This window comes from Oryx dammah, unplaced genomic scaffold (genome assembly GCF_014754425.2).
Source record: "Oryx dammah isolate SB20612 unplaced genomic scaffold, SCBI_Odam_1.1 HiC_scaffold_10, whole genome shotgun sequence".
In the NCBI taxonomy this organism is placed as follows: domain Eukaryota; kingdom Metazoa; phylum Chordata; class Mammalia; order Artiodactyla; family Bovidae; genus Oryx; species Oryx dammah.
This window is the reverse complement of record NW_024070194.1, coordinates 24802682-24872877: the sequence shown is the minus strand read 5'-3', so window position 1 is coordinate 24872877 and position 70196 is coordinate 24802682. Positions and strand designations below refer to the sequence as shown.

Genomic DNA, 70196 nt, shown 5'->3' with positions numbered 1-70196 from the left:
CAGTGGTCAGAAAGGAACAGCAACTGTGAGTTCTGGCACTCAACTTCCTTAGGTCAGTTCCAAAAGTCAAGTGTGACGTCATTAGGAGAGTGCAATTAAAACAGCGGCAATGTAGAGTGTCGGCGAGGCTGTGAAATCCCGGCAAGACTCGTGTGACTGCTTCTGCGAGTACACATTGGTACAACCAGCTCAGGAGACTGTTTGGCAATAAACACAGGCCCACCTCTGACCCACATCCCCACTCATGGCAATGACCCCAGGTTAATGAGTGCACATGTGCAGTGAGCACACCGAGACAGTTCCAGTTCCTCACAGCAGCCCTGCCTGTAATGCCAACAGCTGAAAACAACCAAAATGAACAGGAGAATCAACATGAGAACTGTGGTGCATTACAACTGCTACAGAGCAATGAAAAGGAACAAACCACAATTACACCAATGAGGATGAGGCTCCCAGATTTAATGGTGAGTGAAAAGGTCAGACACAAAAGAGTGTGTACTGTAGGATCCTGTTTATATGATGTCTGAAAACAAGTGAAGCATATCCTCAGAGGAAGAAGGTAGAATGACCACTACCTCTGCAACAGAGTTGGGTGGGTGGTAACCGGGATGGGACTGAAGGGAACTTTCTGGACTGGTGGGTGGTGATTACATGAATGTGCATGCTCAGTCTCTAAGTCAAGACCAACTCTTTGCGACCCCTTGGACTGGAGCCCACCAAGCTCTTCTGTCCACGGAATTTCCCAGGCAAGAATACTAGAGTGGTTTGCCATGCCTGGGTTGCCGTGCCCTCCTCCAGGGGATCATCTCAGATCAGGGGTTGAACTCCCGTCTCCTACAGATTCTTTACCACTGGGCCACTGGGGAAGCAGTGGTTACATAGGTGTACACAACATAAAAGGTCATTCAGCTATAGACTTTGGATCTGTGCACTTTGCTCTAGATATATGTTCTATCGTAACAGACAAAAAGTCAAGAGTAGAGAGCCAGCAGATAGATGTAGGGCAGGTAGCTGGGTAGGATCTGTGAGCCAGAACTCCTAAGGAAGTATAGACCATGACTGTGGGTGCCTTCCCCTGGGTGCAGCTGGAAACTCTCCTTACTCTGTCCTGCAATAGGAGGCAGACCTCCTATTGCAACATGCATATCTGCAGGACATTTCAGGACTGGGGACCACCCATGGGAGCAGGGCCCACTCCATGGGGTGTGAAGGAGTACGGTTAGAAGGAGTTTTTGAACTCTGCAGTCATCCCCTTGACACTCTTACTAAGTTTTGAACCAGGGGCCCTACATTTTTAGTTTGCACTGGGCTCCACAAATTATGTAGCACATCTTGAATGGAAAGCTATGATGTGTATCTGGGTCCTTGATTTCTGAAGGGCTGTTCCATGGAAAGAGAAGCATACATTTGGTGTTAGGAGCATGAAGTTAAGGAAGTTATAGAACAACTGAGACTCGGCTTGATGTAAGGAAGAACTTCCTGCCGGTGCCAGTGCCTCCTAAAGAAAAGATCAGCAGCTTGTTTGATGAACACCAACTAAGTGCCAAGCATCTTCCCTGCATCATCTGACTCTTCACAATAACTCTGTGATCAGGGACTATTGTTATCCCCATTTTGCAGAAGAGGAAACAGAAGCAGGTTGTTATGGCCGAGCATCACTCAGCTGGTTGGCGGTGAAGCTGAGATTCAAATCCAGGGTTAACTAAGCCAGCGTTGGCATTCACTGCCAGAGTTTTCAGAAATTCCAGCTGAGAGCTGCACAACCTCAGGAGCCAGTGGAGGGCCTTTCAGCTTTGGGAGGTGCAGAACTTCAGGGCTCAAGGTGGAAATTCCCACCTGAGTGCCAGCCCAAGGAGGCTGGTCTTCAGGTGCCGGGCCTCACCTGGGGCCTGCCTTCATGGTAAAACAAGGGACTAGAGACTCAGATGCTGGTAGGGACATGTTAATAAAGGCAGACACGTGTGATACAATAGAGAGGGGTGGACACCGTGGTAATTTAGAAAATTTTAGAAAAATTATAACAAACATTAGGCAGCCAAAACCTAAAGCCCTTCTGCAGGCTGCCCGCAGGTCACCATTTGGTGGTTGCTGGTTTACACCACCAGCCCCATGAGGGTCTGTCATGTTTATCAATGTACCCATGGCCCAGCCCAGCACAGGGCCTGGCATGCCCCAAGGCAGCCTCTCTGTTCACCCCTCTCTGACCTCTGCTACACACAAAGCTGGGCTATTCTGCACATGGCAGGATGCCAGCTCACCTGGCTATGCCACGCACACCTGATTCCTACTTCCTCCCTTTTCTCTGGATTCCCAGGAGCACAGGGATGATTTATGAGAATTTTCTTAGGAAAGAAAGACAAGTACTGGATAAATATTGGGATGGTACAGTGGTTAAGATCAGGGCCTCTTGAATCTAACCCTATCACCACCTGTCTATAGAATCTTAGAAAATACCTGGCCTCCCATTGCTTTGGTTTTCCATATCTGTAGAATGGGAGTAATAATAGTACTTAACCTACTTTTTTTAATGACTATTAAGTTACATAAGACAGGTCATTTTGTAACCATTAAATGAAATAATACACAGCTAGTGCCCAGAACGCATTTAATAGTCATTTAATCAATGCTAAAATCAATTGTTCTTTATTCCACAAATAGCTACCATTTGTCAAACCGACTACGTGGCAAGTACTGTGCTAAAAACTGGTCTTTGAAGTAACTGTTCTACAAGTACAGATTGAACATGAACGTGGGGCGGACCCTTCACAAGGCACAGGGTATCTCCTCTTATCACTCACTGTCCCCTGAAGCTCACATCTTCTTAGAGGAGCACAGTAAGAGCTATGGACAAGAGCAGCATGGAGGTAGCGATAAACCACTTGCTGGAAGTTACACAGAAGCGTGGATTCTTTGGGTGTCTCTCGTGGGCCCTGCCTGGCAACACGGTAGATGGTAGCAAACATCAGTCCAGGGAACGAATGCCACTGGATACTCACAAGATCCTATAAGGTACCTGCTGATACAAACAGCTGCGGTGAAGCTGAGCACCAGGCCCACGACGCAGGAGGCATGAAGGGTGGCACCCATGCACACCCTCCAGGGTACAGCGCTCTCTCCCCTAAGGCGCAGTCGCCGCCACCGCCCTTCCCTTGTGCCACCACGTGGATTTAAAACCCACGCTGCCACCCGGCTCCTGCCCCTTTTCCGCCATTGGGCAAGGCCGCCCGCACTTGTGTCCAATCGAATAGGGGCTCCCAGAATGCAAACTTGGGATTGGCTCGTCCTCTGTGTCATTTCGGGCTGCTTCTGACGTCAGCGGTGTCTGGCACCCCCGCCTCTTCCGCGTCTTAACTGGAGTTAAAGGAGCCGCAAGGGAGAAGACGTGCATGTTGCTTCAGAGGCACTTTCAAGTAACCTTTAAATGTTTTGTTTTTTTAATAACGTTAATTGTAAAAAATACAGCAAACCATATAAGAGAAATGTTAATTTCACTTAATCTATTACATAAAACTAGCTGCTGTTAACATTGTGGCTTGTATCATTTAGTCTTCTTTTCTAATAATGTAACTGTATTTGTACAAAACTGGGATCAGTTCTGAAGCCCATTTTAAAATTTACTTTATGAAGGACTTTCTTCTATATTGTCAAATAATCTTTGAAATCATGTTTTAAACAGTTGCGTTGTATTTGACCTTCCTGATTCAACCAATCCCTTATTTTTTTTTCTTAATTTCATTGAATTTTGCTTTTCCAAACAAAAATAAATAGGATCAAATTCTCTGATTATTTCCTTAAAATATGTTGTAGAAATGGAACCAGAGGGTGAGGACATTCATCCTTTAAGGCCTGATGCATATTGCAAAATTGTCTTGCATACATTCATTTAGTAGGTATGTACTGAGCCATTATACCTGCCAGTTCCTGCTGTGGATTCAGCAAAGAACAAGACATGTGTTACCCACACCTCTTTCAAAAGTACTGTGCCAGTTTCATCACCTCTGAAGCCAACATTGTGTTCCTAAGCCATGTGTCTGAGCCCAGGGCTCCCTGTGCAAGGGGAAGAGGTTCTGTCTCTAGGTCCAGCACAGGGTCTGCAAACAGAAGGCTTAGAGCATTTTCTGGGTGCCACATCCTTGGGTGGTGGGGACCCGTTGGGGTATCATGATGCCCCATTCCTCTGGATTCCAACGGTTCCTGTCTGGTATTCTGGAGGTCTTGGGGACCTCTGAGCATCCCTTCCTGGGACCAAACATGGGGGACGTGCAGGGACAGTCCAGCAAGAGACACTGAACAAAGCAACTCACAAATTCATTTAAAAATTACAATTTGGGCTAACTTCTCCGAGAGGAAGGAGGGTATTCTAGGGTTCACTGGGGTTTTGTATGGAACAGGGAGTTCCTGCAGCACAGAGCATGAAGTAATAACAACAATTAACTTTGGGGGACTTCCCTGGCAGTCCAGGGCTTAAGACTTTGCGTTCCAACGCAAGGGGTATGAGTATCATCCCTGGTTGGGGAGCTAAGATCCCACATACCTCATGGCCAACCCCCCCACCCACTAAATCATAAAACAGAAGCAATATTGTAAGAAATTCTCAATAAAGACAAAAAAATGGCCCACATTAAAAAAATAATAATTATTAACGTTTTTCAAGAGCCTCTTCCCAGCCAAGCCTGGGAGTTTTCGTATTTAATCCTCCCAAAAGTGCTATAAGTTCCTTGATGGTCTCCATTTTAAAGGTGAGGAAACTGAAGCCTGGATTCATTAAGTAATGTTCCCAATCAAGGCCTTGCAGTTAGCAGCAGTGGCCTATACTTAATGTGACCCCAGTTTTGGGCATGCAGAGTCCAGTCCTTGGGGAATGAATCACTGAATGATTGAGCCCCCAGAGGGTAAACTCTGCCCAGGCAGAGCCTGGCTTGCCACGGGCACCTTGTGGCACGGTCTCTGTGTGCCAGGTAGGGTACCCATCATCAGCCCAGCCCAGCCAGGCAGACACAGTCTTCCCGGCACCCTCTGCAACTAGCTTGGCCGATACCCTCATACCTGCTTCCTTCTTCACCAGCCCCCACCCCGCAAACCCAGCAGCAGAATGCCACCACCCAACCTGGCACAAAGGCCTTTTATGCCCCCAGGCATCACAGGTTTACATTATTAATCACTCCTGACAACAGTAAAATGTATCGCTCTTGAGAACAGAGGCACAGAACATTTCTGCTCCGGTATTTCTGGTCCATGAAATCAGCTTGAATGACAAACAGTTCTTTCTGGAAGTGTTTCAGACATGAGTTGAACATCTGGAATCTTCCAAACCCCTCCCAGGCACAGCCTGCAGCAGAGAAGTCTATATACTAAGCTATTTAGGGTAACCAAAGGTTCTGCAGGGCTGGGAGTTGGGAGCAGGATGCTGCCTTGCTGCCTTGCTCCAGCAGCTTGCCCTTAGCCAAGTCATGTCCCTGCCTGGGCCTCAGTTTATCCACCTATCAGAAGACACAGTTTAACTCAAATGTTTCCTTCTGTCCTTTCCTTCAAGCCCACACCTCATCTCCTTGCCTTGGTCCCAAAGCCCTGCCTTCTCTATGGAAATTAGTTCCCTGTGGGAAATGAGAAACTGGACGGGAGAGAAAGAAGTGACTCCTCTAGTTGCGTCTGCGACCAATTTAGCAGGGCTCCTTTGGCTTGTTGCTTGAGAGCTCAATGATGTGACATCTGTCCAGGAGCTGAACTCCTGTATCAGCAGCTAAGCACACAAACCACAACCAACAAAACATACAAACACACATACCCGTCCCAGCAAGAGTATGTACAGGGATACACCCCACACATGTGCAACAAATACAAACACACACATCACACAGACCACACAGATACACACACATGCTCCTCACATCTTTTTTTTTTTAATCTTTATTTTTTTATTTGACTGTATTTAGTCTTAATTGTGGCATGCAGGATCTTCGTTGAGACATGGGGCTTGTCTCTACTTGTAGTGCACAGGCTCCAGAACACGCAGACTCAGTAGTTTTGACATTCAGGCTTAGTTGCCTTGTGGAATGTGGAGGGATCGAACCCGTGCCCCCTCATTGGAAGGCAGTCCTTTAACTACTGGCCCACCGAGGAAGTCCCTTCACATCTTTATGGTTACCACATCTGGCTCTGGTACCAGGCAAGCCCTCTTTCTTGGTAGGTGCAGACCAGGTTTCTGGCTTCCGGATACTAAGTTAGAAGCTTGTCAGTAGGTGGGCAAAAGGAGACTGGAAGTGGAGTGGGTGAGCAAGCTGAGGAGACAGCCTGTTAGGAAGGGGGCCTCAAGTGGGACTTATCTGTTTACATATGCAGGTGCCTGCATGCGAGCTAAGTCAATTCAGTCATGTCTGACTCTTTGTCTCCCTATGGACTGTGGCCCTCCAAGCTCCTCTGTCCATGGGATTCTCCAGGCAAGAATATTGGAGTGGGTTGCCATGCCTTCCTCCAGGGGGTCTTCCTGACTCAGGGATCAAACCTGAGTCTAGTCTCCTGCATTGGCAGGTGGATTCTTTACCTAGTGCCACCTGGGAAGCCCCACAGGTGCAGATACTGCTCATTTACTCTGCAGAGGTTTGCCAGCTGCCCACTGCATGCCAGACCCTGACCAGTGGACTCACCGGAGTCACATGGGGAACAAGCCAGAATGTCCTGCCCATGTGGCATTGCCAGTGAACAGTGAACAGTTGCCAGACGGTGAACATGCAAACACATGTCCAATGTTGCTGGTCACTGTGCTGAGACCTTGAAACACTCCCCAGACCCCTATCCTATGAAATCCTGTTCCTGCCCTGCTTAAGGGCGGATGAAACGTGGCTTCAGTGAGGAGATGTGGGCTGCAAAGTTCATCCAAGTGGGATTTTGGCAGCAGGCAAAGGAAGCCTATATGAAGCCCAGAGAGCCGTGGTGATCCAGTCCCGTGGGAAAGGCAGGGCAGACCCAGGCAGAGGTAATGAGGATGGGGCAGGGGAGCCGAAACACTACCTGCTGAGGTCAGTCCACAGGCTCTGGGGCCAAAATCCCTGGATTCACATTCCACTCCACCTCCCTCCTGGGTCCACGAGCCTCAGTGTCCCCACCCGCCCAGTGGGAATGCCATTAGCTTATGCTTCACGGGACTGCTGTGGGGATCCAGAGGACTGACCCCTGGCTCCCTGTAGGAATCTGATGCATATTTGTCGAGTGATTAAATGGACAAATATGAAGTGGCCAGAAGAGGTCCTGGCACACAGGCAGTTTCCAATAAATGCTCTTATTAGTGTTTAAAAGCAAAACAAGACCAAAAAAATCATAAAAATACAGAGTCCCAAAATGCTAACTTGGGAACATCAACAGGCCCCTTAAACCACCAGCAGGACTAAGGGGTAGGGAGCTGGGGGAAAAAGTGACTCAGCCCGGAAAGGGTTTCCAAAGGTGGTGAGTTGGGAGTAGAAGTGGTTAAACCACTTCAGGCCATCGGAGACTGCTTCTGAAAAGGCAGCTCTGTCCCACAGGCCTGGGGGTGGCAGGCGTGAGAGGGCAGAGCTGGACTGCAGAGGCTGGGATCTGCTTTGTCCCCTCTGTCCGCTGTCAAAGCAGGCCCCAGCAGGTACAGTCAGGACACGGCCGGCCACCCTCAGCCAAAACCCACGCTGGCTTCCTTGGTCCCCGACTGGCTGCCAACCTGGGCCTGGCACCTAAGCAGGACGTCTGCAGGATTTGCCAGGCCCTTTGTTCAAAAATGATCAGTTATGAAGAATTTCGGGGCCCTTCTGAGCATGAGACACTGGCACCTGGCTGGGTTGCACACCTGTGAAGCTGTGTGGACGAAGCCCAGCCCTGCAGTGGGAACGAGGCCTCTTTACTGGCCTGGACCACACGGTTTCTATCTGAAAACCTGCTTGTGGCGGATCCAGCCCCTGCTCAGGGCAGACAGCAGCATGTGCTATTTGGAGGCCCTGAAACACCTGTGCCCAGCGGCTGTCTGGGAACACACACCCATTTCACAATCCCAGCACCTGTAACTGGGTTGGGAAATGTGTTCTAAGTCCCAGATTTCCTTTAGTTCCCCTTCCACCAAGAACTTTGGCCTGGGCACTTACTGCCCCCAGCCTGGGGCTCCTTCCCTGCTGTCCCACTCTGCCGAGGGGCCATCTGGCCCCCTGGGATCCAGCTGCATCCAGGCTGAGTCCCTTTGTTCCTTTCTAACTCTTGTCCCTCTGAAACCATCGCCTGGACTTATATGTTTACAAATCTGTTGTCTGTCTCACCTGCAAGCATCTGAGCCTCAGGAGGCCCCTAGGAAGATGCTTCATAAAGATGAGTTGAATGAAACTCCACCTCCTCTGAGTGGGCTACCCTGATTACTAACCCAACCTCTATCTCACTGTTACCATGTCTGACGTAACTTAGTTTAGCTATGGGTTTGCATGCCTGTCTATAGTCTCTCTTGCCCACCCGACCCCCACAATGTCACATGAGGGTGGGGAGTTTGCTTTTCTATTTTTTAATTTATGGCCGTGCTGGGTCTTTGTAGCTGTGTGAGCTTTTCTCTAGTTGCAGCGAGTGGGGGCTACTCTTAGTTGCAGTGTGCAAGCTTCTCATTGCGGTGGCTTCTCTGGTTATGAAGCACAGCCTTAAGGGTAAGTAGGCTCAATAGTTTCGGCTCCCAGGCTTTAGAGCACAGGCTCAATAATTGTGGTGCTCGGGCTCAGTTGCTTCATGGCATGTGGGATCTTCCCAGACCAGGGATTGAACCAGAGGCCCTTGCATTGCAAGGTGGAGTCTTTATCCCCAAGCCACCTGGGAAGCCCCGGGAGTTTGTTTGGGTAGCTGCCCTCTGTCTACTAGACCCAGCACAGTGCCTGGCACTGAAGAGGGGCACAAAGGAAGGAAATTCTTTCTCCAGCTTTCAGTCTCCTTCCCATGGACTCAGGCTGGTCCTACAAAGGTGGGCCACCTCCCGCTTCCAAGAAGGCAAGTTCTCCCACCCTGCCCACATCACCTCATTCCCTGTCTGGTCCAACAGTGGGCTCTGCCCTTCCTCATCACTGAATTCCTAGCATCACATAGGGCTGTGCCTGGCACACATAGGGTTGCCAGATTTAGCAAATAAAAACACAAGCCATCCAGTTAAATTTAAATTTCGGATAAGCAACACATAAATGTTTAGTGTAAGTATGTCCCAAATACTGCACAAGATACACTTATACAACAAGCTGTTCATGGTTTGTCTGACATTCACATTGACCTGGCAGCCCCACGCACACATGAACTTCCATGAGTGTAAGTAGTCAGGTCAGGTGCTTGCTTCTTCCAGAGCACCTCTGTCCCTGCCTGCTTCCTACTCAGCCAGGGGCCCTGTCATCGTGGGAAGACTTTCCAGTTGTTAATGCCCTCATCTGTAAAAGAGAAAATAATATCATACCAGTTCCTCCCCTCCCAAGATTCTATGAGGATTAACTAGCCTAACTGCTAATATATAGATTGCTTGTGGCTCAGACAGTAAAGAATCTGCCTGCAGTGCAGGAGACCTGGGTTCAATCCATGGATTGGGAAGATCCCCTGGAGAAGGAAATGGCTAACCACTCTAGTATTCTTGCCTGGAGAATCCTATGGATAGAGGAGCCTGGCGGGCTACAGTCCATGGGGTCACAAAGAGTCAGATACGACTGAAGTTACTGAGCATGCATGCACGCTAATATATATTCAACCCTCTTCTTACCAACTTCAAAGCCACTGCCTCCTTCACCTCTTTGGATCACCCCAGGCAAAGACACTATTAGCATTCCCATTTTGAAGAGAAGGAAACTGAGGTCGGAGAGATGAAGGTACTCACCGAGGTCACATGACTGTATCTCACTCATCTTTGGAGGTGCAGTTGCCACCACCACACTGACACTCTGCATTAGGCCTCCAGGCAAAACTCACTTTGGAACCAGGATGGAGACCGATAACTCATCCCCGCTGACACCATCAAAACAGTGTGATCACAGTGTAGGTGCTCATTAAATGTTTCCGTGCTGTTGTCCCAGACAGATCAACCAGAGGTTGATATTGTGAATTTGTTTTTTTCATCCACTGAATTAACTGGTTATTTTTGCCGGCCAGTGGTTTAACCTGGATTGTATAAAATGCTGCCCCATTTCCAAGACAATCAACCTGTGTGGATTCTTGTGGCCGAACAGGCCAGATCAGCTGCAAGACTTCAGGAGGGTAGAGACAACCGCTCCTGGCCTCAGCCAATTCCTGGCACTCAGGGCTCGCTACAGCTCAGGGAATGTCTGTTGTTTGAATGACTCAAGGAATGGCTGAAAGGAGGGGAAATGCTGGTGACCCCCTGTGGCCTGACACGTGAATGGGGCTCAAGGTCATTCCCAGGCCCTGACAACATTCTCACTACCCCCCACCCCAGCCCTGCCCCCAAGGAATGCTCAAGACTCTCCTGCTTTTCCTCCAAGCTGCTGAAGTTAAAGTGCAGCAAGACCTTCCCCCTCCTTCCTTAGACGTGTTGGTGAGACCTGCCTCTTCTTTAACGGAGGGGCTGAGACTGCCATGAGTCTGTGACATGGGTCCCCTCCATGGTAAGTCCTGAGCAGGCCCTCCCTTCCGGGGCCCTGGGCTTTGAACCCTCTAGAAAAAGCTTCCGGTTTGTGCTAAGAAAGCAAGAGGCATCACTGTGCCCAGTTGCAGAAGAGACCTCACCACTTCCTGGGCTGGCTTTCTCTGAGTTCTGCGAGATACAGCTCTGGTTCCATAACTTTTAAGCCTCCCCCCACCACTGCTGCCCGCTCACTCCCTGCCCCCTTCTCCAATGCAAAACTTTTCTCTGCCTATTAAGAAAATTCCAGGCAGTACACGGATATGTGGAGGATATTTCAAGAACTAAAAATATTTGGGGTAGGGGGGTCTGACCTGGGTTCAGCTTAGAACTCCTCCATTGTGTGACACCCCCACCCCGCCAGTTTCCCTGTCTGTAAAATGGGAATAATAATATACCTGCCCCTCAGAGTAGGTGTCAGATTGCCTTCTTGTTTGGTAAGTTTCTAGCACAAGGTAGTAAGTACTTGTTAAATAAATAGAGACTCAGGGCAGGATCTCGGAGAGGACACACCGAATTGTTGAGAGGATGGAGATGTGCCAGGCAGGGGGGCCTCTTACATAATATTTTAATATCTTTTTAATTCCAGGAGAATGTGTTCTTGTAGCACTTGTGTAATTAAAACTTGAAATAAAAGTACACCCCCGCACTTCCTCCCCCGTCTTTAGAACTCCGGAGCCGCTTCTTCCCTCTCGCCCACCGCAGGCCAGTGGCCCTTTGGGCAGCAGACATAGGGTGTGGATTCGCCCCGGGCCTCGCTGGCCGGGACAGTACAAGTCCCCGACACGTATTTACATGACAAGGGTTCCCGGGCGATTCTCGGAGCAGTCCGGGGAGTGTCTACAGTTCTAGTTTTCCCCAGTCGACCTCCTCTAGGTCCAGATAAATTGCGCGGGGGGCGCAGTTGGCTTGGGGCCTCTTGGAGCTGCAGATCTGGAATCGGGGAGTTGACCGCGAAATCAGGTAACGGATGACCTGAAGGGCTCCCCTCCTTTCCCTAATTTCCCCTGCCCCGAGTCCGAGGGACCTCGTGCTCCTTTGAAGGGGGACAAGCTTCCCCCCAAAGCCTCGGTCAAGGACCCCGAGGCCTGGGTTGGGGGGAACGCACCCACAAAGGCTGGGACCCAGTCCCGCTCTCCCGGGCCTGGCCTGCGCGGGGCAGAGCTTCCAAACTGACCGCCGTTTGTGAGGGGACGCTGCACCCTCCTTTCGCCTCGCGGGTCCCGGGTCTACGCGGACCGCCTTGCTCTGGCCCTTTAAGAGCCCGCCCCCTTCCCCGTCACCCCGCCCCGCGGCCCGGGGAGGGGGTGCGGGAGAACCTCGGCGGGGATTGGCGCAGCGCGCGCCCCCTCCCCGGCCCCCGCGCGGTGGGAACCGGCAGCCCCGTCTAGCGCTGACGTCAGACCGTCTGCCTGCCTCCGACCGCGGTCTCGGAGCGAAACCCGATCTCCTTGGACTTGAATGAGGAGGAGGAGGCGGCGGCGGCGGAGGCGCTCGGCTGGGGGAAGCTAGCAGCAGAGGCTCAGCCCCGCCGGCAGCGCGCGCCCCGGCTGCCAGCCCATTTCCCGGACGCCACCTGCGGGCACTGCGGACGCCCCCGGGGCTGCGGAGGGGCAGCCGGGGGGTGCGCAGAGGAGCGCGGCCCCGAGCACTGAGTCCCACGGCGCCCCGGTAACTTGGCAGCGCCCGGAGCCCGGCGAGCCGGGGCGCGCCTTCCCCGCCGCGCGCCTCCTGCATGCGGGGCCCGAGTGCCGGGCGCCGGCCGGAGCCCCCCCCGGCCGCCCCCGAGCCCCCTGCGCCCCGCGCTGCGCCGCCGCGCCGTCCATGCACCGCTTGATGGGGGTCAACAGCACCGCCGCCGCCGCCGCCGCCGCCGGGCAGCCCAATGTCTCCTGCACGTGCAACTGCAAACGCTCTTTGTTCCAGAGCATGGAGATCAGTGAGTGACCCCGCGCCCCCCTCCCCGGAGGCCCCGTCAGGTTCGGACCCCGAATCGAGATGCAGATGCGGGCGGGGGCCCGGGCCGTGCGCGCCCCCTCGGGCTGTGCGCCCTGCGCCCCGGCTGCGCCCGCCGCGCCCCGGGCGCGCCCTCCCGGCTCGCGGCAGCTGGCTGCCGGCCCGGCTTTGTCCCGCGGCGCTGAGAGCCTGGCACGGCCCCCGCTGCCCGCGCCCCGCCCGCTGGGACTCGGACCCGGGGCCGAGCGGCGCAGAGGGCGGCAGGGCGCCGTGCGCGGGAGGGCTGGGGCGGGTGGATCCGTGAAGTTTCCATTTTATTTCCCTAAGGGGCAGTCGCAATGGAGCAATTAGGCCGGCTCTTTATCAACTTTGGCTTGGGGGTAGGGGGGGAGTCGGGCGTGTGAGACACTGTCTGGCCTGCGCGGTGTCTGGAGCTCCGGGTGTGTGTCTGGAGTGTGCGTGGCGCTGTGGGTCTTGGTCTCTGTGAGTGGGTTTCCGTGCCGTCCGTGGAGTGTGCTGTGACTGTGTGTCTCTGTTTGGGTCTCGGCTTCCCTCTCTGTGTGTCTGGCTGCCACAGGAGTGTGTGACCGAGTCTTCTTGGTCTCTGAGTCCCTCTGGGTCCGGGTCTGGGTGCCTCTTTTGAGTGTGTGCGTCTCTCTGAGGGTCTGGGGACCATTTGTGTCCAGGTTTCCGAGTCCAGGGCTCAGCGCTGGCGAGACGTGGATCCTGAGTGTGTGTCATTGTGTGAGTGTCTGTGTCCCCGACGCACCTATAAATAGCCTCTGTCTGGACAGCTTGGCTCAGTCTGGCTGGGACGGTGGTTACAAATGAGTCAAAGTTTGGGGCTGTCTGTATTTGGGACTGCCTTGCTCCGAAAGGAGAAGGTAGACTTAGGGTGGGGAGGGGAGTGTTTGAAGCTTGGTGCTGACTGGCCCTGCACTCGGAGTTGAGAGGGGAATAAGCCTGGAGTCCCAACATCTGTAGCCCACCCAGGTGGGCTTTGGTCTAGGTGGTGAATTGAGTGCCACCCCCCAGGGGACTGCCTTCTAGCCTATACTCCCTTCCCCCACCCATCCTTTTGGGGACCTCTTGCCTCTCTGAGCTTCAGATTCCCAGTCTTTGCCCCCAGTCACTCCAGGCGGGGGTGGCACACAGCCCTTCTCCGCAAGGGCCAGCCTTCCAGCTGGGACCAGGAGTCCAGAGGCAGCCGCCACCAAGGCGAGGGCAGTCACTGGGTGACTCATAAGCCAGTTTCCGCAGGCGGCTGCCACAGTTTTCGGCCGCTGAGCCTGTACAGTGAAGCGCAAGAGGTAAAAATAACCCGTGACCGGCCAGGCTGGGGCAGGCTGGCTGGCTTTGGTGGTGGGTCCTTCCATCTGCTGGTCCCCCCCTTCCCCGCCCTCCAGTCCTGGAATTGAAAGCCTTGCTCCCCCCCCCACCCCTCCCAGCTGCCCCACGCCAGGCCAGCGAGATGCCAGGAGAACCTGCCCAGAGCCAGCGTTTGCGGAATTGAGTTGCACTAAACCAGATTGCTTCCAAAGGCCCTTTGTGAACTCGGGAGGCTAATGAAATGCACGAGGATATTATTAAAATATGTTAACACACGTTTGGAGAGCCTCGTCCCTCTGTGGTGCCTTATTTCTCCCCCTCCTGTAAAGCTGCCTTAGGGAGCTCCCCCTGCCCCACCAGGGGTTGGCAGTGGCAGCCAGAACTTATCCATTATGAGGGCTGGGCACAGTCAGACATTCCACTCTTCTTTCTTTGTGTTCAGGACTTTTTTAAAAATTCATTTTTGTTTCTGTGCCTTCTTGGGCTAACTAGCCCTGACGTTATCTTGGCTGACATGGAGGGGCCGTTAAGTCCGTTGCCTGTTGTGACTGCTGTGCATCGGCATCTGAGAGGGACCCTTGAGGTTAGCGCGCCTGGAACCCAGGCCTGCTCCAGCTGGCCCCGAGGTGGCCCATTAGTCACCATGTTCTGTGTATTTTTTACACATGGCCCCTGCTTCCTGGAAGAAAGCCCAGGGCAGGGAGGGAAGTGTCTGTAAAGCGCAGGTATAATATAACAGTTTGTTGCAAGTGCTAATCAGGTTTCCCGGAAATGGTCTGATGAGGAAGCCTTTAAGGCCTGGAGTTTCTTTATACAAAAAGAAAGAAGGATGAAAGGAAGGAAAGAAATGGACAGTGGCCACTGTGCATTTCCTGTGGTCTGAGTTGGGGGTTCCAGTAGGTCAGAGTTGGATTTTGAGGTGGGCTGAAGGGCAATGTCCAGGTGGCTCCTCTTCTAGAGAAAAAGAGATGACCCTTGGCAGTCCCTTAAGTCCTCTGGGCCTCAGCTCTCTCATCTGAAAAAGGAGACCGTGATGGTTGAAAAAACAAACAAACAAACTCTACCATCTTTCAAGATGAGACTTCTCCCCTCTAAAGTCTGGCTTGAATAGTGCTGGGCCCTGGTATGGACTTCAGTGGCACCAGATTTCACAACCGGGGTTCATACCCTCGATTTAGAGATGCAAGGAAGTGACAGTGAAAAGCTTTGCCCAGGCCCCCAGTCAATGCTTAGACGTAGGTACTTTTGGAATGCACACACCATCTTGATTATGGAACGGGGGCCCCAGAGTAGGGGTCCACCTTCACCTTGCGCGCTGGAGATCGGCAGCATCTCCTTTGCCCCCGGGAAACTGGGAACTGGGTGGGCTCTGAGGATCATCTTGACTTTGACAAGACACTGCCCAGACTCTCCAGGGGCTCCCATCTTTTCTGAGCCTCGAGGGCTGAGGGCTGCTGTCTGATGGGAATTCACTGTTCCCAGAACACACCCCTTGAAAAAATATACCCGTTTTGTAAATGAGCCAGGGGTCTTAGAATCAGACACAGCCAGCTCAAGTGACAGCCCACTGGAGATGATCGCTAAGGAGTCGGATGCGCTGACTTTTGAGGAAAGGATTCCTCCTGGCATATGTTTGCATTTTTCTTGGCATTCTTTGACCTCTTTTTAGTTCTTCTGCGCCTGTTAGAAATCACCCCCTTTCTCCTCCAGCTTCTGCTTGAGACTTTTGGGGGCAGCCAGGTGCCCACTCTGCTTTCTGGACAGGCTGAATTGTGGGGCCAGACAATAACCAGCTGTTGGTTCTGGTGGCAGTATTTCGGGAGGATCGGGGAGGTACCCCTGCCCTAACCCTGCCCTGCACCTCTGCAGCAGTGTCTAATGTGGGAGCTTTTTTTAAAAAAACGCTGGCATCATGAGCCTCTGATTCCTCTTCTCTGACCTCTCCTCCGATCCCGAAAATCTTCATGGGCACTAGAGACTCAGAAGCTCGCAGGACAACCCAGTTTTCTGGCAGTGTGTGTGGCACGTGTGCTGTGCATGTGTAACACTTGAATCCTGGGGAATGTCAACCCGGGCTCTAGGATGCCTGGGCCAGACAGTTCCTTGCTGGGACGAAGGGGACAGTTGTCTTGGGTGTTGGCGTTTTACCCAGCATCCTGGCCTCTATCCTTTAGAGGTCAGGAATAGGATTGTCCTCCCCCGACCAAGTTGTAACAACTAAGAATGTCTCCAGACTTTGGCAGGTGCTCTCTGAGAGGCACATTGTCCCTGGCTGACAACCACTGTTTTTAATCAGTTACTGGCTTTTCCAAGGGGACTGGGTAGGGGAGGAAGGCAGAGCTGGTCGTCAGTTCCCTTCCGAAATCAGTCCCCGTGAAGCCCAAGTTGACCACTGCCACTCATCCACGTAGCCTTTATTGAGCACCTGTTGTGTGCCACACGGGGAAGATTGGGGCTCCTTCTTGATGAAATTTCCAGTTTTTGCCTTGAATTTGCTTTCACCACCAGGAAAGACGCAGGCACCCATGAAAACAGATATTTCAGGTTTGTGGTTAAACTATTGATTCAACACCAGCTTTTACACCCGTGGGCCTTCTCAGTTGGGACTTTTAACCCACATGTTTTCTGTCTGGGTTTTAGGTTGAGGTGCCGTAAGAGGCTGAGTTTTGACTGGATCTCAGGTCAGGCCCTTGGCCATGGCTTCCCAGGAGGCCTGGGTCAAGCCAGCTACATCGCCTAGTGTGACCTGAGGTCAGGGGTGAGCTTAGTGTTTGTCAAAACTCAGAACACCTAGTGGCTCTTGTGCACACATGCAAACACAGGCACACACGTGCGTGTCCACACACACCCCCTTGACATGCAAACACTCATGCACACATATGGGTTCTGCCTTTCCTGCCAGCTTCTCTTGGGGTTCGGAATGGTTACAGCTTCTTCTGGGCGTGTGAGAAAAATAAAAAGGAAAAAAGTGCACACACACTTCCTCCCTGATGAGTTGTACAAATATATGCACTCTCCCTTCGAAAGAGAAGGGGGATGGAGCTGTGGGTGAGGCTGCAGAGGAGAGAAGGCTGGCAGCAGGGAGTTGGGGGGCACTTCTTATGTTTGGAACTGCAAGATGCGAAAGATCCATTTGCACCCCAGTGATCCCAGAGCAACCAGCTCAGGTGTGCCTAAGTACCCACCTCCATGTACCTGCCCCACCTCATCTAGCCCAGGGCTAGGGTTTTTAAACGCTTATGGTTCTGGCAATTGTCAAATCATAAGAAAGTGTTGGAGAGGAGGGTGCTGGTGGTGGACCCCCACCAAGAAAGCCTGCGTGGCATTGTCTTCTCCGGTGTTATCACCCAGAGAGAAGTTGGCAGGCAGCTGGGCACCTGGGATCCTGAACAAAGAGAAGGCGCTGTGACAGGTTGAGTGTTGGAGGCTATACTCCTGCCAGCCTTGGGCTCTTTGGTGCATGTGCTGAGTAGCAGATCAAGGCTGAGGACTCATTCTGTGCTTTTTAAAAGGTGTTGTACGCACGTGTGCCTGTGTGTGCTTGTGAGGTACCCTTGGTTGGGGTAGGGCTGGGTGCTGTGTGTGCTGCATGCCCCTTCATCTTTGTGAGCCCGTGGAGCAGAAAGGATATACCTGCTGCTTGGGGGCTTCCTGAGGCCCGAAGAGGACAGCTAAGCGTGGTAAACTTGTTGTCCTCGGGGTTGGGCGGCGGGGGGGGGGGGGGAGCTGCAGAGAACCAAGGGCAGAAGTGCCGCCGAAAGGCACATGGGCCTCCTGAGGCCAGATCTCCCAGTTTCAGGGGACCGAGCTAGATTTTGTTGTAAAACTCCTGGATTTTAAGTACAAGCAATTTCTTGTTTTCGCAGTGGGTTCAGAGCCAGAGGGATGGAAGCTCCGCCCCCATATCATGCTGGCTATGTCCCTTGTCCCTCAGTCCATCTGTCAGGCTGGGTGACAACCGCTCCCGTTTGCTGGGGTGTTGTGAGGATTCTTGAGGCGTCTGGCCTGCTGTTTGCACCCTGTGCTTCTGGGGGTCAGCAGTGACAGTGGGAGGACTTGGCCCGATGACCTACTTGTCCTGTCCCCAGCAGTCACACTCTGGCCCTTCACCTGTTGAGAGGACCTTCAGAAGAAGGTTTCCCCACTCGGAGCCTGGGGTGCCAGAATTGGCTGGGAATGTTGGAATGAACAGGCCCATGCCGGACCATGACCTTGAGAGTGGAGGTGACTGAATATTTGTGTGTGTCATTGTCCCTGGCTGGCAAACCCCCAGCACATCTGCCCTTGGTCTAGAAGCTCCAGACATCTCTTAGGGTCCCCTGCTGGGTTCCTGGAGCCCACAGCCCACTTTGGAGGCAGAAGCTAGGCTCTGGGGCTGTGTGCAGCCCTGAAGTCAGCACCACGCTGACCTCAGATACCCACCGGATCCATTCCTTAAGATGGGAGCTCACAGCCCAGAGACTCAGAATGTGGGTGTGAGGCTCTTGTTTTGAAAATTCATTTCCATTTTTAACAAGTGATTGTACAGGGGTCCGGGGGGTGGCCATCGTAAAGATACTCCAATCTTCTTTTCCAGTGTGTGTGTCGGGGGGTTGTCTCATGTCTCAGCCTCTGAGCCACCTGCATCTGAAGTCGTGTCAACTTCTCTTTCTTTTGGGTGACAGCACAAAGCCAAACCCTGACACCGCAGGGTCTCCCCAGGGCCTCCTCCGGCACCCGTGAGGTGTCTGTCGGCAAGCTGGGAAAGGGCCCAGAATGGCTTGCCAACAGGAGCTGGGGCTTCGGCACCCCAGGAGAGGCCGAGAAAGGTTTGGGGCATCCCCAGGCTTTCCCAGAGCCACAGAGCAGCTTCTGTCTTCTGTTTCCAGGGTGACTGATGGATTTTTGCTTCCACTCCCTTTCCTAGCTGGATATGGAGAGCTTATTATGTGCCAGGCACTAGTGACGCATTTTTCTCCATCTTCAAAACAACTCTGTAAGAGAGCTGTTGCTGTCACCAATTTGCAGATGCAAATAGTGGGAATCAGAGAGGGTAAGACACTTGCTCCAGGTCACACAGCCAGGAACTGATGTTCTGCTGGGAGTCACATCTCAGTGCCCTGACCCTGCAGCCCATGCTCCTGTGATTTCTTCCCCACAACACCACACCAAATCCCATTCATTAGGGAGAAGCACCAACAAATCTCAGGGCACATAGTTGGGTCCTTTTCACTCTAACAGTGTGCTGGCTGACTGTTCACTGGAAAGGTCTGTGTCAAACACATGTCTTGCATCAGGCTGTTGCTGTCTCCAGCTCCTTCCCCCACCTCCAAACTACCACCATCTGATTTGGTGTCAGGGGCCTGGAAAGTCACCCAGGACTGTCCCTGGAGGGGCCGTATCTTTACTTTTCCAGGATTTCCAGGTCATCCGGGGTCTGGGCATGCCAGCCTTCTGGCCAGAAATGATGAGTATCTAGACTTTACAGGGAGCCTGTGTGGAGCAGAGCATCCCAGACTAGTCATTCCTGTTTGGGCTCTGCAAGCCCTCTGTGGATCTCTCCTTCCAGACCTGTCTGCACTGTTGAATGGTGTGTAATGAGTTGTGTCATCTCTCTCTCTTCTGGTTACCAAGTGCCGAGAGTTTGGAGATAGTATCAGTTTTGTTCATTATATCCTGAACCTGGTTGGTACCTTGTGTATGAGAGGGGATGGAAGGGAAGGACAGGCAGAACTCCTAAAAGATTTCAGGCAGGACAGGATGTGGTCAGGATGTAGACCTGCAAGATCATCCTTTTGGGGTTCCATCCTGGGCCTCTGCTTGCCCCTCTGCAGAACAGAGGGGAGGTTAACACCCACTTCAGAAATTGTCAAGACAGTCGCCCAGCAATCAAAAGCACCTCTAGCACAAAATGCCGTTTTGAATACTAGAGACATTTCCACTGTTTGGGGCAGGAAGCTGTGCCCCCTCCCATCCTCCTCCCACCATCTCTCCTGAAGACCTCAGAGCCACACGTTGGGGCAGGTGCAGAAGCCCATGCAGACACGCCCCTGCCACCACCGTCTTGCCCAGGGAGGTTGGGGGTCTCTCAGTGTCACTTCAGTGCCACTAGGCTTCCCAGGTGGTGCAGTGGTAAAGAATCTGCCTGCCAATGCAGGAGACTCAAGTTCAACCCTTGGGTCAGGAAGATCCCCTGGAGAAGGAAATGGCAACCCACTCCAGTATTCTTGCCTGGAGAATCCCATGAACAGAGGAGCCTGGTGGGCTACAGTTCATGGGGTCCCAAGAGTTGGACATGACACAAGAGCTTAGAAGTGACAAAGGCACACCACCAAAACCTGCCCCACATCCCCAGGAGGAGGATTTCTAGGGTGACTCTTCTCTGCACACTCTTGCTTCGGTTGCCCTTTCCGTTTGGCATTGGCTCCAACGTGACTGTGAGACCCGTAGATTGGAAGGGGTGAGGCAGCTACTGTGAGGTTCCAGGTAGTGATTGGATCTTCCTAATTTTCCCACAGAGTCTGATAATGCATTTGTTTTTCACTGGGGTAAGGGTGGAAGGAAGAAAGGGTAAGTCCCTGGACTTATTGTCGGAGCCTCTGCAGTGCACTTGCTCCGACGTTGAAAGCATCGGGAAATGTGGAGTCTGATTTTCTCTTCTTTCCCTTCAGATGTATTTATGGAAAGAAAAAGTGAAAGTGTTTGTCACTTAGTCGTGTCTGACTCTTTTGTGACCCCATGCACTGTAGCCCACCAGGCTCCTCTGTCCATGGGATTCTCCAGGCAAGAATGCTGGAGTGGGTTACCATTCTCTTCTCCAGGAGATCTTCCTGACCCAGGGATCAAATCTGGGTCTCCTGCATTGCAGGCAGATTTTTTACCATCTAAGCCACCAGGGAAGCCCTCAGATATATTCGTAACTACAGTCATGTAGTGTTGTATCAGTGGGCTTGGGAAATGGCTCTCCTGGCAGAAAAGAGAGCTTTACTTATTGGTAATGAGTGTAAAATCCGAGTGACTCTGACCTCCACAAGCCAGCTCTTAATGTCCCACTGTCCACTGTCCTCTAGAAACACCTCCTGGTGCTCCAGGAGTGGCACAGGGCTCGGCTCCTCAGGGCTGGACAGATACAACTGAACCATTAAGCAGTCACGTGGGTTTGAGACACCAGCTTCTCTTCGACGTTTGGAGAAGTGGTCCCATATCCTTTGTCCCTGATATGGCCTTTGGTGGTGATGGGGGCTGGCAGCAGTGCCACATTCTGCTTGGGATGGATACCACTTCTGCGTGATATCGGCACAGAGTAGATGTTCAATAAATAGTGAAACAGTGGATTATGGTGTTCCTTCATTTCCTCCAGGGCTGCCGGGAGCCCACAGTGAGGTTCTGTAAACTCCTGGCCCTTGGCCTGCCTGCCAGCCTTGACCGTACAGATGGGGAAACACGTGCAGATCACGTCAGGCTTTAGGGACAGGAGAGTCTCTGTTGGTCCTTAAGGTCTACAGGAGCTGGTGTTTCCATCCCTGGCTTTGCAGGTGGGGACAAAAGTGACATTCAGCCATGAATCTGTTTGGGTGTCAATGGTTAAGGATACAGAAATATATGCTTTAATGTATAAAACCATGTTCATGCACGTGTGCTCAGTTGCTTCAGTTGTTTCCGACACTTTCTGGCCCTGTGGACAGTAGCCATCCAGGCTCCTCTGTCCGTGGGATTCTCCAGGCAAGAATACTGGAGTTGGTTGCCATGCCCTCTTCCAGGGAATCTTCCTGATCCAGGGATCAAACCCACATCTCCTATGTCTCTTTCATTGTAGGCAGATTCTTTACCAATGAACCACCAGGGGAGCCCATAAAACCATGTATCATTGGATATAAGAAACATACATACATATATTTATAGTATAAAACATGCAGAAAATTTTAAGATGGGTGCATTCCGCCCAAGACTAGGAGACATCTCTGAGGTCCCTCTACTCAAGGTCGTTGGGGGACCTCCCCACCTCTGCCTGCAGGTGTGCTAGGACTGAACCTGAGGCTTTCCTTGCCTTTGCCCTGGGCTCTCTCGGAGATGAAATCAGAACTCTCAGGCTCTGTCCTCAGAAGCAATAGAAGTGGGTGCTGAGTCCGTTTTCCTGCACATGTGCGGCAAAGAAACTGCCCTTTCTCTGAAGAGGTTTTCTCAGTCCCACTCGTCTTGGGTACCTGGTTTCCAACTGCTCATCCAGAGTGGATTTGGCAGGACAGCCCTGCTGCCCTCTTGTCCTGCATTGCCCGAGATGGTCCAGGCAGCTGCTGGTAAGATGGGCTGCTGCCCGAGAGGATCAGCCAGGGGGTGAGCTCAGGTTTGTTCTCACTCATGGGACTTTGCCCACCAAAGTCAGACATTGCTGAGAGGGATGCTTTCTGCTGTGCTCAGGCTGCCCCAAAATGTTCAGATGCCTGGCCCACAAGTGTCAAGTCACGGGTTCGATCCCTGGGTCAGGAAGATCCCCTGGAGAAGGAAATGGCCACCCACTCCGGTATTCTTGCCTGGAGAATCCCACAGACAGAGGAGCATGGCAGGGAGCCACAGTCCATGGGGTCGAAAAAGAGTCAGACACGACTTAGCAACTAAAGAACAACAACAACAAAAGCTGCCCCTAAGGGTCAGCTGCCTGGTCAACAAGCATCAGCCCAAGCCCTGTGGGGTGATTGGTCCCAGAGGCTACACTTCCACTGGGGAAGCTCAGAATTTGCACATGGCCACCACAAACTGTTTCTGAATCAACCTAAATTTTATACCAGGTAGAGTAGTTGATATTCCTCCAGTGGATGTCAGTTGAGAAGTGACAGAAGAATTTGGTGACTGTAGGTCATGTGTTTCAAAACCCTGATCAGGGAAAGGAGAATCTGTATGGTCTGTTGTGGCTGCTACACTTAGATAAATGAAATAAACGTTAATACCAAGACATTTGGTAAGACTCAGTGCATATGTGCTTACATCCATATGTGCTTATTTAAGGTCTTAAATAAATGTCCAAAAGAAAGTAGAAAGTGAAGCAGGGGCAGGGAGGTTCTTTCAGTCTAGGGAGCCCTGCAGGAATTTGGTAACTGCCAGGGGCCCCATTTTGCAAATTCCCAAGTCTGAGAATTCAGGCTGATCATAGGTCTAATTGCCTTCCTGAAAACAGTTTAGTCGGTAATAATTCTGTAAACCTATGAATCAACTTTGCGCAAACACCCTGAGTAATTTCTTTGTTCTTTTCTTTCTCCTTTGTAATTGGTGTCTGTAAAAGCCAAAGGTTTGGTCCTGGGGAAGGCATGATTCATTTATTGGTGTCTGTGCCGCCCCGTTATCGTGCAGTCATTTCAGAATGCCGTCGCGGTGAGCCCAGAGTGATTCATAAGGGGCTGAACTGAGCAGCCGACGGGGGTCACGGCCATAGGGAAACGATTTTTCCTAATCTGTTTATGATATGGGAGAGGGAGGTGGCTGTATCGTAGTGATGGGAAGGGTGTCAATTACATTGGTGAGTATAACCGATTAAATAACACTGGCCAGCCCTTTGAGCATCCCTGCATTTGCCACTGTTGATGGTCCTTGGTGGACCACAGCTAAATGCACTCCTGTCTCGGGTATATCTCTCCCACATTTATGGATGCCGATCTCTTAGCAGGCTGACATGTAAGGACACCCCCATCAAGCCTCGAGCAGAGTTTTCAACCCAAAAGCCACAAAGGCAGAGAATGTTGCCTTTTTTAAAAGTCTCTGCACTGAGTCCACCATGGAACAGTTTAAATATCCAGGCTTAAGGGGCTTCCTATATCCAGGCTTAAGGGGCTTCCTACGTGGCTCAAGTGGTAAAGAATCTGCCTGCCAACCTAAGAGAGGCAAGCTCGATCCCTGGGTCAGGAAGAGCCCCTGGAGAAGGAAATGGTAACCCATTAGAGTATTCTTGCCTGGAGAATTCCATGGACAGAGGAACCTGACAGGCTACAATCCATGGGGTTGCAAAGAGTCAGACACGACTTAGTGACTGAATACACACAATACACATTCAAGGGCCAAGGGCCACTCCTATCCCCTCTCCATTACTCTAACAAGGATAGTTACTAGCTGTTTGCGGTTGTCAAGACTTTGCATTAACCTTAAGTATTTGGAGACTTACACGTGGAGCCACTATTTTGTCTAGTTTTATTAGTTACTTTTGGCCCTAAATAAAAATGTCACTGTCCTCCCATCCGGAGAGTGATTAGAGTCACCTGCTACTTGGCCTAGAGGTACAATTATGATTCCAACCTCCAGCAGTCCACATAAATCTAGGCCCTGCCTGCTAGTGCATACTCCAGAAGTTGGTCTGTTGAGATAAGGAATATTTCTTCCTGCAGCCCTTTCTCCCAATGTCCTCTTGTCCGGTTTATTCTGTCTGTGTGACTTGCTCCATTGTTTTCTGTGCTCTGCATCAGCTCAGGTATCTGTGGATTCCCAGCTCCTTTATGTCTTTAACATAGTTAGAAGAGAATCTAGCTGGTACTTACTGAGCTGCGTTGTGACTTTCACAGCGTGGATCAAGAATGATTACATGGCATTTGAGCCAGCACTCCCCTTGTTGCCCGTGACAGACATTGCCAATCAATCCCAGCATGGGGAAGCATCAGGGGCTGCGGAAACCCTGGAAGAGAAGGAATCACTCCCGCATGTAGCCACCGAGACTCACCATCTGCTCAGCATGTTACATGGAGGCCCTTGGGCTGCCTGACAAGTCAGGAACCGTCCCTACTGTCAGATCTAAGGCTGTGCCGCCACCTCGATGTGACCCAAATCCCAGCTTCAGCTGTCAGGCCTGGGTTCCTCACAGTTCTCTAGACTTGTTCCTGATGAGATCTGGAATAAGACCCCTACCCATGTTACTCTCGCCCCCACAGACAGTACTTCAGTTGTCTTTTGTTACAGTCAGGATCACCAACTCAAACATCACAGAAACCTTTGTTTTCACCTTGAATGTGCGTTGTGGCATTCTTTTACACTGTAGTGAGAATGAGCTCTTGACCTTTCCCTGGATTAGACTCAGGAGATGGGGATGGGATTCAAAAGAAAAAAAGAGCAGGAGAGGAGAGAAGCTGGGCAGTCAGTGTCTGGGGACTGAGCCCCCAGTGACTTTGTTTGATTTTCTTGGCAATCTCTTTAGTGGCTTTGCGGCTCTTCGAACCCCAGCTAGTCCTGCTGATGGTCTCAGATGCTCACCAAGCATCATGCACGCTCTCGTGGCAGCCTCGTTGGCATGGAGGAGGCCGAGCCAGGACACGTGCCAGGGTACAGAGATCGCCAGCCAGGAGCAGAGCAGGACTTGATCTTGGGCCGCGGGGCTCCAGAGTCTCTCCCCCCAGCTTCATAACCACCTGTCACCCGTGTGCTGGTGTGGCCGACTCCAGGCCTCCTGCCTTTGCCCTCCGGCTTTTGCAGCTGGCCTGGCATACTGTTCCTCCCTCCTCCGCGCACTCTCCTTCTTGGAATGGTCATGGGCAGTCATCCTGGGGCTCGGGGCCAGCAGGAGCAGAGCTCTGTCCTGGGTTGGATTGCTGCTGACGGGAGAAAGGGGTCATCATGACCTGTGGGGTGCTGGGCTTCTGGCGAGGTTGCCTTGGCAGAGGGGTGAGGAGGGGGTCCGGAGACCATTCCCACTGAGGACCCTCTCCAGTCCCCTTCTCAACCCAGCCCTTCTCCATTCTGCTGACCGTGAAAGCCACAGCTGCAGTGGCTCTGCAACTCTGACCCTCAGACGTACCCCAGGGTGGGAGCGGGGCTTCTTAAAACTTCCCAGGGAATTCCAGGGTACAGCTGGGGTTAAGCCCCGCTGGGCTGGCCCCCGCCCGGCAGTGCTTGCAGATAGAGAAACTGAGATCCAGTTGAGGAAGTACAGGAAACCTGGGCATGAAACCCTTCTGTGGCTGATGGGAGCCCTGCCACTAATAGTGTCATCACCGTGAGGACAGCAGGCTGGCGGAACTCCGCACGAGCCAGGCTGGAGCAACGCTTGCAAGCTGCACCATGAGTCGGGCAGCCGGGCCCGTGGGGCCTGGGCCTCGCCTTCCAGCACCCGTCTGGCGTTCTGGGCCAGGTGCTTGAACAGCCGAGCAACACCTGAGGCCTTTGCCTGCCATGGTGCAAGGGGATGGTCTGGGGCCTGGTGGCTGGAGTGGCAGCCAGGGGCTGTATGTTACTGTCTGTTGGGTAACGGTGGGGCGCCTGGTTTTGCCAGGATGAGGATGAGCACCCAGTGTCCTGGCTTCCTTTTCTGCTCCCGGTGGCTGGCAGGCACAGCCTGAAACCTGGCCTTCGACTGGATCTGCCCCGTCCTTTTGCCTCCGGCATTCTTGGTTTACCTGTGTGGCTTTCTGCCTCACTGGGGGTGGTACCTTGCTTGTTGAAGGGGCATCACACAGGGCACTGGTGGGCTTGTAGCCAAAGGCAGAATGTTCCAGACTTAAAGTTTTCCCATCACTGAAGCCTCCGATGAGCCCTGCTCATACCTCTGTCCCCTACCATCTCTCCTTATCTCCTCCCTTCTTAATTTTGTTCTCTGTAAAACAGGCTTAATTGAAACCCGGGGTTCTTATGAGAAGGAAGATACTGCAAAGGCCCAGTCAGATCTCACCAGCTGCCCCTTCTCTTCCCTTCAGTTGTTAAACTTCCTTTCGGAATCTGTGTTTTCCCCTGCTGTGATGTGTTTATTGAGGTATAATTTAGAGGCACAAAGTACACAGACGTAAGTGTACACTGTGATGAGTTTTGGCAAGTGTCTGTGTCTGTGACAACCATCCAGGTCGAGAGGAAGGTCCTTCTGGCTCCCCTCAAGCCCCTCTGCCCCTTGTCCCTCTACACCTGCCCCCGCAGAGGCAGTCACTGCAGATTCCATCACCAAAGATTAAATGTTCCGAGTGGAGAGCTTTGCATAAATGGAGTCACACCGTATGTTCTTTTTGTTTGCTTTCTTTCAGTCAGCCTCCTGACTTTGAGATCCATCCGTGTTATGTGTCTCAGTTGTGGTTCTTTTTATTTCTGAGCAGCCCTCTATTGTATGGATGAACCATGAGGCTGCTGTTCACAAAGGGGAAAGCCTCGTCAAAGGGGTATATGAAGCCAAAGGAATGACTGTTTAACGGTGGAATTCCAGGAGCCTCCATGGGGAAGAGGTTTTATAACCTGAATCTGAGCCCCATAAACGGGCATCGAGGACCTGGGCATCTGTCCAGCTCCAGCACGGGGGGCTCAGGATGGTGGCAGAGGTGTTGGAAACTCAGCAGGCCATACCTCTGCTGCCGCCTGGCACGATTGTACCAGCCACAGAGGCCAGTCCTCCAGCCTGCTTCACCTGGCCCACATTCCTCCGCAAGGAATGAGGATGTGGGTGACCCCAGACAGGTGTGAATCATGTCTGGGGAGGTGGTTACGCAGAGGCAGAGAGCACTGAGGCTGAGTTCCTGCTGGCTGATGCCCACGGACAGCTCGGACCTTGGGATGGAGCTGTGTGTCCTGGGGGTTGGGCATGCCTCTTTGGAGAGTGGGGGGCTGGCAGAAGGGGTCCTTGACACTTGGAATCGAGTGTTGCCTGAAGAAGGAAAGGACCCTCACAGAGTGGCTTTAGAGACGGAATGCCAGTTTAGAATCAACAGCTCTGTCACTCCCCAGGCCTCAGTTCTTCATCTGTAAAATGGGGATGCTAGTAAGTGTGCTGACTCTCTGGGCTGCATGTGACAACACACAGCTCACTTACAGGTATTTACTGAATGCCAGGCACCATGGTACATGCAGCTTTGCAGGAGCTGCTGTTACTAGACCTGTTTTTCAGATGGGCCGACAGACTGAGGCTCAGAGGACAGGAGTCATTTGCCCAAGGGCACATGAGGATAATTGGCTGAGTTAGATCTGGGACCCTTTGACACCACTTGAGTCATAACCTCCTGACTTTGTAAGTTCAGAGAAGTTGACAGACCCAAAGCCGACTGGCAGCCCGTAAGAAAACCTTAGATGGCATGTGGATGGGCATTTTAGATTTAATAGTTATGTCCTTAGGTTAAAAGATGTTGAATGTAAATTAGGAAGGATGGGACAAGCAAAGTACATCATTGATTTCATGAGTGTTGCTTAAAACAAGGCCTTGTAGTCAAAGGGATTGAATATTTACTTTTTTTAAATATCAAGAAATTTAAATTCCTGTAACAGGGTATTTGGAAATGGCAAAGCTCAGGAAGGCCGGTTGAAGTGATGTTTATGGTACACTTCCCAGGGAGTCCTCCGGGGTCTTTAATAAGCAATTATAGGCTCACAACACTTTGCTCTTTGCCCTCCTAGGGTCAGCCGGCCGTTTGAAGGTCGGGGTCAACTCAGTTCTAATGAGATCAAGGTCACAAGGTCGTGTCAGAGGTGGGAAGCCAAGGGGATAGTTCATGGGCAGGGAGTTATGGATGGAGGGGGAAGCCCCCATCCTTCCCCTAGACACACAGCTCCAAGCAACTTCCTGCAGGTGACAGGCTCTGGCTTTATGCTCAGGAAGGTGGGGAGAAGCCAACCCATTGCCCTGGCGTCCGTGACCTGCTCCACACAGCTGTGTGTCCTCGGATCTCTGTATGTGTTGGAATCAAGATTTCTGTGTTCTTTCTTTGTAAAAGAAAAAAAAAAAATTCTCCCTAGCTTAATTGCCCTCCAGTGCCTGGAATGATGTGGTATTTTGCAGAATAGACCTGGTTTATTGTGCAGGGGCCTAATGCACCTTTTTGGCTTTGGGGAGAGGCAGGCATAAGGGAAGTACAGAGTCCCATGGGTCCCAGCTCCGTCCTGGGCCTCACAGCGGGGAGGAGCCGATCAGGAGCCCGGCCATCTGCTGCACTGCCCCCACCATCCCCTGATTATGTCTGGGACACGGCCCTGCGTTGGGGGAAGTCCTGCCACCTTTCTGACTTGGGGGTTGGCAGAGCTGTATTTATTTCAACTATTTTCAAAACAGTCAAAGCATGTGACAGACGGTGGAGGGAGCTGTTTGAAGACCCCTTGTGAGGCTGGCATTGAGTGTCTCGGCGGTGTCACAGCTTCCTGGTGGGCCCCACTGGAGAGGCTGTTTTGATGGGAAGAATCAAGCTTCCTTCCAAAGAGCCTCAGACTCAGGGACCTTCCTGCCCCTGCACTCTCAGTCTCAGATCCCAGGCCTGGGGCCAACCCGAAAGATCTGAGAGGAAAGGGCAAAGAGTAGCTCTTTCAACCCACTGGCCTTACTTGTGGGAGCACACAGCCCCGGCTCCCCTGCCCTCTGCTCATCCGGGCCTGCCGCCTCCCTGACTACCTGTCTAGGAATTTTTATTGCAGCCCACAGAGGCATTGCAGCTTGGCTGGAATGTGGAAGATCCTGGGCGTGTGGCAGGCGTCAGACCCATGGGTCCTGGCCCCTGGGTGGGAATGCAGGCTCAGTGGCCCCTGGCCTGCTCACCGGTGAGCTGAGCCAATGCAGTTCCACTGCCTGGGGGCCCGTCTGGCCTTTGCACCCCCTGGTCCCACCTCCTTGATTCTGGGTAGATTTTGGTCTGACCACTTCCCCCAAGACCTTAACCCATGCCAGGGGCTAAATCAGGAGCTGATTGTGATCAGGTGTGAAAGCCAGGAAACTAGTCCTAAGAGTAAGCGCTTTTAGGCAGCCGCACTGTGTCCCAGAGAACGAGGGCCAGGACTCTCGCTGTAACGTGGAGTCCTCCCGGCGCCCCCGGCTGGACTGTGATCACTAGGTCCCTTGTATAGACACGCACACGCTGAGGCTGGGAGGGCGCTGCCTGAGGGCTTATGGCTGGTGAGTGGTGGGCCGGGCCCTGAACCCTAGCAGTCTGGCTCCCATACTTATCTGTGTGGGCTACGGGCTTGGCCAGGGAATGGTTATGGTCCTTGTGGATCTGATCAGCCTTGCCATTTAGCACCAGGAGGGACTGACCTGGCCAGTCCAGGGTGGCCTGGGGTTGCAGAGCTCTGCCCTTTCTCTCGACTCTGAAGAGTGTCCAGGTGAGGTGGCAGTGGACAGAGGGGCCCCAGATTCCAGGCTGACTGATTCCAGCTTCCATGGGTCACCCCGTCAGTGGGTTTTAAGCCAGCGGTGCCAGCCAGCGTGGGAGAGCCATCCTGCCTCTTCTCCATCTGGCAGCCTTGGCCCTCGAGGAATTCTTCTGCGACCAGGAGTGGCTGTGTCCATCCCTTGCCGGCCTCAGGCCACATGGACACCCAGCTTCCCTGAAGGAGCAGAGGAGAGGGGCTTCTAGGGGAGGGACCAGGCCCTTGCTCCTGGCTGCCCCGTGGGTATCAGCCCCACCCTGTGGGTCCAGGGGCACATCTGCTGTGCATTGAAGGGGAGCAGCCTTCAGAGTCCTTTTTGAGGCCAGGCCTGGCATGCAGAGAGTGAGCGGGCAGAGGACCCAGATCCAAGGAGAAGAAATCCAGGCTCCGACCTCTGAAGCTTAGGAGAATGTCTTTGGGGCGGCTGCCTCTGCTCTCTGAGCTTGTTTCCTCCTCTGCAAAATGGGGGTGGTAAGAGCCACCCACGTTATGGGGTCACAGTGAGGACTGTGGGAGAGAAGACCTGCTCAATTGAGTGACGGGTGCCTCGTAGATGCTCCACCAATGCGGCCTCTCCTATGGTTAAGACGTGGCCGGTATTGAGGGAGAGATGGCTGTGGGAACCCTAGGACCTGCCCATGAGAAGGGAGGAAAGAGTGGCTTGGAAGTCCTTGGCTCTAGTGGGGAAAGTTAGACAAGGCTCTGAGGCATGAGTGGGCGTTCTACCCAGGGAAAATTTTCTCCCATGAGGTTAGAGGTACCGGCCCCTCCCAGGCACATTCAGGGTTCTCTTCACCTCGTTGTCCACAGGAAGTAGAGGCACAGTGGGGGCTGGCACCAGTACTGAGGCTGGGTACCGGCAAGGTGGTCTGAGCCACCTGCTGTGGGTGTGTCATGGACAAGACCTAGACCAGGAGCTGTGCACCTGGCCTCAGCCTGCTCTCTAGCCTCAGGCCAGTGTCTTCCCTGCTCAGGGAGGGATGAGGGTGCTGGCATCTACCAGTCTCCACTCTGACCCATTTCATTTTCTACCGCAGAGGAGTGCTTTCTTTGGGGGAAAGTTCCTTCTCCCCTCCCCCCAGGGGCCAGGAGAAGTGTTCTGAGGAATGGGAGCTGCTGCCTAACCGGGGGGCGGGGTGGGCCTGCAGACCCTGCCCATGGGCTTGCTTACCTGGGCTCCCAGCGCACCTCCTTCACCCTTTTCTCATCCTTCCCAAGAGACCCTGGTGACCCAGCCCTGCGGCACGATGGGGGACCTTGACCCCCATGAATCTGCCCCTACCCCCTCAGAGCCTGCCCCGGGCCCCTGCCAACCCCCCGACTCAAAGCCCTTCTGTGGGTGCAGGAAAGGAGCCCTCAGCCCATCCTAACTAATGGGTGTGCTGAAGGCTGGGGTGGCTGTGTCATCTATTATTTTGTGCTCATGTAGGAGCCTCACTAATGGGTAGTTTGCCTTAGTATTTCATTCGGGAATTCAACACATTTACTGAGCACATTTACTTCCCACGTGGCTCAGCTGGTAAAGAAAGTGCCTGCTAATGCAGGATACGTGGGTTCGATCCCTGGGTCAGGAAGATCCCCTGGAGAGGGGAACAGCTACCCACTCCAGTATGCTTGCCTGAAAAATCCCATGGACAGAGGAGCCTGGCGGGCTACAGTCTGTGGGGTCGCAAAGAGTCGGATGTGACTGAGCACGCACACAAGGCACCACACTGAGCACCTACTGTGTGCTGGGCCTAATGCTCTGGAAGTTCACAGCCACAAGAAAGGCAGCCTGACTTGAGTAGGGCAGACAGGAAGTAAGGAAACCAGTGAACGTGAAACAGCTTTCCCCAAGTCCCACAGGAAGAGACTGGGGAGAGGCAGGCCTGGAGGCCAGGGCTGGCTTTCTCTGTTTCCTCTGCTTTTCCATCAGCCTTGTAAATGGGGGTGTCCCGTGGGACCAGTGCAACACGTTTTATCAGATGCATGGGTTCTTAACTCAGACATGGAACTGAAAAAGAGAAACTTCTGGACTTGCCCACTGGGGTGCTGATCTGGAAACTAGGGGTGTGCCAGGAGTCAGCATTTTTATGTTTTCTTGTAGGAGATACAGATTCGAGACCCCATGGTCCTGAATTCTGATGAGCAGGGTCCCCAGCAATGCCGGAGTCCAGGGCCCACCCCCAGGGGTTGTGGTGTGTCAGGCCTGGCCTTGAAGCCCTTGTGTCCTCTCTGAGCATTTCCTAGGACAGAGGCCCAGCAGAGAAGTTACCGGCTAGCCCAGCCGCATGCTTGCTTTTTAGGCTTTTGCCTTTTCCATGAAGACCTCTTGGAATGCCCATAGCAATGTTTACCCGCCCCAAAGAGATAATGATAATTTCACAGTGAAAATAGCCTGATTCTTCTGATAGAAAAAAGTGATACATGCTCCTTATTTAAGAAAAATTCAAAGAATTTGATAAATGACAGAGACAGACATCTAAACGCTCACAGCCTCATCACATGGAGATTAGTTTGTTCCACAGGCCTGTCTCCAGGCACCTGCAGTGCCGGCTGATAAAGGGGGGATAGCAGGGGTTGGAGAAATGGGTGCAGGGCCTCCACCATGCCCCAGCAGCTTTGGGGAGGGGGAGGGAGATGTCCCCTCTGGGTGGCCTGTGCCCTGTCTCCTCCCTGAGATGTGGGGTCTGAGGATGCCGTGGGGACCTCCTGCTCATCCCGGCTGCCTGGGTAGCAGCCTGTGCCTTTACGTCTCAAGCGGGCTGATGCCCATTGGAGAGGCTGGGCCAGTGCCCAGAACGAAGAGGGTGTCTGGTGGACCCCAGCTGCTAAGGGAGGTAGTTGTAAGGTCTCTTACCTCCAAGCCTCACATTGGCCAAGCAGTGCTGCTTCTGTATCCATTCGATAGATCAATGCTCCTGAGTCAGACTTCCATTAAAGCAGAGGTCTTCCTGGTAAAACATAGTCTGAGGAACCACAGATCTTACTCTAGCCTCTTTTTACAAAGGTATCCTAGAGGCCCAGAGAGTGTGAGTAGGAAGGTGGAGTCACACAGCCAGTGTTTGCTGCCCAGATGTCCACACATCCCCTCCGCTACTCGAAGCAAGGCCTTCCAGATGCAAGGAGACACTCCTCACCTCCTGGGTCCCTGCTAGGGACTCCCCAGCCTGGTCACTGCAGCCCAGAATGCACCTGAAGCTTCTAAACTGGTCATGATAAAGAGCTGACTTTTATGTGCGTGGGTGTGCATGTTCAGTCTCTTTGGTCATGTCTGACTCTTTGCATCCCTACAGGCTGTAGCCCACCGGGCTCCTCTGTCCATGGGATTTTCCAGGTGAAATTACTGCAGTGGGTGCCATGCCTTCCTCCAGAGGATCTTCCTGACCCAGGGATCGAACTTGTGTCTGCTTGTGTCTCCTGCATTGGCAGGCGGATTCTTTACCCACTGAACCACCTGGGAAGCCCCTGACATTTCTGTACGCGCCTACGTTCAGGCGCTGCCCCTAGGGCTTCCTGTGAAATAGTTCCTCGAGTGAATTAGTTTTTTAGCCACGGACCGAGGGATTCCCTGCATTTCATTTGGAGATGGCACATCCAGCCTTGGCAGCCACCCAAGCCGGAACCTCGGGGCTGAGCTCTGGCCACATCCCTGTCCCCAGGAGGGCAGTCAGGGAGACCCCAGAGGTGTTGGGCCCTCACACACCCCTCCCGGCCCCTGCTGTGCCCCAACCTTTCCACTGGGGAGGCAGGCCTCCGTCCCGGTTATACAATGCCCTCTTCTCACGTTCAGACCAGCGGTCTAGACGCTCACGCTCCCTTTTGTTCTGGAGGGTCAGGGGTTGGAGAGAGGCCCCAGAGAAAGGGACTTGGGCCGAGGCAGGAAGAGATCTTCCCCCAGAGAAGAAAGGGGAGGGGAAGGGTGAAGGGACACCCATTTCAAAGGAGGCAGCCCATTGTCTGCCCTCCTCGGCCAGTGACCAGCCTCCCAGCAAAACACCACTGATTTGTAATGCTGGAGGCCGCTCCCAGCGGAGACGCGCAGTGAAACCCGATGGAGCTACGCCCACTTGAGCCTGTGTGCTCAGAGCTGCCCAGCGGACACCATCTAAATAAAACCCCGCAGCCCGTGCCAGGAGATCTGGGCCAGGCTGCCAGCCGGATCCCAAGGGTAGCGCTTGGCCCGGCCCGAGCCCAAGAAACCCCGTGGGAAGAGACGTGTCCGTACCACACCCCCCAGCCTCCAGGCTCTGTCTACCTCGTATTCTCCCCATGTCTGGGTGCTTCATCCGGGGTGGGGTAGACCAAAATGTCCCTAAGACGCCTTGTCTGTGGCCGTTGGTGACAGGAAGCTCAGGGCGTCTCTGCCTGGGAGCTAGCGCTGACCAAGGAGAGAGACAGTTGGAAGCTCTTAATTCCAGGCCTGGTTCTTAACTGTGAGGTCTGTAGGCACTAAGAGCCTCAGCTGCCTCATCTGTATATTGGGGCAAACATGAGCTAGCCCACAATCCCTGAGTGCCATCCCCCTTGACATTGGTAATTGTGACATTGTTCATCTTGGGATAGAGCCCCCCACCCCCCTGGTGAATTCAGAGCCAGTAGACAACCTGGGCAGAGGCCGTGGCAGTCAGGAAGAGAAGCATCTTAGGGTGCAGGATGGCACTGGGAGGTGGGGGCGGCTGGGGAAGCCAGGAGCTGGGTTGGGGGTGATGTGCCCAGGATGGGAATCAGCTCAGTGGGGCTGGGCCCTGCCAAGGACTTGCTGTGTGTTGCAGCCAGTCGCTTGCTCTGAATGACCCCTCCCAGCTCTGCTGTGCTGGGGAGAAGCTCCTAGAATGGGGCTACCACATGGTACCCATCACCTGTTCAGGCCACAATACCTGTTGGTGCAGCCTTGTGGAAGGAGAAGCAAGATTTTATCCCAGGGATGAAGAGTTCCCGCAGAGGTTAGTGAACCTGTGCGTTGCCTTTGGGACCTTCAAAGCCACCAGGATGGCTGGAGCTGAGATGTCAAGTGGGGCTCTTAAAGCTCGGAGGATGGGATCTGATCTCACCAGGTTTCAGTTGGGAGTTGATGCTGGGGTACTGAGGAGCCCTCCAAGGGTTTAGAGCTGGAGAGGGAGGGGTAACAGGGTCCGTGGACACCCATCTCCAGCTGCAGCATGGAGAATGGGCTTGAGACAGGGCAGAGGTGGTCCTGCCATGTTCCAGGGTACCAGGAACAGCAGGTGGACCTGGTGTAGGGGGAGGGAGGGCAGGGTCAAGGTTATGATGAAGGCCCTGGACCACCTCAATGTGGTCACAGCTGAGAGCAAGACAGAGGGACAGTGGACCTGGGATAGTCAGGGTCAGAGGCTGTGGTGAGGGGAACTGGGCTTCTGTCCCTTGGACACTTTCCTCCACTCATGGGAAGAGCTGCTCCCACTTCTCAGGAGCCATCTGGAAGGCCCTGGGGGTCTGAGATGTGTCTGGGAAAGCGGAACAGGATGGAGAGGCAGGCAGAGCAGGAGCCTGTGTGGGCGAAGGTGCGGAAAGATGTGTCTGTGGGTGTTTGTGATAATCCCTGGGGTCAGTCCATCAGTGGTCCTCCCAGCTGCCCTAGACCTTGTCCTTCAGGACTTCTCCTAGTTACTCCCCATATTTTATAATTTCCTTTCAAAGATTCCCCACATCTATGTTTGGAGAAGAGTTTGCAGAAAAATGTTTCACTTAACTTCCTGGGACTCTAGGGACAGGAATCTCCCCGAGGCCTGAGATGGGCTGGGGTGGGGTGGCGGTGGGGGGAGGGGAAAGTGCAGTCATTGATTAGTAATGTCTGCTGTAGTTGCCAGATGAGACTGACAGCAGGTATGTGCCGGAGGAAGTCACAAGTGCAGGAAGCGGCTGAGTTCTCTCTAGTCCTGGATAGGTCACCCGGCCAAGTCACATCGCCAGGAGCCTTAGAGTCCACCTGTTAGACAGCAGTGCTGACCAAGCGCTGGCCCTGCCCCGGGCATAGGAAGACCATGGACTCCCATTTCCCATTGCTCCGGTTGAACCCTTGACCAGAGAGTACACTGTTCTAAACCCTGGCGTCGTAATCCCCACAGCAGTGGGTGTCTTCCAGAACCTTCACATCCGTGTGTCTGGGTAAAACCAGGGGTTCTGCCCACAGACGTCGGAGCCCGTGGGTTGTTCGCTGTGGGAGGAGCAGAGATTAGAAGCAGCCTCTTAAAAGCAGTTATTAAAGATGAGTCTGGAAACCAAAAACAGAACAGGGGGAAGTGCTTGTCATGAGTCCTCTGACATGTAGCCCACAATCAACCCCCCCTTTGAGTGGACCGGGGTCCCTGTTAAGGACCAGCAGGGGAGGCCACCTGAGGCTTTGTCATCCGCACACTGTCCTCCCCAGTGGACAGGGTAGACTGTGGGACCCCCGATCCTGGTGGTATTCTGTGTGTTCCCACTTCCTCCCCCTCTCTGCCTACGAGCAAGTCTGTACCCACTTCCCAGGTGAGGGCAGCGAGACCCAGACCGTGGAGTGGGCCCGCAGGATGGGGGGCTGGTGGCGGGGGCATTTAATACTCAGGACGGCCCTTTGGGTCAGGTGGCCAGGACCCCCTTTCAGAGGTGGGGAGACTGAGGCTCAAAGAGACCAGAACCCCAGCACCCTGGCAGAGAAGGCAGTGAGGTTGATGGAAAGAATGATTCTTTGTTGAGCACCCAGCGGGCGCCAGGCCTTCCTCTAGAAGTTGGAAAATCTGAATGGAAGAGACCAGAGACTCCATGTCCGGGGACCACCCCCCCCCCGCCCCGGCCCCACATCTGGCCCCCCAGTTCCTGCCCACACCCTGGGCCGGGGCCCAAGACCTCAGGTGCGGTGTCTCCTCCCTCTGACGCGCCTGGCCGAGTAGAAACACGTCCTGTGGTTTCTGGAGGTGTTTGGAGTACCCTGTGTGCCAGGCATGTGCCCCTGTGGCTAGCCCACCCCCATCCCCATGCTGGGAAGGGAGGACGTTTTGCCTTTGCCTGTGTCGTGCCGACTGCGGTGCGGCAAGGGTGCACCTGCACAGCGCAGTCAGAAGTACCCCAGATCCCCCTCCCCCTACTTCTTCTCAGTGCCCCCCAGAGGCGGGTGGAGACAGGTTCTCATCCCCCCGCCCCCCCCCCCCGCCCCCCAGCCCCACCCGGGCATTTCCACGTCACCCTTTCTGCCACCTTTCCTGCGCACCGAATCTGCCCAGCCTGGGTGTTAGACACATTTTAGCAGCCGGCTCCTTCAAACAAGATCGAGAATCGTTTGCCAGTGGGCCGCGGACTGTCAAACAGTCCTCTTTTCTGCGCAACCTGGAGGACGGCCCAATCAGACAGGATGCGTTTTCTATTTCTCCTAGGGCAGCCTGACCCCGCTCTCGCCCCGTCCACCCGCAGACCCCGAACCAGACCGTTAACTTAGCATTTCCATTGAAGTCCATCTGACAAATGGTTTCGACGGAGAAAGCAACACTGCGTCTTTAAATGGCGACTTTGTCAGCGCGTCTCTGGGCGCCGTAAAAAGTCCTTTGTTATCTGTGTCTAGACAGCACGCCAGCGGGATATTTGGTCTGCGTGAGGGAGAGAGATCTGACAAGGTTGAATTCATTTACCGGCTTATTTAAAGCAGAATTTCAAAACACTTGCTCATAAACTGTTTTCGGCCCAGACTCCCCCCTACCCCCCTCACTCGCCCTGGGCTCCCCCTCGCCCACGCTGGCTTTTCTTGTTTTTATAATTTTTCGCCTGTTTGGGCAGTGAGCGGGCTGCAGTCGGGTGCCCTGGAGAGGAGGAGGCGAGGGGTGACTGGGGCTTGCAGCTTTTTTCTTTCTTTAATTGTCCTCTTTATGACCGTCTAGACGCCCTGCAGATGTGCGCTCCCGGGCGGGGGGGTGGGGGGGGGGATGGCTTTTCCCTCTGGTTACGGGACGCTGAGTAGGAAGGTTGTAGACGCCATCCCCTCCCACCATCTGACCGCCCTTCTCTCTCCTACCCCCCACCCCCCACCCCCTGCCCAGAACCTTCTTCTTCCGCCATCTTCCCTCTCTTAAATTAAGGCACTTCGCCTTCTGGCAGCGTCTTTGTGTTTATAACACATTTACTTGACTGTGCTAATTTTATACCATCACCAAAAAAAGAGAGAAAGTGACATCCAGGTTTTCTCCTCTCTGAAAGAGTGAGCGGAGACCCCTCCCATCCCCTCCCTACAACTTCCCCCGCTTCTTATCACTCTTTTGCATTCTTTTTTTTTTTTTTTTTGGTGGCACATATAGACTAATGAAACACCAGAGGTTAGCTTTTTGAGGATGAAAACATTAATATCAGGGCAACTTGAATGGGGTCCTGGGTTTTATTCGAAATAGATGCATGCATTAACCTCGTTGCCATAGTGACTAGGTGATTGTTGCCTCAGTGAAGTGGGGGCAGCCTGTGAGGCTGGAGGGTCTTCGGCCCCCAGATGCCAATCGCCAGCCCTGTAGGACCTGAACCTGCAAATAGACATTGTCCTGCCAGTGGTTTGCAAGTGGCCGCTCTGCTGTCCTAACCCTGCAGTGCAAGTTGGGGTGTGTTTTGGGGAGTCTCCTCAAACGCTCCTCCCCTTTGGGGCAGCCACAAGGCCCAGGAGTTAGGAAATGGAGTGGAACTGCCATCCAGCTGAAAGTGAGGCTGGGAGGGAGGCAGACTCCAGGGCTCCCCTCTGGAGTGGGAGCTGCAGGATGGAGAGCCTGCTGCCCTGGCTTCCGCCCATCCCCCATCCAAGCCCAACTCCCCCCACCTCCAGAACTATTGTCATCGCTGTTGACCTGGCTGCCAAGCTGTAAATTTTCACCCTCCACCCCGCACTCATCAATCTGCCCTCTGGGTTTTACATGAAGGGGGCACAAAAGGAGGGGGCTGGGGGCGGCCAGCCGACCAGATGTCTCCTGAGATCCCTAAACTGCATCTCATTTTTGCCAGGCCAAGCAGATCCAGCACATCAATCTACTTTTTTGGGCAGGCTGGGGAGGGGGCCGGTGGGTGGGCCTGGACATTTCATCTGCAAGAGATGGGAGATCTGGCTTCTTGGCCCAATCCTTTTATTTCTTCCCCCAAACAGACAAAACCCACAGGCAGGAGTGGCCCGTGACACGGCATCTCCCTCTGTGCCTGGCACTGGTTTATTACCGGCTTTGTGGGGGCAGGTGCACAGAGTGCCAAAGGTGAACAAGAGGGCGGTCTGTCCTGTTTGTCACCTCAGCCTGCAAGTCTCTGAGTCCTGATCTGTAAGTTCTGATTTGTGACTGAACTGTAATATTTTTAGTTATACAGACACTGGGGTCTCTACCTGCTCCCACATTACTATCACATCCATCTTGAAGGAGAAAGATCCAAAAGGAAGGTCAGGGGCCTCTTTTAAAAATAGGAGAGAGAGCCCAGAACAGTATCACTAAGTCTGTACTGCCCGCAAGCACACTGCTGGCCCCACTTCCCTTACCAAGCTCCTGAGCAGGGATGGTCCTTAAAGAAGGATGGGCTATTAAATATCAGATCCTTGGGCTGGCAGACATGTCTGCACTTAATTGGGTCTGTCTTGGAGTAATTAAAGGAAAATGATGATATTAACCCAGTCACCAAGCCAGCGTGGCATAGAGAAACGAGTGCCACTGCTATTGATGTGTGCTCTAAAAATTGGCCTTTTTCAGCACATCAAAAATGCACTCTTGGCTTGAGTTTGGGGGGACTTTTTTGTTGCATTTTTATACTTGATCATATGTCTCCTGGTCTTCTTTTTCTTTTTAAAGAACAGCGGGAACCCCATTCCCTCTAATATAAGCAGCTTCTGTTCACACTGGGAGATGTGAGCTTTGAAAGCCGAGTTTAAGGATGTGCGCGTGGCTCAGACGCCCCAAGAGCCTGCAGCTTGAGAGACGAGATTGAAAAAAGTCTCGTGTCGGAGTCTCAAATATGGGAGGCCTGGCCTTTTTTTTTTTTTTTTTCTTTTTCTTGGGAAAGCTGGAGTTTCAAGACTGCCTTGGTGCGTGGCTTTATTTAGGACGCGAATCGCTGCTCATTTGTCAGGCAAAACAGATGTGGCTGGGAGACAACATCTATTTTCATAATTCGAAACAAATCTGGTGGGCCGCCTTCCTTTTCAGTGGGGCCTGCTCAGCCAGAGAGCCCAGCTCCCCAGCAGAATTGAACAGAAATATTTATAGCTCGTCAATTGAACTTTTCTTCCTCCAGAAGTTGGTTTCTCCTGGCGACTGGCAACACTGACTCTTGCAGGCAGTGGGTACTTTGTAGGGAATTTTTTTTTTTAATGCAGGATGGGGGGGGTGCCAGCGTGGCAGAGCAGCTGTGCTTCACCCCATCATTGGGTCTTCTCAAAGTGGGCTGTTTGCTAAGGAGACCTACTTTCCTGTTGCTGTTTGCATCTCTTTGTCAGAAGGGGCAGTTGGAGGCTGGTCTTGGGAGACCCATCTGGGCAAGCAACTGGCGTTAATATGAAGACCTTGGATCTGGACCTCGTACCAGTGAGGAGTTCGTGCTTAGGTTTGCAAGGGAACATGGGTGTCCATTCTGCATTTTATGGATGAGAACACTGAGACTCAGAGAGATGCAGCCTGCCCAAGGTCAGGTGGTAAATTGATGGTGGAGCTGGTCCCCTGGCTCTGGGGCTGGTTCCAGAAATGACCCAGACTGTTCAGACTCTACTCAAGCATTCATTCCCAACTTCAGCCTTCCACATACCATTACTCCCAGCCAAACATAGCCTGGTACCTGTGTCCATGCGTCTTGTGGAGGGAGGTGGGGGACAACCCCAGTGTCTGGGGAACTGAATGCTGTGTGTTCATCCATCAGATGGTTGAGCTCCTACTGTGTGTGCCCCTGAGGCAGCTATAGATGGACAGTGGTGACTGAAAAGCGTCTGTGCCGATCCTCAGCGGAGCTCAGGCTCTAGTGGGAGAGCAGAAAGTAGTTATTTCAGACAGTGGTAATGCCAGGAAGGAACTAAAACAGGGTCACATGACCATGCCAGAGGTTGTGCTGGACGGGAGTTGAGAGGGCTCTCAGAGAGGCTGAGTACGTGTGCTGGGACTTGAAGGGTGGGACCCAGCCAGCAATGGAAAGACGTGGAGCAGAGAATCTCAGGGAAAGGGTGATGGTGAGGGCATGGGGGTCTTCTGGCTGTGAAACCTGGATCGGGGAGGAATCAGGTTTTAGTCCTTGCTCTGTAAAACAAGGATTGACTAAAAGGTCGGGAAGTTTCTGAGTCACCAGGGAAAGCCACAAATGATGCAGTTTTATAGGATGCTACGAAAAGGCAAAAAGATAGGGCACCGGAAGATGAATTCCCCCGGGTCAGAAGGTGTCCAGTATGCTACTGGGAAAGAGCGGAGGGCAGTTACTAATAGTTCCAGAAAGAATGAAGCGGCTGGGCCAAAGCAGAAACGACGCTGTGTTGTGGATGTGTCTGGTGGTGAAAGTAAAGTCCGATGCTGTAAAGAACGATATTGCATAGGAACCTGGCAAACTTGGGAGATAGTGGAGGACAGAGGAGCCTTGGGTGTGCAGTCCATGGGGTTGCAAAGAGTTGGGCATGACTTAGCGACTGAACAACAACAACGACCACTGAGGACACCTGAAATCGGCAGTTTTCTCAGAATAAAAATTTTGGCCTAAAAAGTGAAAGGCCTGGGAGGACCCCTTCCCTTCTCATTGCTGGGATCACCCTGGTGCAGGTTCCTTAGTGTCCTTATCACTGTGGCTCAAGAAGAAAAAAAAAAAAAATTATGTTCACCTGCAAACTGTAGAGTCTAGAAGTAGAGGCTCAGGGCAGCTTGCCTACTGTCCCTTACTGCCCTGGCAGGAAGGAGATACACACCAGGGTCAGGGTGCCTTTTGGGTCTCAGGTAGGCAGCAGGTTTGGAAGGCACAGTAGATCCCAGTGAGGCAGGGCTTCTTGTAACCACCAGAAGTTGAAACCATACACGTCTCGTGTGTGTCCTGCCAGCACCTGGGGCAGACATCACTAGTTGATCATGGCACACTTTGTTGTAGGCCTGGACACAGCCTCACCCCATTGGTGGTAGAACCTGGGGTGGATGAGTAGGAGCTCAAAGCTCAGGAGGACTGGCCAGGAAGATGGCCATGCCGAGTTCCGCAGCCATCAGGGGGCCCTGCTTTACATCTGAAGGCTATACCCTGGGCCACCCGAGGCATTGCAGCTCTCTGTCAAGACTGAATGAAGACACTGGGTTTCTTAGAGGCACCGGGGCTTACAGTCTCTCTGTGTTTGGGTAAAAGGGCTCTCAGATAGTGACTGCTGGTTGCGTAAAAGGCAGAAGCCAGACGTTGTCAGAAACCCTGGTTTTCCTACAGGTTGACCTCTCATCTAGAGATCCTTTTTATCACAGATACGGGCCCCTCACATAGTCGGTTCATTCTCCATCCTCCAGAGAAGAGCCTGGAAACAACACGGGCTGCTTTCTCTCGTTCTCACTTATGTACTCTTTCACAGGGCTTCCAGGTGGCTCAGTGGTAAAGAATCTGCCTGCCCATGCAGGTGATGTGGGTTCGATCCCTGGAGGAGAACATGGCAACCCACTCCAGTATTCTCACCGGGAGAACCCCATGGGATCACAAAGAGTTGGTCACAACTGAGCACACGTGCATCTTTCACAAGCATTTATGAAGCACCTACTGTGTGCCTAGGACAAGAGGGAGTTGCTCCATCTCTAACCCTCAGAAACGTATAATCCGGGTGTTCATTGGGCAAGGGCTTTCCCATCATTTGTCTATTTTCACCTCAGATTTACAGACTGAGCTGTTGTTAGTCCTTAAACCAGCCACGTGTAACTCGCATCCTTGCCACTGTCTCCGCGTTGAGCCTAAACGAGGACTCTCGTGCTGCCTTACTGCTGATTAGGGAGCAGGTTTTATGTTCCAGGCACTCCAGAGTCTCTGGACCTCGGCAGTAACAGCATTGGGCAGGATAATCCCTCTCTGAGGGGCTGTCCTGTGTGCTGTGGGGTACTCAGCAGCATCCCCGGCCCCTTTCCCCCCATGATGCTAGCAGTACCCTTCCAGGTGGGACGACCAGAGTGTCTACAGGCATCGCTAGAGGTCCCTTGGTGGCAGAATCGTCCCCAGTGAGAACCACTGCCTTTACCCTCAGAGCCTGCCCTCAAGGTAGTGCGTGAGTGTGGGCAGGCTGGCAGTCTCTGCATCTGTCCAGGTAGACGATGACAGAGGACATGTGGCTGGTTGGGAGCCTTGATTGGCAGATACACAGACAGATAGATGATAGGTGAATAATAGAGATAGATGATAGATGAATGAAAGGCATAGATATGATAGCTAGATGAATGATTGATACATATAGATAATTAATTGATAGGTAGGTAGATAGATGAATGATAGATAGCTTGCACTTAAAGCTTATAGCACAGCACAGCCAAGTCATAGAAGCTCAAATGCTCACCACTGGTGTGTCTGATGGGCAGAAGTCATGCCTACCATTTATTCATCACACCAGGCTTCCTTGGGGTTTTCAGTGAGTATGAGGCAGGCTCATGGAAGGACAGGCAGGATCATGTCCCTTATTCTCATCGTGCTGCCCTGGCCAGGTATGCCAGTGTGGGCAGCTGGTATCTAAGGGACTGGGAAGCCTATGCTGGCCCCACCCCCAGCTTTGCCCAGGTAGCTATGTGACTCTGAGTAACCCTCCTCCCTCTGTGGTCCATCGTTTCTGTGTCTGACCATAATGGGGGTTTCCAAGCTGCTGCCTCCCCCAGAGGCCCAGCATCTCTTAGGCTTGTATTCAGCCAGCCTCATTCATGACCCCCATCGCTGCAAGGTTCTCTGAACCACTTAGGTGTCCACCCCTTCCTCTCCCTGTCATCATAATTAGTTTAAATATTGTGTACTCAGACCCATGGACTATAGCCTGCCAGAATCCTCTGTCCATGGAACTTTCCAGGTGAGAATATTGGAGTGTTCTAGCTTCTCCAGAACTACCACAGGGCTGGACTGAACCCCAGGTGAAGAGGGACCAGCGCTCATGACAGGTCAACTCCAGATCCAGTCAAGTTTCTGGAGAAGACAGGTGAACAGTATTTGAGAGGACACTCAGATGTCTCCCAAGATGCCCGTGTTGTTCACAGGCCCCTGTAGTTCCTGACTCCTCTGTGCCTGAGGTGGTGACTGGCAGCAGAGCTTGCAGGTACTTCGTCATTGGCGACACATTGACACTTAGCGGTGCTGCTTTACTTTGGGGACATGTGACACTTTGACCTGCAGAATTGGGGTCTTGGGTTGTATTGGGGATGTGGTGATACTTTGGGGGAACTCCAGCTGCTCTCCCTCCCTTTGGGAAAGAAGTAGGAGGTGCTTTGCTCTTTGCTGGGGGGAAGACAGGGCTTAGAGGTTACTTAAAATCTTCTTTCTTCGTTTCTAAATTTTAAATGGCATGTTTAGAATTTAATCTTCAAACCTGGGAGCCAGACCTGCAAGTTGAAAGATGACAGCCGAGAGATGGTTTCGTTTGGCTGGCTGCAACAGCCAGATGGCAGATGCTGTGAGCGGGAGACGAGGGAGGCTGGCGGGGTGGAGGGAGCGGCTTCTGTTTCGGCTCCTACCCCCCATCCACAAGTAAACCACTCACCCAGCACCAGGCCTGGGCTGTGCACACCCCGGGGGTCGCTTGAAGTAGCTGGTATTGCCCTCTACCGGATGGGGCCCCAGTACGGCCTCACTTTTCTTTTTAAACTTTTTATTTTGAGATAACTGTAGATTTGCATGCAGTTGTGAGTAATGATACAGGGAGAACTCTTGTATGTATCCTCCGGCTTCTCCCGGTGCTGACGACTTCCATAGTGATAGTTCAGTATCCCAACCAGGAATTGACATGCACTGACCTTGTTCCAGTTCCCCCCGTTTACATGCATTCATCCGAATGAGTGAGCACGTGTGTGTGTGCATTTGTGTGTGCCTGTGTGCATGCTTAGTTCTATGCAATTTTATCAGATGAACCACTGGCAACCAGTAATCTGTTCATCTCTATAATTTTTTCATTTTGAGACTGTTATATAAACGGAATCATACCGTATGTAACCTTTTGAGATGGGTTTTTTTTCCCACTTGGCATGACTCTAAAGATCCACCCAGGTCGTTTGATGCATCAATAGTTCATTCCTTTCTGTTGTTTCTGTGCCACGGAGATACCCAGGGTAAGTTTGACCATTCACCTGCCCAGGAGCATCTGGGCTGCTTCCAGGTTGGGGCTGAGACAAATAAAGACCCCATGAACATTCATGCACCGGTTTTTGTGTGAACATAAGTTTCCGTTTCTCTGGGCTAAAAGCCCGGGAGCGTAATTGCTGGGTCATATGGTAGTTGCAGATTTCATTTTGTGAAAAGACTTTCCACGTTTCATCAACACCCATCTATCCCCTGGCCTCTGGGGGAGAGATGTGAGTCTTGGAGAGTGGACTTTGGACGTGAATTCCTTCCTCCTTCAATTATTAATTGACAGCAGCATATTGTGCCAAGCATGGTGTTGCCCTCCAGGGATTCATTGAGAACGAGATAAACAAGGGTCTTTGCGTGGAGCTTTCCTGCTGCTGAGGTGAAATCAGCAGTCAGCAGGCAGGCACGTCAATAAAGACGGTTACTCTTATTAGGCGCTGGCCTACACGCTGGACACTCTGCAGGTACATTACTGTCCTCAAGAAGACCAGGGAGGACTGTCCTTTGCCCCTAGAGCCATGGTGCATGTGTGCCCCGTCATATCTGACTCTGCAATCCCATGGACAGGCGGGCTACAGTCCATGGGGTTGCAGAGTCGGATGGACTATAGCCCACCACACTCCCCTGTCCATGGGATTCTCCAGGCAAGAATACTGGGGTGGGTTTCCAATTCCCTTCTTCAGGGGACCCTCCTGACCCAGGGATCGAACCCGCGTCTCCTGCATTGGCAGGCAGAATTTTTACCACTGAGCCACCTGGGAAGCCGTGTGGGAAAGAGCAGAAAATCCGGGCTCCTAACATACACTGCATTGCCCGTCGTGGCCAAGACTGGCCATCGGGAGATGCAGTGAGGTGAGAGGTGAGGGTGTTTGGGATGGGGCCACTGGGTGGTGGTGGTGTTCAGTTGCTAAGTCGTGTCTGGCTCTTTGCGACCCCATGGATTGCAGCACACCAGACTCCCCTGTCCTTCACCATCTCCTGGAGTTTGCTCAAAATGTCAGAATTTGCTGACAAAACATGGTCCCCTGGAGAAGGGAATGGCAAACTGCTTCAGTATGCTTGCCTTGAGAACCCCATGAACACTGGCTCAGGTAATCCTGTCATCCTGGCAGGTTATGCTGTTACTGATCCGTGCTTTACGGTAAGGAAGCAGAGCAGGGGGCCAAGGTCACACATACAGGAAGTGGGACGTCTGGACTCAAGTCTGAAACCAGGCTGCTTGCCTCCCACTGCCCTGCTGGTCCACATCTCAGTCCTACCATGAGCCTCTGTGTTCCTCAGAGAACCTCGTTCTTTCCATTGTTTGGGATTTCTCTGCTGCTGGAAGCTGTTCAAGAGGAAATGAAGATGTTCAAGAGGAAATGATACAAGGGCTGGAGTAGCCTCACCCGTCGGGTGGAGACCATGGAGCGGCAAACCACTTTCGGGGAGGCGTCTGGCGTCTGGGAGGCTTTCCACTGCCCTCTGGGGATTTGTTTCATTCATCATCCAAAAAAGAAAGAGGAAGGGACTCATGAGCACCACAGGGAAAGACTGGACAGATTTAGATGCCAGACAATCTCAAACACACACAGAAACACATGTGCACACGTGCACCCACAGGAGACCCTCAGAAAGACAGACAGCTCAAAGAGAAGGACATATGGACACAGGAAGTCAACAGTAGGAGACAGATACACAGACACCCTCAGACAAACCCTGACCTGCGAGCCCTTGGAGAGAGGCAGAGACAGACACTGATGCTCCCACCTGCTGGGGTGTGGTGGCCAGGGTTCTGCAGGAGTGAGGTCACTCCCCCACCTGAGCTCCTCCCAGCCAGGGGGTCCATGCAGCGGCCAACTGTCAGGATATCCCTCCTTGGTTTCGAGAGCCCCCACCCAACCCCCTAAGCCTGTAAATAAACTCTGTCAGGAATTCCTCACCCCGGTTCCGGACTCTTTCTTGGACCTGCATCCCACATCCAGGCGATGAGCCGTCCTACCTCCCTGGCCAGCATGCAGCGTCTGTGTCACCTTGCGGTCCAGTCTAGCCCCTAGTGGATCGGCCTTTGCTGGCTGCTGCTCTTGCTACGAGACAAGAGGAGGTAAGCCAGAGTGAGGGACCACTTCAGCTGGGGCCGCCGGGAGGCGGTGGTTTGTGCTGCGGCTTTGTGTTGAGTTTCTGGTCCAGAGGACAGCAGTTAGGATACCAGGCCCCACGTAGAGATCTGTGTGAGTTCCAAATCTCAGGTTCCTTGTCAGTGTAACAAGGGTGCCACAGGACTAAACCCCCTAACCCTGGAGCTGCTGGGAAAGGTCCGTGAGATGACAGCTCAGGCCTGGGAAGCCCTGGGAGCTGGGGCCATGCCTGTTGTAGGTGTTGTGTTAGAATGAATGGCCTTGGGAGAGTCCAGACCATCAGTCGTCTGTCCCAGAAATAAATTTAGCCAGGTTTCTGGCAGCAGAGGTTTGAACCCTTTTGCTGTGGAGAGCAGGATTTATTTAGCACCCTGGCAAACCTCAGCTCCCAGGGTCTGGGCCCAGCACATAGCAGATGCTTGGTGAATGTGCTCCTGGAATGATCGTGTGGGACAGCAAAGTCCCTGAGGTTGGAAGAAGACCACAGAAGTGAACATCCCTTGTGGAAAAGATCACAGAGGCCCTGGCGTCATGCGTGGGGTTGTGGGCAGGCTGCTGCTGTCCCCACAGGTACATTTGTGTCTCCGTAGACCCCACCCCACCCAAGCCATCTGCCCCCCACGCAGGGCAGGTTTGCCACTTCCACAGTTTGCAGCCAGCCAGTCTCCCTACATCAGCTCCTGCTATTCAAGATGTGTTAGTGAGCTCATGTCTAAGTTCAGGGTGCCAGTGAGGGCTCTTCCTCAGGCATACACGGCTGCCTTCTTGCTATGTCCTCAGATGAGCTTTCCTTGGCATGTGTGCTGAGAAAGTGAGCTCTGAGGTCTCTCTTCCTTTTTGTTTTTTCTGTTGGCCACATTGTGCAACTTGCAGGATCTTAGTTCCCTAGTGCAGTTCACAGTTCAGTCACTCAGTCACGTCTGACTCTTTGCGACCCCATGGACTGCAGTACCCCAAGCTTCCTTGTTCATCACTAATACCCAGAGCTTGCTCAAACTCAGGGATTAAACCCAGGCCCCAGCAGTGAAAGCTCTGGGTCCTAACCACTGAACCACTAGTGAATTCCCTTTGATGTCTCTTTTCATAAGGACACTAATCCTATAGGACCAGGGCTCCACCCTTGTGAACCCAGTTATCCTTAATCACTTACCTGGAGGCCCCATCTCCAAATACAGCCACATTTGGGAGTTGTGGCTTCAATGTATTGTTTTAGGGGGGACACAGATTCAGTGTGTAATACAAGGTACCCTTCTGCTCCAAGCAGAGGATTTGGGAAGGCACGTGAGAACTGCCAGCCCTTGTTGGCTGATCTTAGCACCAGCTCCCCACTGTAGGTCTGCATCTCAAGCCCCTGCACTGCTCTGGAGGTTCCAGGCTCCTGGCTGCTTGCCTGACTGTGTGTTGACCAATGCAAGTTTCTTTGCTGACTGAGCACCAGGATAGGCCAGATACCAGGGAGAGACCAGTAAAGGGGATGTCTTCTTCCTTGGAGCTGGGAGTCCCACACGGTGATGGTCAGGGTTTGGCACTGTAATAGGATGTAAAAGTTGCTCTGGAGCAACCATAGCTGGGCTTTGAGGGTTGAAGAGGAGTCCTTCAAAGACTGGGCAGAAAGTCTCCTGCTTGCCAGTCTCATGCTGGCTGTGGGGAAGCTGCAGGACAAGGAGACCGCATGCTGATGGGCATACAACGGACAGTGACAGTTAAGACACAGACCAAGGGATGGCTAAGTCATGACATGCATTTTCTAGGAAGTCATAGCAGATAACCAGGGTGCTGTTTACAAAAGAAACTTCCAGTTACATGGGAGAGCTTACAACTGCCAGAGAAAGCCAGAGAAGGAAGTGGCTGCAGGGGCAGTTGGACCTGGGGTCAGAAGCTGGATTAGGAGGAACAGGAGGCGAGAGGGTGTCCCAGGCAGGTGGATCAGCCTGGGCAAAGGCCCCGCCAGAGGGAAGCAGAGGTTCTGCTCAGAGGGCAGCTGAGATGCTGCCGAGCCAAGAGGACTGTGCAGGCAATTGGCATGAAAAGTGGGAGGCCAGGGTCCCAGGAGAGTCATGCAAGTCCTTGTGGATAACAGCTGATGCTTATGGGCCACTTGACATGTACTGGGTGCTTGATAAGGAATTTAGCCATGTCCTTAGGTCACACGTCTGGCCACGGGTAGATCTGGGGTTTGGGCCCAGGCAGCCTGCTCCAGGGCTTCTGCTCTCCCTGCTCCTGGTGTTTGCTGAATCCGATTCAGTTCCAGAGAGCCCAGGGGTGCGGGAGAACCCATTCTGCCCTCACAGTTTCTTTGGCCTCTCCTGCCATGTGACCTTGACCATCATTGCATCTCCTGCCTCTGCTCTGGATGAGACCTAGAATAGCTGGGCTGTTCATGGTCCTAATGGAAAGGGGCACCCCCAGCTGGCGCTGAGACCCCTCCTGACCAAACCGGTCCCGCCGACCCTGAAGGCCCCCAGCACGCGGCCGCCGTTTTGATGGAGGAGCTATTGAAAAGTGGCTCAATCCCGGCCGCATTGTGGGCCAATTCAGAGCTGAGCTCTTTGTCAGAGAGGCTTGGAGACCGAGCCCCCTTCACATCCCCTCTCCTGGCGCTGCCCCCAAGCCCCTCTGAGCTCATGTTGGGAAACACCAGGCTCTTGAAAATCAGTAATTGAGGGAAACACTGCTGGTTTCCAAGGAGCACACGGTGACTCCCGAGTGGCGAGGGCAAGCCAGAGTCACGTTGTCACCATGTTCGGAAACTCACACACACACAAGCGCACGCGCCCCGGTCTCTTTGGTATGTAAATTAGCATTGGTGAAACTAAAGCTGTCCATGTTTGTTATAAAAAATGCAAACAATATAGAAATACAAAAAGAATAAAGGATAGATGGCTTCTTTCAGTAGTAGTCATCATGAACAATTTGATTTTTATCCTCGTTTTTGCTATAAAAATGGGTGCATACTATAGATGCTGTTCCAGTTTCATTATTTCTGCTTGGCAATAATTGCAAAAATAGCCATCCATCCTTAAACCTATATAGGTCAGCTGTTCTCAGCCAGGCATGGTTCTGTGCTCCCCAGGAGACACTGGGCAATGTCAGCAGACACTTTTGGTTGTCACAACTTGACTGTGATGGTGCTACTGATTTCTAGTGGGCAGAAGCCAGGCATGTTGCGAAACCTTCTATAGTGCATAGGCCCCACCGCAGAGAATTATCCAGCCCCCAAATCTCAGTAGCACCAAAGCTGGGAAACCCCACTGTAAGATTTACCTGTCTTTTAGTGTGTGTGTAATTTTTATTGGCATTTAGTTGCTTTACAATGTTGTTAGTTCCTATTATACAGTAGAGGGAATCAGTTATACCGATACATATATCCACTCTTTTTTAGATTTCCTTCCCATGGAGGTCAACACACACAGATCACTGAGTAGAGTTCCCTGTGCTAAACCGTAGGTTTTCATTAGTTATCTGTTTTTTACATAGTGTGTATATGTCCATCCGAATCTCCCAATTCTTCCCACAGTGGTACACATAAGTTTGTTCTCTACAGCTGTGACTGTGTTTCTGCTTTGCCAGTACGTTCATCTGTACCATTTTTCTGTATTCGACATATAAGTGATATGGGCTTCCCAGGTGGCAGCGTGGCAAAGAATCCACCTGCCCATGCAGGAGACGCAAGAGACAGGGTTTGATCCTTGGGCTGGGAAGATCCCCTGGAGGAGGAAATCACAATCCTCTCCAGTATTCTTGCCTGGAAAATTGCTTGGATAGAGGAGCCTGGCAGGCTACAGTCCATGGGTTCGCAAAGAGTCAGACATGACTGAGCATGCGTGCATGCATAAATGATACTTCTTTTTCTCTTCTGACTTACTTCACTTTGTATGGCAGTCTCTAGTTTCATCCAAGTCTCTGCAAATGGCCCTGTATTGTTCCTTTTGATGGCCGAGTAATATTCCATGGTATGTGTGTATCATGTCTTCTTTATCTATTTCTCTGTCCGTGGACATGCTTCTCTGTCCTGACTGTTGTAAACAGTGCTGCAGTGAACACTGGGGTGCATGCATCCTTTTGAATTATGGCTTTCTCTGGATACATGCCCAGGAATGGGATTTTGGGGTCATATAACGGCAAGACAGTGAGATACATATATACGACGGTTAGTTTAGTGGAATTTAGGTGGTTTCTGGTTGTTCACAGTCACAAAAAACCCTGAAGAAGTGTCCTTATACATGTATGCACTCAGGTCCTTCTGCGGATTTTTCTGTTGGATACAATCTTGGAAGTTAAAATTGCAAGCTGGAGAGGTAGCATGCCTTTTAGATTTTGATAGGTCCTGCCACGACGCCCTCCAAGCTGATTACGGTCATTGACGCTGCCACCGCAGACAGCTCACTCACCCACGCCTCCTCTCCTCAATTAACAAAGTGCATTTGATTTATTTTAAATAACTTTCCATTGCACCTCCGTGTCCATTGACAGAAACCACTCTCTCTCACTGCAAATTCACTCTGTTCTGCCAATAACTCTGAAACAGTGATTGATATTTTGCTGACAGTGGGTGTTTAAAGATGTTCGATGTTGGTGACAATAGGGAAAAAAAATCCCATTAGTTCTTTCCATTTGGGTAATAGCAAGAAAGATAAAAGGCACGGCTTTGTCTTTCCTTATTGAAGGAGCGTTTAATCACGAGGCTCTGAAATGATTACACAGGCCCTCTGCTCACCTTGGAGTTGATTTTACCTCCCCATTCCCACACACACACTTTGAGACTCAGGGCTCACCCATCACCCAGCTGCAGCTCTCTCTCAGGTGACCTCCTTGCAAGGTGACCTCGGGATGTGTGGGCTGAAGCCCCAAAATGAGTGAAGCGCTTCACATGTTGCCACTTGGGTTCAAGAAGGCAGTTCGCCTACATGCAGGACTAGGTGTCTTACTAGTTAAAGGAGATGCACAACACAGAAAGGTATGTGGGACTGATGATTTATCGTTCACATCCTTTAAACCTGGCCCTGTATTTGTTGGCTAATTAGTGCACCTTGACTGTATGGTCTCCTGGGCTTCCGAATGCTTCCATCGACACTGGGACAGACCAGTGTGGAGCCTTCTCTGTTAGACTTCACTGGACAGGCTACAGAGCTGAGATCTGGTGCTCCCATCCTGAGATGCTCTTGAGCAGAGTAGGGTAGACAAGAGTTGAGAGAGTGATGCCCACATGCTGGGGAGCTCAGGGAGGGATCAGGGGGAAGCCCAGCAGAAAAGTGTGTGTGTTCATGCATACTTGTGCACACAGGTGCAGTCCAGCGGGGGAAGAGGGAAGGGAGGGAAGGAGTCAGCCAGGCGAGGAAAGGCTGGAGGTGGCTCAGGTGGATGGAAGGAGTGGTGTGAGTGTGGCCCATCTTCTGTCGTCCCATTTGCTCTATCTACAATACAACACTTTCATCCCCAGAGTGGCCGTCAGTTCAGCCGGTGCTGGAGAGAGTAGGGAGACACAGTCTCACAGGGCAGCTTTGTGTTCAGTCACACGTGTCTCCCCTCTCCAGGTGAGGGGACTAGACGACCACCTGGCACCTGGGTATCACCTTGGACTCCTCAGCCAGGGCACCATGGAGGGGCAGTCAGGCCCTCGCCTACCCCATGAAGAGCAACCCTAGCTCAGCACCTAAACTCCCAGGGCCCATCAGAGGCACCCAAAGCCAGGGCTCCACTGCCCTCTATCCCAGGCTGAGGGGCTTGACCCAGCCTCCCCCCAGCCCCCGAGAAGTGCTGCTAGACCCAAAATGACAGCGTCTTTGCCAGGATACCTCTGGGAACCCCATTCCAGGGATCAGCCACCTGGTTTGGAGACCGGCAGACGCTTTGTCTCTTTTACTGTGAATGTAATTGCACGTGCTCAAAGGTGAGTGTGCAGGAGTGTGTATTACAAGGAAGGAGCCAATCCCTCTCGGGCACCCCCAGGGTAACCATGCCTGGCTCTTGGGCCACGTAGATGCATGTAGTCACTCACAGAAGTTCGTATGCATCACCCGAATCACTTTTATCTTAAAATACACGTCTGTGCTTTTTTAAACAAGGATGGTCCCGTCTCATTGGATAGCTTCTCTTGCTCAGGAAGAAGCACAAATCGGTGTATAATTTATCATTGTACACAAATCTGCTAGCAGTGGCTTCCTAGGTTGTGTCAGCCCCTTGGGCGGGGGGGACATTTAAGTGGTTCCCAGGGATTTTGCCTTTTCACCTGCAGTGGGCCTTCCTGTGCTCCTCTTTATACTTGAGAACACTGTAATCCTTTATGCCATGCATTTCTTGTGTGCCTGCCCAGGGGAAGGTGCTGGGGACACAGAGAATGAGCGATGGACACTGGCGTTCTGGGAGGGAGAGGCGCAAGCCCCTGATGAGAGCTACAGAGAACTGTGAAGCAGGCTTGGGACGTGGGTCCCAGGGACCAGGGCAGACACTGATGCAGACAGGATGCTCAGCATGCTTTCTGTGTAAGTGACACTGGAATGGAGACCAGGAAGGAGGTGAGGGGGTAGCAAGCACAGGCTCGTGGGTAAGATCATTCCAGACAGAAGGAGGGTCTCATTCAAAGGCCCTGGAGTGGGCTGTGTTTGGTCCTCTTACAGAGCACAGGGGCTTCCCTGCCTGGTGGCTCAGACAGTGAAGAATCTGCCTGCAGTGCAGGAGATGCTCGTTCTATGCCTGGTCGGGAAGATCCTCTGGGGAAGGGAATGGCATCCCACTCCAGTATTCTTGCCTGGAGAATCCCATGGACAGAGGAGCCTGGTGGGCAACAGTCCATGGGGTCGCAAAGAGTCGGACATGACTGAGCGACTCACACTTCCACTTTTTTTTCACAGGGCACAGAACAAAATCCTCACTAGAACAGAGAGCTAAAGACAGAGAATCCCAGGAAACCTGCGTGTGGAGATAAATACCCAGGAGGTGATTTGTCTGGTCAGGAGTTCTCACTTGAAAGTTTTGAGAGATTGTTACTTTGCTTTTCAGCTTGCACCGTCTGTCAGCTACGGTGCTGGCAGAGGGACCACCTTGCTGGGCCTTCTCCAGCCACTGTGATTCCACCACCCAGCTCAGGTCTGTGTGGGGCAGAGGATAGGTGTGGCCCAGGGCCTGGGGTTCTGGATTCCACATAATGAGGCTTCTCGGGTGTTCTTGCAGAGGCGCTGCCAACCTGAGTCTGTGGCTGCAAACTGATCAGTACAGTTCTCACCACAGCCACATGGGATGGGAACTGGGTCAGCCCTCCGTGTTTTCTCCCCCAGATGAGGACACTAAGTAATGTGCCTGAGGTCACAGTTAAAGTGGCAAAGTTGGGATTCGAACCCAGGAATCTTGGGGGCACACTTCGTGTTCTGAATCAGTGCTCCGAGCTCTGCCATAAGCAGCAATGCGGGGAGCGCCGGTGCCCATTCAAGGCTTTCCCTCGCCTCCCTGCACCCAACACTGGACAGCGTCGTGGACAGTATCTCCCGGTTATGTGCTCCGCTATCAGGCGCCTGGCGCCCAGCTGCATGCTTGGCACAGAGTAGGGGCTGGGTAAGCGTACAGTCTGTCTTTAAAAATGAGAAAACTGGCCTAGATTTCTGCCCACCTCCCGAACCTTAAGAGAAAGATCCGTTCTTTTACTTACAAACGGTCTTACCCTAAGAAATCAATGTGCCGTCAGGGGTGTTTGAAATGGCACCAGGAGTGATCAGAAAGTTATTCCTTTGACGTCTGGCTCAATTTTATTTGAAATTCCAGGGGGGAAAAGGAGCTGGGTTCTTATTCAAATGCGGTGGTGGGGGAGGGGCAGTAAATGAAGTGGCAGGAACCCCAGGCTGGCTGGGGCTCCTCAGAATGACAATGAGGCCTGCCCCGGCCAGTCTCATCCAGGCAGGCCTAACGAGATTAGATTTTCATAAATTTCAGACAGTGCCAATTCCTAATTCCTCAGTGTGCGGCCAGGAGGCCAGACAGGGCCGCCTGCACGGACTGCTTGTTAACCAGGGAGCACGCTGGCTGCCCCTCCACCCAGAGCAGACACAGGGCGGGGGGCGGTAGGGGGGGTCGTCTGGTCTGGAAACCTCCTGTGGGCTGGCAGGAGCTGGGTGGACTCTGGCCCAGCTCTCCAGCCAAGGAAAGAGAAAAGATCTCCAGCATCCGGCTGCTTCTCCGATGATTAACTGAAAACCCAGTGACGGTTGTGCCCACACGTTGCATGGCAAATTCTGCACCGGCCCTCTCCCCGTTTACAGCCAGGAAGCAGCAGGACAGGGGTTTGAACTGAGGCTCCTGCGTTTGGTTTAGGTCTGGCTCCTTCACTCAGAACAGGGGGCCATAAACCTGGTTGCAAAAGAATTGCATCTTCACCTTAACCACCCCTAACAGGAACATGGGTACCAAAGCACAGGGCATCAGCAGCTACTTGCAATCTGGTCGCCAGTAGAAACCACAGACTTCCTATCCATGGAAACCTGCCTGGTCCATTTAATGTGATAGTATCCCAGGTCACTTGTGTGATCCTGTATGTTCTTCCTATATTGAAAGTCTGGTTGAGAGTTTGAGAACTATATTTTGGTAGATTTGGGTTCCTTTTAAAGCCTCACATGAATTTTTATTCAGTTTAATTTTATTTTAAAATAAGCATTCTGAGACCTCATCCTGGCTCCCCCAGATGCGGGGAAGGAAGCCATGGGGTCAGGACTGCTCTCTGGGGTCAGGGACCGACACTGCCCCTCGGGGGTTTGTGGGAACTAAGTGGGGAGGGATGTCCTGTCCTGGGCAGGTGCTTGGCACTCAGATAGAGACAGAGGAGAAGGCAGCTGTGTCTTTATGCAGTTTCGTGGGAGGTGCCCAGAGCTCCCCCAACAAGGCCTTTCTAACAACCATCCTGTGACTTTCCTCTCTGCTGGTGGGGAGGTGGGGACCACTGGTCAAGATCCTGGCTTCATGGACCACATGGCAAGTGATACTTTAAGCAGTCTTGATCTACCCTGGCAAACAGTCCCATTCCACACGAATGTCTGACTTGAACCAACACTGTTCCTGACATTCTGGGACCACGGTACCCAGGACCACTGGGTGTGGGGCTGTCGGCCTAACCCATTCCTGAAAGCACAGGCTTGGGGGTTTGGGGTCTTGAACTGGCCAGTCATCTCCCTTCTTGCAGCCTCAGTTTCCTCATCTGTAAAGTTGGCGGCGGGGGTCATATTTGTGTCTATTTCACAGAATGCAGCTGAGGATTCAATATGATGATACCCAAAGAGATTCGGGCCACACCTGGCCCTGAGGGGGCTCCCAGACACTACCCCTCATTAGTGTGAGGCGAGCTGGGAAAGGACCAGAGACACCCGTATGCACACCTCAAAGTGACTGCATCTGTCCGTAGAGGAGGAGACACAAAAGCAGAGTCAGACTGCTCCAGTGAGGCGGACAGAGCGGTTAATTTGAAGTTATTCCACGAGGAAAGAAGACGCTCAATTAAATAAGCGTGACCTTACTTTGCATGTGGAAGATGGGCTTGGCCACCCCCAGAGAACCTGCTGCATCCGTCACCCACCCCAAGGGGGAAATAACCAAGAGAAATGACAGGACCGCTGCCCCATGGTAAGCGGACCTGACACCCAGATCAGAATGAGGAAAGTGTGATGTTTCCTCCCCAAAGACTCCTGTTCTCTGCGCAGGTCCTCTAAGCAGGGACCGGTGCCCGTAAGTCCAGCCACCACCCTGGGTGACCTTTTCTGACTGACCCTGGGACAGAGGCCCATGAAAGCATGCTCAGTGTTTCCAGGGCATCAGCCTGGATGAAGGGTACCTGCTGTCCCAAAGGCATGGAGGGGGTTGTGATGGTGGTGACAGCGGGTCACCCACTGTCTCCCGCCCTGTTCTGAGCCCGTGACATGTACTTTTTCATCTTTCCTGGAGCTCTCAGGGGTGCATATGCCCAGGGTCACACGGCCAGCAGCTGGCAGATGCAGGGCTAGGCATATTCTGAGGTGTTCCCACATAGGCGGGGGAACTGACAGATACTTCAGGAAAGCTGGGAGCATTTAGCAGGAGATAAAGGCCCTTTCCCCTCTCGCTCCTTCAAGGAGGCTCTGGATTTGGAACTGGCCCTGCCCTTTGATCTGAAGGAACTGTCTGTGCCTTGGTTGGCTCGTCTACACAATAGAATGGTGATGGCTCTTGTAGACCTGGGGGAGGTGGGCTCAGCGCAGGGCGGTGCACGTGTTGTACATGTTAGCATCCTGACTGTAGTCCCAGTGAGTGGTTGCTATGACAACAGGGAGTTTGGGCTGGGGACCAGCCCGCCACCCCCTCCTGCTCTGATTCCCCTTTGTTTGTGACCAGGCTTTGCTGTGAGCCCTGTGGTCACAGGAGAGTTGAACTGAGTGGAGGGCAGCGGTTGGACCTATCCCTTCTGCCAGTGTGCTAGGCACCTGGTCCCACGTCCAGGTAAAGGGAAGCCTGTGAGACTGAAGACACTGAGGCAGGATCGGTGTGGCTCTGCATCTTGGGGGCTCCTCTCTTGGCTGGAAGTCTAGAAGCCACCCATCCTGCAGACTTTGGCCTCTCGTTGCTTTTAAAACTCTTTAAATATGCTGCCGGCGTTAAAGGCCAGGCAGCTTCACCAACCGTTTCTAGGTTCTGGAGAGATGGGGAGTTGGGGCTGCACTGGCCCAGCCTGCCTGGGGGCTGTCTGGCCTGCTGGGGTTTCAGCTGGCAGTGCATGTCTGGAGCACCCTGTTGACCTGAGGAGGAGGAGCTCTTGCTCGATTAGTGATGCTTGCAGTGGGAACAGGAGTGAGGAGCTGAGCACGAAGATCCAGAGAGGCCAGGCAGATGAGGTCAAGCAGAACTAGGGCCCAGGTGAAGCTTGGGGCAAGTGGACAGCACAGCCTGTATTAAGAGGGTGGCCACCCACAGCTCTGTTTGTTGCTTGGGTGGGGACAGGACTGTGGATGCAAATGCCCTCAGGCCCCCCATTTGCCCCATATTCCAGCAGATGCTTTCTGATACATGTCCCAAAGAGGTGAGTTCATGTCCCCTGAAGGCAGAGTCTCCAGGAAGGAGCACCCTGAGTGTGAAAGTTCACTGTGCTATCCAGGGGACCATAGCCCCCTCACCCCATGGCCAAGGTCAAGACACCCAGCCTAGGCTTATTTTTGCCTTATGGGTTGGGATGAATCACCTGTTGGTTGGGGGGCCTCTCCTGACCCCCTCAGTCCCCCTGTTCCTGTGTCTCCATGTCTTTCCACATGCTCAGTCACTCAGTTGTGTCCGACTCTGCGTGACCCCATTGACTGTAGCCTGCCAGGCTCCTCTGTCCATGGGATTCTCCAGGCAAGAATACTGGAGTGTGTTGCCATGCCTTCCTCCCGGGGATCTTCCTGATCTAGGGATCGAACCCATCACTTACGTCTCCTGCATGGGCAGGTGGAGTCTTTACCACTAACACCACCTAGGAAGACCTCATGTCTGTGCACACCCTGGAATATCCAGCTGGGTCCTGCTTGACCCTCTTTCTTCAGACATATGGGTTTGGACTGTCCTTGTTTGCTTTGGCTGGTATGCTGGGGAGCCCCTACTAACCATGGTCACATTGAGGGAGTGTTCCCTGAGTGCTGGCCATGTGGGCCCCCACACAGCCTCTCCCTTCCACGTGGGGAAACTGGGATGGACTCAGAGTGAGTGAGGGTCACAGAGCCAGCGTGGGCGTCCCCATGGAGTGCTGTGCCAGCCCCGGAGCTGCCTCAGGGACTCTGCAACCCTTAGGCATCTCCTTTCCCTTCTGGCCACGACCCCAGGCCTCTGGCTTCCAGAATAGAGCCTGGAAGCACTTTGTGGTCCCCTGAGAATTTCGCCCGTCATCCTCCATGTGGATTTGTGTGGGGTTGTGGCCCAGGAACCAGTGCGGTCATGTTAGTGCCTTCAGCATCCTGGGCTCCTTTCTGGGGGTGATTCTCTCACTCGGACACTGCACCCCAGAAATCAGGTCCTCCCACCCTTTGGGGGTCAGGAGAGCTGTGGGCTTTGTTCACGCCCACTCAGCCCGTGGGGCCTCATCTGTTGACCCAATAGGACACCTCCAGCCCTGTTGCCTCCCCACTGGATGTTACCTAGAGGAGGGCAGCAGCCTGGCCAGGAGCCTGCAGGCCGCCAGGCCTGGGACGGAGACACAGACACCTCCCTTGCTTCAGGCCAGGCGTGGGCAGGGCCCCTGGAGACGGGCGGAGGAGGGCAAGGGTGCCTACCCCCAAGTCCAGGCTGGGGTGAAGAGTGCACGGTGTTGGGGGAGGGGTTGCAGGCCGCTCTGAGAAGGGGCCGTGGGTGTTGCACAAAGCCAGCCTGTGTGTCCCCTGAATGGGCAGCTTTATCCCAAGCCCTAGCTCACAGGCCCCAGACCAGCCTGTCTGGGGAGGCAGGAGGTGTGGCCACAGCCACTGGGTTCCAGGCCAACGTCCTGGCCTTTGCCAGCTCAGGCCCTGCACCCTCCTGGCGGGAAAGGGGAACAAGTCCCTCTGAGGGTTTGAGGCTTGTCCGATTTTCCGCTTGTCCGATTTCCTGCCAGGCGGGGCCCAGCCTTCTCAGGCATCAGGAAGGACTCACCGAAATTCCTGGCTACTTCATCGTCCCTCCTGTCCCTCAGGGCAAAATAAGGATGTGGCTCCCACCCCCACCCCCCAGGCTGGAGCCAGGCTCCAGGCTCCAGATGGAATTCTGGGCGCAGCAGTGGACATCCAAAGAGGGAGTCACCAGCGGGCAGTCTGTCACATGACCTGAACCTGGGTCCCCTCACCTGTGAGGCGGGATGATGGAAAAGCACCCATATATAGGCTCAGCTCTGCACAGAGACGCTCAACCCTGGCACATTCTTTGTCCCTGTGGTCTTATGGACTGTAGGCTGTTAAGCAACACCTTAGCTCTCACCCTCTAGATTCTGGGAGCGCCTTCGGTTGTGTCACTAGTGACACCAGTCTGAGCCACTAGTGTCCTCAGACATTGCCACGTGTCCCCCAGGGGGCAGACCTACTCAACTAACAGCATCACGCAGACTTTGGCACGTCTGGGCAAAAAGGCTTAACGTGGTGGGAGAAGGTGGGTGTCCCGCAGAGCCTGGGTAGGAAGAAGGGGTGGCCAGGGCTCCAGAGAGGGCTGTGGGCGGGCTGCGTGCGGAGGGGTCCTGCCGAACCAGCAGGAACGTCCACTTGGGACAAGTCGATCTCCCGCTGGAAGCAGAGGCTGGTGGCAGGAGGGGCTGCCCTCGCAGGCTCTGGCCAGGCCCCGGATGAGTGGCACATGGCACACGGTGACACAGTGCACCTCACTGCCTGCTTTCCAGGCCCCACCTTCGCCCGCCCCCACTCCTCCAGCTTCCATATGTCTGTCTGAGAAGAGGAAGCGCTGAGTCAGTGGCCCTGAGCTTGAACCTGTACCCCTGGGGAGACCTCAGCTAATTGCCTGTCAGTGCCAGGGGGCGGGGGGGGGGGAGGGTCTTCCTGCCTGCCCTCTGGGATCTGGGGAGACACATTTCCTGGCTTGTCCGTGGGCAGCCTTGGACCAGGGGAGGCTGGCTGTGCCCCCCCGCCTCCCCACAGCCAGGTCATTGCCCCGGCCCCCAGCCTCTCACCTGCCACTGCTGGGGGTTCTGCTGGCATTGTGCATGGCCACCTGCCGATCGGCCCTGACACAGACCTGCTCGAGTCAGCAGAAACCGCCCCGACTCTAGCAGGATCAAAATAACCTCTTTCCTTTTCCAGCACTTGAGGGTTTTTCCGCTTTCTGGGGGGAAAAAACAACCCGAAAAAAAGAAATGAGAGTTGCAGTGTTTGCAACCTCCCGGAATGTGGTTTTTCTGAGGCCTCTTCCTGGAGGTGGGGGTGGCCCTCATACCCTCCCGTCCTGTCGAGGGTGGTGTCTCTGTGCGTCTTGTGTGTGAGATAAATATGTCTGTGCATGGGTGTGTTATCTTTGTTTGTGTTTGTGTGTATGGGTGTGGCGGAGTGTTGGGGGTGTACAGGGATGTTGGGGTGTGTGTGTTGGGGTGTATGGGTGCTCAGGAAAGCTGGCACCGAGCCCCTGCCTGCTCCGGGAATCCCAGTGTCTCACGTGTCCCCTTGGTCTTGCAGCGGAGCTGGAGTTCGTTGAGATCACCATCATCGTGGTGGTGGTCATGGTGATGGTGGTGGTGATCACGTGTCTGCTGAGCCACTACAAGCTGTCTGCTCGCTCCTTCATCGGCCGGCACAGCCAGAGCAGGAGGAGGGAAGACGCCTTGTCCTCAGTGAGTGCCTGAGCTTCCAGGGGCCTGGACAGCCCCATCAAGTGCGTGTGGTGTTGGGGTTGAGTGCTCACAGTTGGGGCAGACAGAACGGCTCCCAGCAGGAAGGGACCTCGCCCTCCCCCAGATCTCAGCACCCACGTCCCCCCTCATTCGCCTGCGCCTTCAGGCCGCCCCTGCCCACCAGTGGGTGTTCCTCAGCAGATGGACCAGGAGCTGGTGCAGAGTCCATTGCTAAACAGTTTCCATCTCCACACCTGTGAGGTGGAGTGTAACAACCTGGACAGGAGCAGCTGTGTGACAGAGCAGGCTGCGGATCACAGAGAGGGCAGCCCCGGGGCTCTGCAGGGAGCACGTCCCTGAGCCTGTGTTGGCCGGGCGTTGGGAGGGGGCAGTGACAGAAGCAGGCTGGGGCGGCCACTGTGGCCTCTCAGCTTTGAGGGACGTCTCACTGGGCCACGTCGGGCTGGCGGGTTCGGGCATCCCCACTTGTGTACACTGCCAGGCTGCCAAGGCAAGCAGCATGTCTGCTCAGGTCCCTTGACCGTGAACACGGGGTGCCCCAACCCTGAGGCCCGGTGTGCCCGGAGGGTGCTGCGCCACTGCTCAGAAGCATCTGAGGCTCACCCGTGTATTCATGTGCTGTTGCCCAAGGGGCGGAGCCAGCAGCTGCACTGCCACCTCTGCACTCGGTGATCTGCCCATCTTAGGAGAAACGGAGCTCAGAGAGGCGGGAACATTTGCCTGAGGCTACACAGCTTCTGTGGAGAAGGAAGTGGCAACCCACTCCAGTGTTCTTGCCTGGAGAATCCCAGAGACGGGGGAGCCTGGTGGGCTGCCGTCTGTGGGGTCACAGAGTCAGACACGACTGAAGCGACTTAGCAGCAGCAGCCCCAGCACACAGCTTCTAAGCGACAGCTTGAGGCCTATTTTACCCCTCTCAGATCCTGGTGCAAAAGAGGGTACTTTGGACAAACGGGAAGACTGCAGCCCGGTAGCTATGCTTCAGGGCAGGGCATCTCACCCCTTCCGAGCCTCAGTGTGCACATCTGTAAAATGGGAGGTGCTCACCTCTCTCCTGCCCACCCCCCCACAGGGTCACAGGAAGGGTGATGTTAGTGGTGAGAGCTGGGAAGATGGCAGAGGTTCCCATGTGAGGGATCCTGGTCACCATGGAAAGGGGACAGCCGTGTGGGCAGCACTGGGTCTTCGTGCCCAGATGGAGGCCAGGATCCAGGTTCTGGTTCCTGAACATCCGAGGCTAAAAGAAAGTACCCCTCGACATCTACCAGCCACCTGCATGGGCCCCTGGGGATGCCCGGCTAGGTAAACACAGAGGCTTGTTAGACCTGAAATACATGTAGCGGCTCCCCTGGGGCTCCTGCTAGACAGGGCACATCTGCAGAGTCTTGGGGCCCCATGACCTCCCGGAGAGACCCAGAGACAGCCATTGTCTGCCTGGCGCAAAGACCACCCCTGCCATATCTGTCCTGCTGTGGCCTCTTTTCAGGGTGACCCCTGGGAGTTCATTTCCTCATCTGTCAGAGGGTGGGGTTCATGTTCAGGTAAGCCCTGTGCCCTGAGACCGCACATCCCAGCTGGCGCTGCACCAGAGAAGCTAGAAAATACTGCATGATGATGACAACAGAGATGCCAGCCACTGCAGTGACAGATCGCAGCTCGAAGTCTGCAGCTGAGGGCAGGTCGGGGGCCACCTGGGTATAGACAGACCTGGGCTGGCTGCCCGCTCTATCAGGTTCTCCTGGCTCATTCCCTTGGACTCTTACTGTGGCTGTGCTCACCCGGCAGCAGCCATGTTAGTGGCGTGACAGACCCCCTGGCCCTTGATGGAGTCAGCTTTCGGACCCTTGATCTAGATGGAGAAGCCATGAGCAGGCTGGACAGGCTTTCCAGGGATGCTTTTAGGAAGAGAAGGAAGTGTTGGGGACTGGAGGGGGAGAGAGAAGGAGCTGCCAGAAGCAGCGCGTGGGTCTGGCACTGGGACCTGGAAAGGTGTCAGGGCCATTCACTGAGTCAGGGAACAGGGTAAGTTAAGACTCAGCCCGTGGGCAGGTGCAGGGCAGCAAGCTGATGCCAGGTTACTCACAGTGGGGCTGGGCTGGCACAGGAGCAGAGATGCTGTGGGAGCCTGGGGAGGGGCCTCTGGTGGGTGGTTGGTCCTTGGAGGCCTCCCTGGAGGAGGAGGTGACCTCCAGGTGCACAAGTTGGGGTTAGTCAGGTGACAAGGATGGCGGCGATTCTGGGGTCTGCAGTGGGGCCTCCCAGCATTGACTGGTATATTCCTAAGCTCCCTAGTGGAGACTCCCTGGGCTAGTGGGTGGGCAGAGATGGTTTGAACCTTGGATGGAGGGCCTCACAGACGGGTTTTAGGCAAGTTCACATTGATCCAAGCTGACCTTGGCTGCTTGCACCCCTTTCCGGGGCTCCCAACTTGAATGGGGAGCAGGTGGGTGTGCCCTCATGTTTTCCTGATGCCCATGTGGGCTGTGCCAGGGGCCCACCCCGGGGCCACAGAGCCTGCTAGGGCCGGCTTGAGTCCGAATGAGTCTGGAAGCAGCAGAAAAGGTGTGGATACCAGCCCTGCCTCTTACCAGCTGGGCGGATGCCGTTCAGCTACACGCTGTTTTGTCGGGAAAATTGAGTTAGTGCTTTAAAGAGCTGAGCACAGTGCCTGGCACCAAGGCATTCCTAACATCAGTACTGAAAGGGCCCTGGGTGACCATATTAACAGTAACCGTATGTATCTGCTCTCTGTATCCACACGCCGGGAATAAACTAGACCCCAGTGAGTCTGTGTAGGGTAACTGCTTTCCTGATGGGACGGTTTTGAGACTCACAGAGCTCCCTAGCGGCCACATAGGAAATTACAATCTTCCAGGCGAAGCCCCCCGCCCCCCGCCCCCAACTCCCCAAGACTGCAGGTGATAACCGCCTTACCTGGAGATCCTCAAGAAAACAAGTCCCCAAGGAAACTCTGGGTTGATGGATATGTTCATTATCTTGATTGTGGCCTTCTACCCATACAGGAAGGATGCCTCTGGCCCTCAGAGAGCACGGTGTCAGGCAATGGAATTCCAGAGGTGAGTCTTAGCGCTGCCTACCCTCCATCACTCCCCCAAGTGAAGGAGGGGGACTCCTTCCGTCCCCTGCTCCCGAAGCCGCTGTCGTGGACGCCCCTCTGCCCAGTAGCTTCCCTTCCCCAGGCCGAAGGCACCTCCCCTGTTAGTAGAGTGGCTGCTCGAGGCCTCGACTCCTACTCTTCTCTGAAGAACCCTCCTGGGCAGCCGGGATGGTCCCCGCCAGGACATTGTGCGCTCCCCACCCCCAGCAAGCAGCCCTTAATCTCTGCGACACCGAAGGACTCGGACTGCCCCTCTTTCCACCGTGTGACGCCACTGTGTGACACTCCAGGGCTCTCCAGGCATTGGGCGCTGGACTCCGGGCTCTGCTCCCTACCCTCACGCTCACTCCCCAGAGAGCAGAGTCATAAGCAGCACGCCCCACCAACACCCCAACACCCCCACCCCCACCCACCCCCCGCTGGGCCCTGACCCTAACTTGGCTGTTGCCCTCCAGCCGCAGGTGTATGCCCCACCCCGGGCCACCGACCGCCTGGCTGTGCCCGCCTTCGCCCAGCGGGACCGCTTCCACCGCTTCCAGCCCACCTACCCGTACCTGCAGCACGAGATCGATCTGCCACCCACCATCTCGCTGTCGGACGGGGAGGAGCCCCCGCCCTACCAGGGCCCCTGCACGCTCCAGCTGCGGGACCCCGAGCAGCAGCTGGAGCTGAACCGGGAGTCGGTGCGCGCACCCCCGAACAGAACCATCTTCGACAGCGACCTGATGGAAAGTGCCATGCTGGGCGGCCCCTGCCCCCCCAGCAGTAACTCGGGCATCAGCGCCACATGCTACGGGGGCGGCGGGCGCATGGAGGGGCCGCCCCCCACCTACAGCGAGGTCATCGGCCACTACCCCGGCACCTCCACTTTCCAGCACCAGCAGAGCAGCGGGCCGGCCTCCTTGCTGGAGGGCACCCGGCTGCACCCCGCACACATCGCCCCCCTGGAGAGCACAGCGGCCTGGAGCAAAGAGAAGGATAAACAGAAGGGACACCCGCTCTAGGAGTCCTGAGGGCGGGCCGGGGCCGCAGTAGGTAAAACCGCAAATCACTCCGCACTTCTTGAAAGAAAAGAGAGAGGAGGCCGGGGCGACACACAGAAAATGCGACGCGTAACCATCCTCCTCCCCCCCTCCCCCACCTCTCTGTGTATAAATATTTACGTGTTCTGTCTGGTCTGAATGCACAAGCTAAGAAAGCTTGCAAAAAAAAAAAAAAAAGGCAAAAAAAAAAATCCCACGTTTCTTTGTTGAGCTGTGTCTTGAAGGCAAAAGAGAAAAAAAATATTCTACACTAGTCTTTTCTGTTTCTAGTTGAGCTGCGTGCGTGAATGCTTACTTTCTTCTGTTTGTTTATGATGATTTCACTTAACTTTAAAGACATATTTGCACAAAACCTTTGTTTAAAGATCTGCAATATTATATATATAAATATATATAAAATAAGAGAAACTGTATGTGCGAGGGCAGGAGTATTTTTGTATTAGAAGAGGCCTATTACAAAAAAAAAGTTGTTTTCTGAACTAGAAGAGAAAAAAAAAATGGCAATTTTTGAGTGCCAACTGAGAAAGTGTGTATTACCTTGTAAAGAAAAAAAAAAACTACAAAGCAGGGGTTTAGAGTTATTTATATAAATGTTGAGCTTTTGCACTATTTTTTAATATAAATATGTCAGTGCTTGTTTGATGGAAACTTCTATCCACGTGTGTCAAGACTTAAGGGAGAAATGTCAGAATTTCCCGGTCAACTTCAGGCAGAGCGTGGGTTCCACGCTGGGGCTGGAGAGAGGCTCCCCAGGGCTGACCTCCTGCAAAGTAGAAGCTTTCATCTAGTGATAGGTTATTACCTCGATCTACATTCCCTCCTGAAGGAGACGTGTTTAGCCCTCCTCTGGGCCAGGACAGCCTTTGGATCTCAAATGAAATAGGAAAAGTTAACTCCAGGCCCCAAGTTCCAGGAAGGTGGGCTTTGCTCTTCCCGAAATGAAGATTTAACTGTTACTGAAGGAATCTTTGGTTTTTTTTTTGTTTGTTTTTCGTTTTCTCTTCTTTTTTGAACCATGAAGGTCCCCATAGGAAGGGGCTCGCCAAGGTGCTCCCTGCCTGCATCACCAGGGCCCTGCCAGAGGCAGTTAGGTGGTTCGGGTGTGCAGGATGCTTTGGCAGTTCAGCCAGCTCCACACTATGCCAGCTGAGGTGGGTGCAGCCTGCTGGCGTGTAGGAAAGGCCCAAAGGACTAGCTGCATGACCTCACCCCTGTCTTTATATTGGTTCTCACGTAACAGGCCCATAGCCAGAAGACCAGAGAGGAAAGAGCGGTATGCCCAGGTTTCTCCCAGGACACTGGGAAAGGGTGAAAATGGGAAAACCGTCAAACCAACACAAACTCAAGCTTTAGGACGTAGAAGCAGAATTCTTCCCCTTCTCTCTTTTCGCATTTTCATTCCCTTCCCTGTGGAAACCATCGTTTTTGATGTCTTTGTGTGTCTGTGTTTTCACAAGCGTCTTTGTCAGACACAACTCTTGTTTACTAGGATTTTACTGCTTAGATATTGGTGGGACCCCTCGCTGGTGGCGTGTGTGTGTGTAGATGGAGATGACCGGGAGAGAGTTGAGCAAATGAGAGTCCTTCCTGCCACCAAGGACGGGCTCATATTCCATGGGGTGACACCCCTGGCAAGAGAGTAGCACCCCCCGCCCCGCCCATCCCGCAGAAGTGTCTCTTCATTTTCGACAGAATCCCAACTAGCCGGTTAACAGAAAAGAAAAGGATAAGAGGCAATAACTATTGTTTTAAACAAGCTTTTTTATTGCTTGAAAAACTTGAGAAGAGTTTTGAAGTTCTGACCATTTGAACTATTTCTATTATATACCTTTTAAGAACATGGTGACCAATAGGTGACCGAGGTGTCTGAGTGCCCGCTCACCAGCCTGGCAGAAAGTTCTGGTCCTTGACAATAAAACCTGCCTCTCTGTGGGGTCTTCAGCCTAACCTCTGCCTCTCTCTTGAAGATTCTTTGTAAAGGTCATTCATGCAGAGACATCCCTAGAGTTTGTCCTGAAAGGTACAGGGACACATTTATAAAGTTTTTTTTTTTTTTTTAAAGTATCTTTCCTTTATGTGAAGCGTCTCCCTAGTGCCTTACTGAGGAAGCAGTTGACCCCTTCTGTCCCCAGGCAGCAGCGTTCCTGGACAGCGCCCTTACTCACCCGGGCCTGCCTTTCTCACTCGTGGGCGACAGAGGTGACTGCTTTAAAAACGCCCCCATCACCCTCGTGCCGTGCCCCACCCATCCTTCCACCCTGGCTGTGCCTCCCTTGGTCAGGCCACTCCTCCAGCCTCCTGTCAGTACTTAACTCCTATCTGGGTCAAAAGCCAAGATGTGGACCTTGTTTCTAGAGTTAGATGAAGGCCAGACCGAGGGGTCCCCGAGGTCCCCCGGGGTCCTTCCTCTTGAGCCAAAACTTGCATCTTGTTGCTGGGGTTGTGAGGGGAATGTGTGGTCTGCATTTGCCAGATGGGCAACAAGTTAGAAAAGGAAGCAGGGGCGGGGGTTACTGACCTCAGCTGGCTTGAGAGCAGAGCATCCCTCTCCTTGTTGTGTCCCAGTATTGCAGTCCCGTCCTCAATACCAGAGTATCATGCCTGGGCTCCAGGCCCAGCAGACGACAGTTGCAGAAGTTCATGGTAGAGCAACTTGTCAGGGCCAGGGGACCTCCCAAGAAGACCATGGGTGTGTTTCTGCAGAGCTCTTGGTTTCCCTGCTGAACCCAGAGCCCTGAGGATACAGCCTTCCTCTCGGTGTTGGCTGTCATGCTCTTACTCTTGAAAAGTCTTTGAGCATCCCTTAGGAGGGCCCTCTTTTCCAGAAGGTTGAAGGGGAGGGGTCCTCAGCAGTGGCTGGTTGGAGGGGGACCAGGCTGGGCTCAGAGAAGGTGGCGGAGCTCAGCTTTTTCTACTCACGTTATTTCCCTGTTTTTCCATCATCATATTTCCTGTGGAGGAAAACTTTCCCCCACAAAGCCCAGGTCTACACAGACGGCCTTAGCAGAGTGCACTCAGAGCCGTCCGCGTCCTCACGTTTTTGCCAGGAGCTGAAAGCGACTCCCCTCCACGTCTAGCGAACACCGGGGCAGGCCAAGGACTGAACCCATTCCCCTCCTTGTCTGTCTGCTCTGTGAATTGTACGTTTCAGAGAATTTTTTTTTTCTACATGCGACACCAAGCTTCCAGATCCATAAAACATCCTGGTGATAAAGGAGAGAAAAACGTTCAGTTTGGTTTTCCGGAAACTGCGCTTCAAATTTTGCTGTACTATAGAGCTCAGAAGGACCCACTGCGCTCTCATTTGCCTGCCTGATTCCACGGTGGTTGTGCTGATGGCGACGCTTTTACGTTGCTCCCTTGGTGTTGGAACCGCTCTCTTTTGCAGCCCCGTTTCCCAAGTTCTGTTCAAGTTACATGTGTGTAAACTCCGTGGCACGCTGGGTGCAGTGCCCACGTTGCTGCTGCGTAAGACTCTGTATTTGGATGCCAATCCACAGGCCTGATGAAATCGCTTGTTGTGTATCAGTAATCATTAGTGGCAATGATGACATTCTGAAAAGCTGCAATACTTATACAATAAATTTTACAATTCTTTGGAGCCAGGCTCTTCCGCTTTCTTGAACTGCGTTGCTTTCCCCTGTCCCTTCTGCCACCCTCAGCCCCAAACCCTGGATGCCTTTCGAGGGCAGGAAGCAAATTCTGCAGGGCTGCTGTGTGGCCTTAAGCAATTCCATCGACCTCTCTTGTTTTAGTTCAGGCAGCATTCAGGGCTTTCAGTGAAAGCACTTGCACAGGCAGGGAGTACATTGGGCCTCATAGGGGTAAAGAGTTTGCAAAACATTGTATATTTCCTCTTGGGATATCATCTGCCAGGACATGATGAAAGCTCTGATAAGGGCTGCAAGAAACTGTCTCAGGTGGGGCTCTTCCCAGAGGCATGTACTTGTGTGAAGGCATGTATCCAGGTTGTGCTCCCAAGGGAGACAATGAAGAGAGTCAGGAAAAGGGCAGGAAAAGTTGTGCAAGGGGGACTGTTTTAGGCAAAGCCCCAGCCTCAGGCTGATCTCCAGGGGATCTGTGGCAAGCTCTGAGATGCAGATCCACCCCCCCCAACCCCCAGGAGAGGCAGGCTCTCAGATGCTCCTGGTTCTTCCTGCCTAAGAGGGGCAGAGAGGGGTCCCCCAGGTCCCAGGGTGGCCCCCTGAAGACGTTCCCAGGTGCAAGCCCTTAGCAGCCACTCACGTGGAAGCAGGGACAAGATGCCAGAGGGTCTGGGTGAGGCAGTGCCCACTACAAATGTTATTACTTCCCTGGTGGCGCAGATGGTAAAGAATCTGCCCACAATGTGGGTAAACCCAGGTTCAATTCCCCGGAGAAGGGAATGGCAACCCGCTCCAGTATTCGTGCCTGGAAAATTCCATGGACAGAGGAGCCTGGCGAGCTATAGCCCATGGGG

At 53.3% G+C, this 70196-nt stretch overlaps 1 protein-coding gene across 2 annotated transcripts; it reads left to right on the top strand.

The window, feature by feature from the left end:
- Nucleotides 1-11970: 11970 nt before the first annotated feature.
- Nucleotides 11971-69338, top strand: PMEPA1 (prostate transmembrane protein, androgen induced 1). 2 transcript variants are annotated; one of them, XM_040248656.1, is made up of 4 exons: nt 11971-12542; nt 61401-61555; nt 64600-64653; nt 65150-69338. In XM_040248656.1, the coding sequence occupies exons 1-4, from the start codon at nt 12428-12430 to the stop codon at nt 65696-65698; spliced, it is 873 nt and encodes a 290-aa protein (XP_040104590.1). In that variant the 5' UTR covers nt 11971-12427; the 3' UTR covers nt 65699-69338. The 2 variants fall into 2 exon arrangements, with proteins under 2 accessions (XP_040104590.1, XP_040104591.1); XM_040248657.1 differs by having other exon boundaries at nt 12425-12582.
- The last annotated feature ends 858 nt before the right edge of the window (nt 69339-70196 follow it).

Excerpts from the sequence above, each read along its gene's own strand:
- PMEPA1 (XM_040248656.1), top strand. The coding sequence starts at position 12,428 with ATGCACCGCTTGATGGGGGTCAACAGCACCGCCGCCGCCGCCGCCGCC. Across the intron at positions 12,543-61,400 it reads GTTCCAGAGCATGGAGATCA|CGGAGCTGGAGTTCGTTGAG; the intron begins GTGAGTGACCCC and ends TTGGTCTTGCAG. Across the intron at positions 64,654-65,149 it reads CAGGCAATGGAATTCCAGAG|CCGCAGGTGTATGCCCCACC; the intron begins GTGAGTCTTAGC and ends GTTGCCCTCCAG.